Source organism: Erpetoichthys calabaricus, chromosome 2 (genome assembly GCF_900747795.2).
Source record: "Erpetoichthys calabaricus chromosome 2, fErpCal1.3, whole genome shotgun sequence".
Lineage (NCBI taxonomy): Eukaryota > Metazoa > Chordata > Cladistia > Polypteriformes > Polypteridae > Erpetoichthys > Erpetoichthys calabaricus.
Genome location: NC_041395.2, coordinates 29,605,926 through 29,678,014, shown reverse-complemented (window position 1 = coordinate 29,678,014; position 72,089 = coordinate 29,605,926). Strand labels below are relative to the sequence as shown.

At 40.0% G+C, this 72,089-nt stretch overlaps 1 protein-coding gene across 1 annotated transcript; it reads left to right on the top strand.

Moving 5' to 3' along the window:
* Positions 1 to 33,950: 33,950 nt before the first annotated feature.
* On the top strand, positions 33,951 to 61,702 carry LOC114641974 (macrophage mannose receptor 1-like). Its single transcript, XM_028790983.2, has 6 exons — positions 33,951 to 34,167; positions 34,413 to 34,568; positions 43,615 to 43,974; positions 50,385 to 50,708; positions 59,349 to 59,384; positions 61,626 to 61,702. Exons 1-6 carry the CDS (start codon positions 33,951 to 33,953, stop codon positions 61,700 to 61,702), a joined length of 1,170 nt encoding a protein of 389 aa, XP_028646816.2.
* Positions 61,703 to 72,089: the final 10,387 nt, after the last annotated feature.

Below are 72,089 nucleotides of genomic sequence, written 5' to 3'. Positions count from 1 at the left end.
ACGCCATAGGACCGGGGTGGGCAGTGTCAGTCCTGGAGGGCCGCCGTGGCATCAGGTTTTTGTTCCAACCAAGTTTCTTATTTAAAAAACAATCTTTGCCAATCTCTGACCTTATTTTATTTTATGGCTTGTTAGTCTGCAATGTAATGTGCTTATATAGTAGATTTTGTTCCTTTCCAAGGAAATCATTCAAATGACTTGAAGCCTAAAATGGATAATTTTCAGTCTGTGACATTTTTCTCTTAAGTGTTTTATTAAACCAAGTAGTGCATGATGAATCCACGAAGGTGTAAATGGAAAACAAGTTAGATGGAAAATTGCTGGCCCCTTTGTCATTTGCATGTTATTACTAATAAGGAGCCATTAAAACACTGAATGCAGCGATTTAAGACTGAAATAAGCAAAGCAATTAAGGGTGGGGAACCTTAACAAGCGAGACCACTAAAATGCCCACCCCCCCCCACCCCCCATTGTCTATAAGCAAGTAAGCGGGTTTGTCTCTGACTCATTAACTTGGGGCCGTCTTGCCAGCTCTTTGAGCTTCATGCTGCACTTCTCGGCCGGACAGACAGACATACACACTTCCATGTGTAGACATTTATATATAAGACTAGGAGGCTTCGCCCCTGCTCGATTTGCTCGCCATTTTCTATTTACTTACGCTAATGTGATCTTTACTATCATTTTTTTTGAGACTTTCGAATTTTCCTACTTACATTATCTGTAACCTTTTTCTGGCCCCAGGTGTGGTTAAATCTCTTGTGGGACGTGAAAGTCTCTTTCTGAGAAGGTCACGTCTCGTCTTTCTGAACAGGTCTCGTCTCGTCCCTAGTTTTTTTTATATAATAGAGAGATATTTTCTATGTTATCGTCTGATCACACTTTATTTTAGGTATCCATTGTAACACAGCATCAACATTCTCATTTCAAGTCAGGTCAGGTAGCATACACTGGTACAGCATGTTGCTGCACCCACCACATGACAAAACAGCTCAGGATCCCACTGGTAGACACGCAGCCCAGTCCCACACTGTGGAAATGACCATCTATCTGCCGCAGCCAGGTGTTATGTGGGTGTCCTATTGGCCTGGTCCATCCCACTTGGGTCCTCAACAATGAGGGGTCCTGTGACCCAGATCACCCTCGAGGAATTGCGCCACATGGCCAAAGTGCCGTAACTGAAGATCCCTCACAATGCAGGTAATGTGTCTCATTCGGGACTCCATGAGCAACACAAAGTCAAACCATTGGTACCTAAGGATTCTCCAATGAGACACAGTACCGAAGGAGTCCAGTGTTCATCTCAGGTCACTGGATAGCATCCATGTCTCGCAACCATATAGGAAGCACCAGGACTTTTATTCTCATCTCCATTGGAAAAAATCTAATTTGCCTGTGCCGCAGGCTGGTGGCAACACTCTTAAAAATGCTACTTCTTTAGTGTCATTTTATGATTCTTCACAGGATTGTGTTGTTCCCATAGAATCATTGATTGACAAATCACTATTTAATTCTGTGCAGGGTTCTCTGTATATGAAGTTGGTTCTTTGTGCTTTGAAAAACATTCCAATATGTTGGAAAAATACCTCGAAACCTTTAATGTTTGGTAGGCTGCCTAGCAGGACACAAATAGATTAAGAAAACCTGAACTTAGCCTGTGTTACTGTATGCTGGAGAGTCCTTTTAAAATCTGAGCCATTGGTATTTCACAAGTCTGTTACTAATTATTCGTGGTAATGGAGCCAATGTTGGTTCTAAATACATTAAGGTTCTCTTTGAAACCTTTGCGTGGATGGGTCTTTTGGGATCCAAAAATGGTTCCTCTATGGCATCGCTCTGAAGAAACACTCTGGCACCTTTATTTTTAAGAGGGTTAAGTAGCCCCATAAATTGGCCAAACAGCACCTCCTATATAATATGCACCACAGGCTTAGCTTCATTCACTCTCCTCATACCTGAGCCTGATGGAAGTTAAAAAAAAATCCATCCATCCATCCATTCTCTTCCGCTTATCCGAGGTCGGGTCGCGTGGGTAGCAGCTTGAACAGAGATGCCCAGACTTCCCTCTCCCTGGCCACTTCTTCTAGCTCTTCCGGGAGAATCCCGAGGCTCCCAGCCGGGAGACATAGTCCCTCCAGCGTCTCCTGGGTCTTCCTCGGGGCCTCCTCCCGGTTGGACGTGCCTGGAACACCTCACCAGGGAGGCGTCCAGGAGGCATCCTAATCAGATGCCCGAGCCACCTCATCTGACTCCTCTCGATGCGGAGGAGCAGCGGCTCTACTCTGAGCCCCTCCCGGATGACTGAGCTTCTCACCCTATCTTTAAGGGAGAGCCCAGACACCCTGCGGAGGAAACTCATTTCAGCCGCTTGTATTCGCGATCTCGTTCTTTCGGTCACTACCCATAGTTCATGACCGGTAAATTGAGAGCTTTGCCTTATGGCTCAGCTCCTTTTTCACCACGACAGACCGATGCAGAGCCCGCATCACTGCGGACGCTGCACCGATCCGCCTGTCGATCTCACGCTCCATTCTTCCCTCACTCGTGAACATGACCCCAAGATACTTGAACTCCTCCACTTGAGGCAGGATCTCGCTCCCAACCCTGAGAGGGCACTCCACCCTTTTCCGGCTGAGGACCATGGTCTCGGATTTGGAGGTGCTGATTCCCATCCCAGCCGCTTCACACTCAGCTGCGAACCGATCCAGAGAGAGCTGAAGATCACGACCTGATGAAGCAAACAGGACAACATCATCTGCAAAAAGCAGTGACCCAATCCTGAGTCCACCAAACCGGACCCCCTCAACACCCTGGCTGCGCCTAGAAATTCTGTCCATAAAAGTTATGAACAGAATCGGTGACAAAGGGCAGCCCTGGCGGAGTCCAACTCTCACTGGAAACGGGTTCGACTTACTGCCGGCAATGTGGACCAAGCTCTGACACCGGTTGTACAGGGACCGAACCGCCCTTGTCAGGGGGTCCGGTACTCCATACTCCCGGAGCACACCCCACAGGATTCCCCGAGGAACACGGTCGAACGCCTTTTCCAAGTCCACAAAACACATGTAGACTGGTTTGGGCGAACTCCCATGCACCCTCCAGGACTCTGCTAAGGGTGTAGAGCTGGTCCACTGTTCTGCGACCACGACGAAAACCACACTGTTCCTCCTGAATCCGAGGTTCGACTATCCGACGGACCCTCCTCTCCAGAACCCCCGAATAGACTTTTCCAGGGAGGCTGAGGAGTGTGATCCCTCTGTAGTTGGAACGCACCCCAGTCTGCCAATCCAGAGGCACTGTCCCTGATGTCCATGCGATGTTGTAGAGACGTGTCAACCAAGACAGCCCTACAACATCCAGAGCCTTGAGGAACTCCGGGCGTATCTCATCCACCCCTGGTGACCTGCCACCAAGGAGTTTTTTGACCACCTCGGTGACCTCAGTCCCAGAGATGGGGGAGCCCACCTCTGAGTCCCCAGGCTCTGCTTCCTCTTTGGAAGGCATGTTATTGGGATTGAGGAGGTCTTTGAAGTATTCCCCCCACCGACCCACAACGTCCCGAGTCGAGGTCAGCAGCGCACCATCTCCACCATATACAGTGTTGACACTGCACTGCTTCCCCCTCCTGAGACGCCGGACGGTGGACCAGAATCTCCTCGAAGCTGTCCGAAAGTCGTTCTCCATGGCCTCCCCAAACTCCTCCCATGCCCGAGTTTTTGCCTCAGCAACCACCGAAGCTGCATTCCGCTTGGCCTGCCAGTACCTATCAGCTGCCTCCAGAGTCCCACAGGACAAAAGGGACCGGTAGGACTCCATCTTCAGCTTGACGGCATCCCTCACCGCCGGTGTCCACTAACAGGTTCGGGGATTGCCGCCACGACAGGCACCGACCACCTTACGGCCACAGCTCCGGTCAGCCGCCTCAACAATAGAGGCACGGAACATGGCCCATTCGGACTCAATGTCCCCCACCTCCCTTGGGACATGGTCAAAGTTTTGCCGGAGGTGGGAGTTGAAGCTACTTCTGACAGGGGGCTCTGCCAGACGTTCCCAGCAGACCCTCACAACACGTTTGGGCCTACCAGGCCTGACCGGCATCCTCCCCCACCATTAAAGCCAACTCACCACCAGGTGGTGATCAGTTGACAGCTCCGCCCCTCTCTTCACCCGAGTGTCCAAGACATGTGGCCGCAAGTCTGACGACACGACCACAAAGTCGATCATCGAACTGAGGCCTAGGGTGTCCTGGTGCCAAGTGCACATATGAACACCCCTATGCTTGAACATGGTGCTCGTTATGGACAATCCGTGACGAGCACAGAAGTCCAATAACAAAACGCCACTCGGGTTCAGATCGGGGGGGCCATTCCTCCCAATCACTCCCTTCCAGGTCTCACTGTCATTGCCCACATGAGCATTGAAGTCTCCCAGCAGAACGAGGGAGTCCCCAGAAGGTATGCCCTCTAGCACCCCCTCCAGAGACTCCAAAAAGGGTGGGTACTCCGAACTGCTGTTTGGTGCATACGCATAAACAACAGTTAGGACCCGTCCCCCCACCCAAAGGCGTAGGGAGGCTACCCTCTCGTCTACCGGGGTAAACCCCAATGAACAGGCTCCAAGTCGGGGGGGCAATAAGTATACCCACACCCGCTTGGCGTCTCTCGCTGGGGGCAACTCCAGAGAGGTAGAGAGTCCAGCCCCTCTCAAGGAGATTGGTTCCAGAGTCCAAGCCGTGCGTCGAGGTGAGCCCGACTATATCTAGCCGGAACCTCTCAATCTCACACAGAAGCTCAGGCTCCTTCGCCTTCAGAGAGGTGACATTCCACGTCCCAAGAGCCAGCTTCTGTAGCTGAGGATCGGACCGCCAAGGTCCCCGCCTTCGGCCACCACCCAACTCACACTGCACCCGACCTCCTTGGCCCCTCCCATAGGTGGTGAGCCCATGGGAAGGGGGACCCACGTTGCCTCTTCGGGCTGTGCCCGGCTGAGCCCCATGGGTGCAAGCCCAGCCACCAAGCGCTCGCCATCAAGCCCCACCTCTAGGCCTGGCTCCAGAGGGGGGCCCCGGTGACCCGCGTCCAGGCGAGGGAAAACGCTGTCCAAATTTTTTATTCGTCATAGGAGGTTTGTATAACCGCTCTTTGTCTCATCCCTCACCTAGGACCAGTTTGCCTTGGGTGGCCCTACCTGGGGCATAAAGCCCCGGACAACAGAGCTCCTAGGATCACTGGGACACGCAAACCCCTCCACCACGGTAAGGTGGCGGTTCGAGGAGGGGTAAAAAAAAAATAATAATAATAAATAAAAACAATTCATCAGTGTCAGAACATAGAAAGGATCCACCAAATTCCAAAAACATTTTCAAATCCTTCAAATCAAAAAATTGTTCTTGAGAACCAGAGATCCAAAAAGTTTTACACAGGTAATGAGGAAATTAAATACTCAAAGTTTAAGGTGAAAAAACAGTTTGAAAAGTTTGGAAAATGCTAATAAATACAAAAATAAATGATTTGTAAATGCTAAAAGTGAATTTCCACCCAGATGAATACCCTGGACAAAGACTCTGTTTCTTTTCTGAACTCTGTGTTTTACAATTTGTGCCAAAATATACATAAAACAACAAGAATGTAAGTCAAAGAAGAAAACCCAACTGGAATTATACATTAAACAAACAGCACCATCTACTGGCCTGAACTAATATGAGTCAATATATCACACTATTCACCCTGTACTATATTAAAAAAAATCCACAACAACACATTATTATTTCATGTTTTATCCTGAGAAGTCAAGCAGAATGACCCCTTTTATCGGGTAACTAAAAAGATTACAATATGCAAGATGTCGAGGCAACTCAGGCCCCTTCATCAGGCAAGATGTAATACTGGGAACTGGAGTTCCCAGTGTTTATATAGACACCAGGACAGACACAGTGCTGGAAAACCTTTAAGTGAGACATCTTAGATGTGAAAAATGAATAGACCTCTCCAGGCTAAGATTCATTTACCAAGAGAGGAGAACAATGTGTAGTCAAGATCTTTGTTTTATCCTGTGAACTTATCTATTTTTTCTTTTTTCACACTCATATCAAATCTGATAATTGCAACACACTCCAGAAACTGTTGGGGCAGCTGAGTGTTTCCCACTGTGTAATGTCGCCATTTGTTTTAATGACATTTGGGCACTGAAGGTACAAATTGATTACGTTTAGCAAGCATAATTTCCCCCATTCCTCCATTATGCAGGTCTTCAATTGTCCAGGTCCTTCGTTACCATATTTTGTATTTCATAATAAGCCACACAGGTTATGACACCAATCTCATCTTCACAGCCATGCGTTCCAAGTGCTGAATGTGGTTTGCCATGGTCCTGCTTAAAAATGCTGGGACGTCCTTGGCAAAGACATTGTTCTGGATGGCGGCATATATTGTTTCATAATTTATTTATAAATTTCTGCATTTTTGGTTCCCTCACAGAAGTTTATGCTACCATTGCCATTGGCACAGACACACATACCCATACCATGACAGATGCTGGGTTTTGGACCTGGGTCCATTTTCTGTTTGGCCTGGAAAACGTGATGGCTGTTTTTCTAAATCCTATTTGAAATGTTGACTTATTGGACTACAAAATACAATTCCACTGTACTAGTTTCCATCTCTGAAGAGACTTTTGCACAGTGTTGATGTGTGGCTTCTGATTTGTATATTTAAGCCTTAACTTGCATCTGTGAATGGTGTTGAGTGACAAAGTTTACCGAAGTATTGACGAGCCCATGTCATGACATCCATTAAAGAGGCATGATGGATTTGAAGAGAGTGTTGTCTGAGGGATCAGAGATCACACACATTCAGAAGTGCTTCTGATCCCTCTTGTCTTTTTGTACAGAGATTTGTCTGGATTCCTTGAATCTTTCAATTATATTGTACACTGTAAAGGGTAATCTGCCTTTTGGAGAACATTGTTCTTGAAGTGTTGGATTATTCACTGACACATCTGTTGTCAGATTGATGAGGCTTAACCTATCCTTGCTGTTGAAGGATTCAGCCTTTTTTTTGATGGCTCCTTATAATCTGTCGCACAATTGGCTCACTTGTTTCAGGTCACCTTGTTATTTCAACTTGCCACAATGTTATCAATCCTAAACGACGCCTGTCCCAACTCTTTTGGAATGTGTTGCATCAATCTCTGAATAAGCATTTACAGTAAAAAAAACGTGCAGCTGATTAGGTCAAACATGAGATACCTTGTCTTTAGACTGTTTCTGTTTGAATACAAGTCAAACTAAATTTACTAATCACTACTTTTTCTTTGATGATGAAAATTATTGGAATCATACAGAAATCAAATTTATAGCACAGACCAGTGGACATGTTTATTTTATGTTATCATTATTAGTTTTTTTTACTTTTCATGACGCCTCCCCTGACCGCACGTCCTTGCACGTTATACACTTCATGTCAACATTTTGTTAACTATTACTATAACATGGAAAAAGTCTCTGTTTTAGTTATGTGTTCAACATTTCCTGCCTTGCATTTCCTGTCATCCTGCATTTCCACAGATCGTTGTATGCACGGAACACACATGAAATGCATGTGTTCCAAAAGATGAAATATTATCTATACATATAAAGGAGAGTTGGGATCCGTGTGGCTGTGTTTGTGTGTTTGTGGAGGGATGGAGAGTTAAGGTGGGTGTTGGGGTCATGTGATCATCTCCCCTCCCATTCACCTCATTTCATTCACTTCATTTCGCTCCGAGCTGAGCTCCGCAGCTGACACGGTCTTGCCGTCTTTTCTCCTTTACTGATTTACTGTTTAGTAGATGCGGTGCTTACTGAATAGTATTTTTTCCTTTAGTGTTTCTACTTAGTGTTTCTTAGTGTTTAGTAGACACGGTGTGCGAAAGGATAGTTGGGATCCGAGAGACTGTGTTTGTGGAGGGATGGAGAGTTAAGGCAGGTGGGGGAGTCACATGATCATCTCCCCTCCCATTCACCTGATTTCATTCACTTCATTTCGCTCCGAGCTGAGCTCCGCAGTTGACGTGGTTAGTTCTTTCTCCTTTACTGATTTACTGTTTAGTAGACGCGGTACTTACTGATTAGTATTTGTTCCTTTAGTGTTTCTTAGTGTTTAGTAGACTCTCAAGAGTAAACTCAGCGCACAACTTGGTTATATTACAACCGGAGGGGCGATACAAAAGAGATCCTTAACAAATAATTATTGGTACATTTTCCCTCAGTTTATTACTTAAAAGTTTAAAGCAGTACTTCGCCGCTGCGAAGCGTGGGTATTTTGCTAGTTTACCCTATAAAACTCCAGGCACCTCACACCCCGATGAAGAGACTTGAGCTCTGAGAATCTCCTGTGCGACTTCAGCTGCGTCAGTGGTGGTTTTGATAGCAGGCTACTTGCTGCTTATGCTGATCAACACATTTGCAAAACAAAAGACGCTGATGGTAGAGGTGCAAAGGAATTTAAGGTGACCCGGGATTATAACTTTTTTTTGTAGGCTTCAGTGATTCTAGAGTTAATTAGCATTTTCCGTAATGTCTCAACTTTTCCATAATTGGGGTTGTAAAATGTGAAATTAAGCCAGTTTATCTAGCTGAGGGAATGGGATGTGCAAAGTAAAACTTAATAAAACCAAGTAGCAAACACAAAGAATACAGTATTTGTAGTCTGTAGATTGCAGTCATGTGGAATTATATTCTAATTAAAAAACTGATAGGGGTGCCATGTAAATTTCTGCACCAAAGGGCATGTCTGAATCTGACAGGTTGAGGGAACAGAACCAGCCACGTGAGAACATAATGCAGGTCTAGAAAACCGTCAAAGGCATCGATAAAATGGAGCCAACTTTTTTCTCAAATAATAAATCAGAGACCTGAGTGTAGCTGCTACTGACATTAACAAACTTGATTCATATTTTTATAAAATGAATCACACATTCTAGAACGCCTAGTGCACCTTATCAAAATCATCTGTAACGCTAATCTAAAACAATTCTTCCATGAGGACGCCTAGAAAAAAATTTATAAAGACGTCAATGACATTACGTCACCAGAATACTTTAATTTATATTAATGAGTCACACACTCATGGATACCCAATGGAAATTTCCAAAGACATAAATAAGATGTAGTAGAACTGTTAATGCTCAGTAATAAATCACATACTTGAGGATACATAGAGGAAACTTTTTATTTTAAATCAATAAGGCTGACTCACTAAGATACATATAGTAAGCATTGAATCACATACTCCAAGGACTCCTAGAGAAAAATTTTAAAAGCATCAATAACATTGATTGAGCACAATCCTTTTAGTTAAGTAATGAATCACAAATGCAAAGATGCCCAGTGGAGATTTTTAAAGGCATCTTTAAATCTGATCGAACATAACTCTGTTAGTTAAGTCATGAGTCCCATACTTCAAAACACCCAGGGGCGATTTTTAAAGACATCAGTTGAGTGAATTCAACAGACTTCTTTACATGAATCACATACCAAATGGCACCAAACGGAAAAATTTTAAAGGAATTTGAGTCAGCATATTTTATAGCAGTATGAATCACACTGCTCAAGGGCAACTTCACCAATTTAAATAATTTAATGAAGTTGACTAAAGTCAAGTCAATTTATTGTCATACAACACATACACCAGCACATTGCAGCATAGAAAGAGAGGTTCGGAGCGCACACTGATACAGTGCATTGCCGCACCCACCACATGACAAACCAACTTGGCATCCCAAGTGCAGCCAGGCAATGAGGGACACCTCAGCACCACACTAGTTCAGATGGCATGGAACCAATGTGAGGTTTTTTATGGTGGCTGGAGTGCCAATTCTGCCACCAACCCCCAGGTTTTCCCTGCAAGTTGGATGGGCCTACATGCAGGGCTGGATGCAGATTATCGTCATACCCAGGACGGAGCAATGGTTAAGGGCCTTGCTCAAGGGCCCAATGAAGTAGAGACACTTTTGGTGTTTACGGGATTCATACCAGCAGAGCCACCACTTTGCCCTATTGCAGCACAGAGTGGCACAAAATAATGTACCACAGGACTGCAGTGCAACATATGCATAAATAAAGGACAAGTACAAGACAGTATTTGAACTATACTATGCTATAAATGGATAAATAAATAATTAAAAATGAATAATAGGTAAGTGAATAAATAGTAATAATTTGAAATAGTTAGTAATACATAACATACTATTATATTGTAATACAACAGTAGTGACAAGTGTATCAAATGTACTGAATATAAATTCACCACTAAGGGCAGATCTGAGGGCAGGGGGCAGCACAGAGTTCAGAGGGGTAAAGGCTGTTGTAGAACCTTCCAGAACTGGTTTGGATGCTACAGTACCTTTTGCCAGATGGATGGACAAAGAGACCATGGGAGGGGTTGCCCTTAATTATGCTGTAAGCTTTGTGGATACAATTCGCACACACAAGGACACCCTAGTGGAAATTTGAAAAGTCATTGCTAAAGTCTATTTATTGTGTTAATAGGGTCATTATGGCCACTTCTATCTTCCTTTCCTAAAAATTCTCAGAGTATAATTGCCATTAGTAGGCAAACCAAACAAGGACTTTTATGTTAGACAGATATGGATATTGGTAAAAAGCATTATCTACTCTCTATATATAAAATTCTAAGCCTAAAAGTGCAGCGATTTTATGTGATGTTATTTTGTCACTTTTTTTGTCACGCTTTAAATCGGGGTTAGTTTAAAACCTACATATATATGTTTGGTATCATTCTTTTCAGAATTTATCGAACTTTAATGTGATGTTGTTAGATTTTCAGATTCTTACTCCATTTTGAAATTATTAACTAAAAAATATCAAGAACTCACATCCTGTGAGACGATACTTTGTGCCAAGATATTTAACCACGCCCGGGACTGGAAAAAAAAGACAAAGAGTAGGACAGCTGCTGTACAGGCTTTTAATTGTTCGAAGCGCCACGTGAGATGCAGATCATGCAGCATGGCAGCAGCTGATCGAGCAAAGAGGAGGTAAAAAAAACTGTATTTGTTTCCCATTGTATAACTGTTTAAGAGGGGTTTCAGAGGAGCGACCGCGTCTCCTCAGGGTCCGTTCAGCCCCCCTCTTCACAACATGAGCGGCAGAGACGCAAAGTGGCTGTTGCGTAGCGCAGAAAAGGGGGGTTGGCGAGCAAAGCAAGCAGGGAATAAACCCATAGTATTTTATATTGTAAAGCTAATCGGGGTTAGGACCTTCATCAACAGGTGCAGGAACACATTCCAGACAGAAGAGCCAGGTGTAACCTGCCCCGGCCAGGATGCCATGTGGAGACGCAGGCAAAAGCATCCCTTGAATTACTCAAGGGACGTAAATATAGTGGAAGGACAGTGAGAAGTACACAATAAAAGAGTGCACATTCCTCATCCTGTAAATGCTGACAGCTGTTGAGGTCCCTGCAGGCTTGACTGACCCTTTGGTTAGGAATGGGTCGGCAGTCCAGCAGGGATACCTGGGGTCAGCAGAGAGAGCACTGGCAGACAACCCCAGGGGTTTTGTAAGGTTTTTTTTTAATTTATTGATTTATTTGAAAAAAACAACCTCATTCCATACAATCATGTCAAACTTAACTAACCATAATTCAATCCCTGCCCGAGAGAAGGAGAGGAAAGAGACAACAACAATGCACAGAAGCACAACAAAGAAAGGAGAATGACCATGACCCTAATATAAATTCTCATTCTAAGATTTGATTAATTAAATCTTGCCATATTTTAAAAATGTTTTGAACAGATCCTCTAAGTGAGAATTTAAATTCAAATAGTACATAACATCCGTTACCCACCGACTTATAACAAGTGGGCTGGGATTCTTCCGGTTGAGCAAGATAAGTCTACATGCTAGTAGTCTGGTATAAGCTATTACAATCAATCTGTCCTTCTCCACTTTAAGCCCACCTGGGATTACTCCTGACCCAGAGGTATTTCAGAGGAGACCAGAAGTGGTCCAGGTATTGGGTACAAAAGAGGCAGTGGCCACTGCTTTGAGGAACTTGGAATCGAGTGAAGTGTGGATAAATTTTCACTTGGCAGGAGGAATGAGAAGACAAGAGGTGCAAGAAGGGAGAAAGGCAGAAGGTGTGGAAGGGACTTTTCATTTTTACTTTACTACCTCATTTGTTGTGTTTTGCCTTCAACGTCATGTAACATTCTTTATCCCATTATAATAAAATCTTTCCCTTATATTTTTAGTTTCTTTGACATTTTTTTAAGTTGGTGACTTTAAGAGCACTTAAAGCAAACAGGTCACTATATATAATAGATGGATAGTTAACAGAATTGCTTCAGTTAAATGGTGAATATTGGACTTGAGGACACCTAATGGAAAGTTACGGAGAATTAGACTGAAGCCAGCAACTCCATAGAACGTCTGGCACAAAACGTTCAGGTAGTTTAGTAATTAGCTGAAACTTCACTGAACAAAAGAAATTTTTCAAGATAAGAAAAGAAGTACAACAAGGCTGTAAACTTCCACTCTACTTACTTAGCCTTCATGCTGAATATATTATGGGAGATGCTGGTCTAGAGGACTCAAATGTCGGGATCAAAATTGCAGTAAAAAATATCAACAACCTTGGATGTGCAGATAACATTCACAACACCAATGGCTAAAAACGAGGAGGATGTGAAGAGGCTTTTTTTATTATTTAACATTTTATTGATTTTATTAAAATCAAATAACATTCCATACAAGCAAGTCAAGTTTAACAAAACTCGGTTCCAAACAAATCAAAGAAGAGGCTTCTGATGTTCCAACAGTGCTGGATTAAAAGCCAGAAGTCTGCATGACCATCATCATCAAGTCCTTCCGTGAGAACCCTAAATACAAAGAGGCCTATTTCATTTATGTTAGGTAGAATGCCCAGAGGGGACTGGGCGGTCTCGTGGCCTGGAACCCCTGCAGATTTTATTTTTTTCTCCAGCAGTCTGGAGTTTTTTTTTGATTTTTCTGTCCCCCCTGGCCATCGGACCTTACTCTTTTTCTATGTTAACTAATGTTGTCTTATTTTAATTTCTTATTTTGTCTTTTATTTTTCTTTTCTTCATTATGTAAAGCACGTTGAGCTACTTCTTTGTATGAAAATGTGCTATATAAATAAATGTTGTTGTTGTTGTTGTTGAAAGTGAAAAAGTTGGCTTGCTGTTCAACATCAAGAAGACCAAAGTTATGTCAATGATTCCTGATGGTTCTGTGCTAATTGATGAAGTAGACATTAAAGCAGCAACAAAGTTTGCTTTCATTGGCTCCAAGACTTCTGTAGATGGAGACTGTAGCCATGAATTAAAATGACACTTGTTTCTAGAAACAACTGCTATAGCAAATTTAGACAAGACATTAAAGAGCAGAGACTTGCCATTGCCAACAAAAGTCTATATTGTTAAAGCTTTGGTGGTTTCCAATAATGATGGATGGTTGCAATACAGTAATCCCTCGCTATATCGCGCTTCGCCTTTCACGGCTTCACTCTATCGTGGATTTTATATGTAAGCATATTTAAATATATATCGCGGATTTTTTGCTGGTTCGCGGATTTCTGCAGACAATGGGTCTTTTAATTTCTGGTACATGCTTCCTCAGTTGGTTTGCCCAGTTGATTTCATACAAGGGACGCTATTGGCAGATGGCTGAGAAGCTACCCAACTTACTTTTCTCTCTCTCTCTCTTGCGCTGACATTCTGTGATCCTGACGTAGGGGGGTTGAGCAGGGGGGGCTGTTCGCACACCTAGACGATACGGACGCTCGTCTAAAAATGCTGAAAGATTATCTTCATGTTGCTCCCTTCTGTGCAGCTGCTTCCTGAAACGACATGCTGCACGGTGCTTCGCATACTTAAAAACTCGAAGGGCACGTATTGATTTTTGACTGTTTGTTTCTCTCTCTCTCTCTCTCTCTCTCTCTCTCTCTCTCTCTCTCTCTTTCTCTGCTCCTGATGGAGGGGGTGTGAGCTGCCGCCTTCAACAGCTTTGTGCCGCGGTGCTTCGCATACTTAAAAGCCAAACAGCCCTATTGATTTGTTTGCTTTTCTCTATCTCTCTGACATTCTCTGCTCCTGGTGCGCACTTCTTTGAAGAGGAAGATATGTTTGCATTCTTTTAATTGTGAGACGGAACTGTCATCTCTGTCTTGTCATGGAGCACAGTTTAAACTTTTGAAAAAGAGACAAATGTTTGTTTGCAGTGTTTGAATAAAGTTCCTGTCTCTCTACAACCTCCTGTGTTTCTGTGCAAATCTGTGACCCAAGCATGACAATATAAAAATAACCATATAAACATATGGTTTCTACTTCGCGGATTTTCACCTTTCGCGGGGGGTTCTGGAACGCAACCCCCGCGATGGAGGAGGGATTACTCTATTTGGAACTGCTAAAGTTCAATGCAAAAGAATGGAAGTTGGAGAAAACTGCAAACAGTTCCTTGGATGACAAGAACATCCAACAATCAATACTGGAAGAAATACGTCCAGGTGTTTCATTGGAAGGCTTCTTTGTCAAAGAAAATCTCAAATACCTTGACCACATAATGAGAAGATAGAATTCCTTGGAGAAGACTTTCATGTTGGGGACAAATTAAGGCAAAAGGAGAAGTAATTGACTGAAACTAAGATGGATGGACAGCATCACTGTGACAATGACCTTGAAGAAACTCAGAGAAGTGAACAGAAAGTCCAGGCATGCTAATTTCCATAAGGTCTTGAAGAGTTTGACTTGAATAAACAATTAAACAACATAAGCAAAAATATTCCTTTTTCTCAGGGTTCTTTCATTTTTTATTCCCACCTCCCAAAAATGTATATATTAGGAAAACAGGTGACTCACAATGGCCGCTGCGTAGATGTGAACTGTGAAGAACTGCCAGCCTTTTCCATGCCTGGCTTCCAATGCTTCATCCAGTACTAGTCGTTCCCCGCAGCTCCAGCCTTGTAGTAGTGAAACAAGACAAACTTTAAAAATCAATAAACAAAAGGCTATTTCTACCTAAGTGGAGGCAAGGTACACTCCAAAATGCAGAGGTAGACCGACTCCCCACTCCTGACGTCATGCTTCTCCCTCCCCTCAGCCCACAAACCTCTGTCTCAGATTAGCGTGAATATATCACTCCTACAAGTGAACTATAATTATTAGCACATTGAGAGAAGTCGCAATATCAAGCAAATTATAGAAAACACCTGATCTAAATCCGTTAAGTAGTTCTCTCGTTCGGTAGCTAAGCAGATGTAAGATGTGCTCTGAGGTTGGCACGTGAGTGAGGAGGGCCCCACTCCCTCCCCTCGACCCACCGTGTGTCTCTCAGATAAATCGACAACGCAAGCGAACTATGATACTTAGCACGATGAAGGAAATTTCAAAATCAACCGGAATGTTCAAGCAAATAATAGAAATAAACCTGATCTAAATCCGTTAAGTAGTTCTCTCATTCACTAGCTAATCAGATGTAAGATACGCCAGACGCTGGCGCGTGAGTGAGGAGGGCCCCATCGGTCCGCTGCTTCTCTTTCAGACTCGTGCAAATAAATCAGTACCGCAAGTGAACTATGATACTTAGGGCACTGAGAGAAGTCACAAAATCAACCAGAATGTTCAAGCAAATTTTAGAAAAAAAACTAGATCTAAATCCATTAAGTAGGCCTAGCTCTCTCAGCAGACAGACATACAGACAGACGTTGGATTTTATATAGAGAGAGATATAACATCCAATTTGTTAACCCAGACACTTGCACAAGAAGGAAAGTAGATGTATGTTTTTGTAAATAAGTGACAAAATATGCAACCTATTTTTAAAATATTCAATAAGTTCCTTAAGCAAAAAATCTAAAGTATTTGTAAAAGCTTTTGTAATTGTGGAAGGCGCAAACAAAATGGAGAAGTCAAATAAAGCTAGAAGCAATCTCCAAATATGTTCTAACTTGAAGCTGGAAAAGCAACCAGTATCATCAATTGCCGATGCGTTTCAAGGCAAAACAGAGGAGGAGGAGGAGGAGGAGGAGGAGGTTGGGAACAAGTGCTGACTACAGTATGATGCCGCACCCACCACACAGCAAACCACCCAGATTGAGATCCGAGTGCAGCCATGCAATTGGTGACACCTCAGCACCACACTGGAACGGTGTGAAGTTTTTACAGTGGCTGGAGTGCCAATCCTGCCACCAACCCCCAAGTTTTCCCTGTAAATTGGAGCACCTCCTTGCAGGGCTGGATTCAGATTAACGTCATACCCAGGTTGGAGCAATTGCAGGTTAAGGGCCTTGCTAAGGGGCCCAATGGAGTGGAGTCACTTCTGGCTGTATGGGATTCGAACACAGATCCCTAACCTCAGAGCCACCAAAACAAAACAGCAAAACAGAATGGTGTTAAACAAAATTCAAAATAATATTAACCCAAATATTAATATTAACCTGAAAAGGATTAAACAAAAGGTAAAAATGTGTTTATAGCTCGAGACAACACTCCACATAAAAAACATGTACCTTACCAACATCAGTTAATGAATAATAACAGAGACTCACAAATCAAATGCAGAACATTAAAACATCTGCAAATATTAGGAGATTATACACACAAAATTTGTTATAATAAAATATAAATTCATTGTATACTTGATTAATGAACATGATTTATCTCAAATTTTGTGAAAGAAATGAGAGAACACAAGATGCCGCTATTGAGGTGTGCACCAGGAATCTGCATGAGCCGACTAACTGTATAAAAACAAAGGAGGTCATTAGTTTTGTTAAGCCAGCGCACCTCATGCCATCTGGAGCGACTTCAGGACCCTCTGACCACAACCTGGAGTACGTAGGTTTGAAAGTGGATAGATAGACAAAATGATGAGAAAATGAGAATGTAAAAAATGTAACTTAAAATACAGTCAAGCTAATTGCTGCTTTACAAGATGAAAGTTTCTTTTTTAAACAGACATTTTTTTTTTCAATTTTACTTTCAGATCCAAGAGATTCTCTCACCATTATATCAAGTTGGAAAGTTCAGAGTGAAATGGAAGAAACAGAATAACGCTTTTCAGATCATCACCAGTCCTGCAGGAATATAACATGATACTTAAAAAGAGATAATAAGAATATAATAAGAATGCCTTAGATATTCTTCTGGTAATTTGTCCCATTTTGCTATATGTTTGATACAGATGTGCCTAATGGCATAGCAGGTTCTTCATTAATTGTTTAATGGGCATCATTAATGCTTCTTCATTTTAACACCAACAGCTTTGATAGCCACAATTTAAGAATGCAGGGGCAAGTATGTATAAATGTAGAAAGATACATTTGTTGAAGCCCCCCTAATTAAATTCACAGGCCCTTGTTTTTTGAGCATATCCTGTGAGTAAACGTTGTAATGAAGGACCCACCCTTGGCTCTTTAAAATAAAGAAAGTGGCCTTTCAGAGAGATGCCATAGGGGAGCCATTTTTGGTTCTCCATATAACCACCCATTTATTCCAGAAAGAACACTTTATTTAGTTCCATAATAAACTCCATGAATAGTCATGAACAAATGATAAAAAACTTGTTGAATAACGATGGGATCCTGATTTGAAAAGAACTCTCGCTGCATATCATAACACAGGCTCAAGTTCAGGTTGCCTACTCTACATTAAAGATTTCGGTAACAGTTTGGGTCCTGCACCCTTCCCTCATTTACTCGTAACTAATAAGACCTTAACAAAGGCTTCTTTTGATCTGCATAACACCTATAGAACATCAGTAGACCGGTTATTCATCTCCAGTCAGTGTGGCATATTGATATGATAGTAAAATTGCTTGTTAACATGAAGGAGTCATGGCTCTTATACTAAACATGTTGTGTTAAGAAAAACGTCTCGGCTAAGCCACCTGAGACCTCTGCAAAGTGACATTTTGCTATCAGTTGACACTGAAGAGACGAAGAAACACTTTACTGATGCTTTGTAAGTGTTATGAAGACCCAAAGCAGTGTTTGTTAAGGTTACATAAGATTTCTGTTTTTATCCACATATTAGCAAACTTTTCAAAGTCCTAACAGTGTGGAGGGGATGGAGGTATTTTGAAAACAATTTACAAAAATGGGACTAATAAAATCCATAGATTTAAGGTTTTACACAAATGTGCTTTCCATCAATGTGCTGCTTTGTCGAGAACAGTTAAGATTAGACCCATCACAATATTAAGGGTAATAAACAGAGATGGTGCCAATGTGGAACCTTAAGTGGAAATGAACAGGCCATTGAGGGCAGGAGGGCACCACCACAGACGATAGGCCTTCCTTACCTCTGCTTCTTCTTCCTTTGCTCCATATCCCCTCTCGACTGCAAGGATCCTTTTCTGTGAGGTGTTTTATTATTTTTTAACTTTTATTGAATTACCATGTATACTCACGTATAAGTCGGGTCTTGAAACTCGAAAAATCGATCATACAATCAGACCCCCAATGCGACACTTACATTTTTTTTTTTACATCTTCTTGCTTCCTCCAATCTCTCATCAGTTTCTCAGACACATCAAATTTTGCTGTAGCAGCGCAGTTACCAATTTCTTTCGCCACTTCAATGACTTTTAATTTAAAACCAGCTTCATATTTTGTTCTGATCAAACTCTCCATCGTAAATAAGGGATGCTCTTACGATAAAGGTGTATGAGGGTCTGAAATACAAAAAACACGAAACAGTGCAAACATTGCTTCGGAATAGTTTGGATATTACTGTGTGGTCACGTAGGTACAATACACAGAAAAAAATGGCTGTGTGCTCCATGGTTACTCTTTCAGGCGGTGTTAACATTATGATAATCTATTGGACCAATAGCGCGAGTTTACTGCATTTGACTTATGCAACCGACATTATAAAATACCAGAAATTATCAAGCCCTGTCTTATCTGCGGGAGAACTTAAACAAGAGTATATACGGTATTTAAAGCATGTAAAATTCCACACAATCAAGTCAAACTTAACAAAACAAATTTCTTAATTCAATTCAGGCCTCACCCATAAGAAAGAGAGAAAGGCCAAAAGCCAGAGGAAAACTTTTGAGAATAGTATAGAGGGAAAGGAGTCTTTCTCCCCAATACAAGTGCTTATTCTAAAATGTTATTGATTTGATCCTGCCAGGTTTTAAAAAAGTTTTACTCAGATCCTCTAAGTGAGAATTAGATTTTTTCTAATTTTAAATAGTATATAACATCAGTTACCCACTGACTTGAAAGATTTGGGTTAGAAGGTAGAAGACATAAAGGCCATTACAGTTTGTTTGTCATTCTCCACTTTAAGTCCATCTGGGAGTCCACCAAACACAGCTGTTAGTGGGTTAGAAGTGGGGTGTTTTTAAAATCCTTAGCTGGGTCATTTCAAGACATGCCTTAGAGCCCCAGAACAAATTTAAGGTTTAAGAGGGGGTCAACTTTTGTTACCAGGTCTTCAGCCTAGAATTCATGTGACTATCTCCTGCAGGTGGCTCTGAGGTAGGGATCTGCGCTGGCAATCAGAAACGGCAAAAGTAACTGGACTCCGTTGGGCCCTTGAGCAAAGCGCTTAACCTGCAATTGCTCTGTCCTGGGTATGACGTTAATCTGTCATCCAGCCCTGCATGTAGGCCCTCCAAATTGCAGGAAAAAACCTGGAGGTTGGTGGCAGAATTGGCACTCCAGCCACCATAAAAAAACCTCACCCTGTTCCATTCCACCTGAACTAGTGTGGTGCTGAGTGGTCACCCGTTGCATGGTTGCACTTGGGTCCTAATCTGGGATCCTGAGTTGATTTGTCATGTGGTGGGTGCGGCAGTAGTAGTACTTGCAATCTTGAGCCACCAGTTCCTAATGTCACTCCGACATCTCCTTTTACAAGTGACAGGGTCCTCTTGCAGTCTGGAAGGTTCCTAACTGCCAACTCTCCACCTTTATAAGAACAACATAAACCAATTTCATTTATCCTGTCCTTGACTTGCCTCATATCAGTCATGAGCTTTCTCGACACTGATGCCAATCCCCCAAAGTCCCCCTGTCCCTCTTTCTTCTTTGACAAAAAATTAGGAATACCTGCTGGGTCATCTCTATCCCTGATTCCCAGGAAAAAATAGTATTTTTCATCCTGGCCATGTTTCTGACTTTACTGTATTGGTTCCACTTGCTTATTCTCATGCTATAAACAAGCAGAATAACAATGACAAAGCTCAACAAGTAAATCAATAAATAAATATTATTATAGTATGACAAACAACAAACGCCATCTCAAATACACACAAGAATGACTGACAATAAAGAAAACTTCAGACTTGGCATTCCCACCCACAGTGATAACTATAAAGACGTATCGCTGTTGGTATAAAAGAGCCCCCGAGGTGTTTCTTCACACACGTTTGCTGAGTGATTTGTTGGCTCAGTGTTTGTGTGTCATGGATGGGATGTGCGCTCAGTTTTGTCCTCTTCTACTGCCTCCAGAGTGTGTTCCCATAACCAAGACTAATTTTTAATTTCCTTTTTGATTTGGCACATTAGGGTAACTTAGCTATGCAAACCAGTTTGATGGACTGAATGGTCTCCTCTCACAGGTCAAATATCTTACGTTCTTATGTATTTTTGTCTCATCAGGATTCTTTTTAAAGATTTTCAGGGTATTTACGTCAGCAGTGACTGGCCCCTTCCTTTATAAAACTTTTCTCTGTTTTATTAATAATGTGTTTTCTCTAGCGTACAACACCTCTGCAGTTTATTTTCAGTAGTTTTTAGCATTATCTACTCTTTATACTCTCTTGTGTGTAAAATTTAATTGCCTTAAAAATTAACAATAAAGCAATGATTATGATTCAACCTCAAATATTGTCCTTGTACTGTAAAGAGGCAGTGTGTTGAAATGAGTAGCCATGGAAATTAGCTAAAGGCAGGGGGCTAATATAAAATGGACAAATGGCAAATGACAGCATGCATCAGTTCTTCAGAAACTAAAGTCCTAAAAGCTGACTTCCTACAAGAGTGGATCTCAAACTCCGTCCTGGGGGTCCCATTGTGGCTGCAGGGTTTTGTTTCCAACCAGATTCACCATCAGTGATTAGAGCTGATCTTATTTAATTAGCTGGCCTTTTTTCTCTTCCCTTATTCTTCTTTCAGAGAAGCAGGGCAGTATGATTTTGACATTGATAAGACATTTAGAAATATTTCAATTTTCGCCATGGCTTTAAATGCTTATCTTTTTTTTGTTCTCCTTTATTTTGTCCTTTCTCTGTGTAGTTTGCTCCCTTCATTGTATCCTGATAATGACAATTAAAAATGAGCAGAAAAGACACCTTAGCAAACAACATTGAATGATGAAAGGCTGCAACTACCGCAGTTTCAGACCCTCTAATCTTATATATACACGTCTATGCGTGGAAGTGTGTGTATCTGTCCGGCCCAAAAGTGAGAGGTGGAGTCGGGGTAAGGGCTCCACCTCTGAGGAAACAGAAAACTCGTTTAGCCGCAAATAACACAAGCGGGGTCAGCACGTCAGCAAAAACGAAACCTCAGAAGAAAGACAAAGTCACTTAGCCGCTAACAAAACGGTATCCCTTTTACTTTTCCTCCCGCCACTAAAGCACAAGCAATGCAAGCATGTCAGCAAAACGAATCTTCCTAGGAGAGAGACGCCCAGAGTAGTTCCTTTCAATTACCTGACATCTCTACAGTTCAAATTTTTTTCTGACAATTTCAATAGTTTCTACGACCCCAGGCTTTTTACAACATGGGCTTACACAGCTAGTTAGTAAATAATGGATTAAACACCTGAAAAAACAGAATGAAAATCAGAATGATAATATTGTTAAAAATTGAAAACAAATCTGCAATACCTTCATATAATTGCTTAGCACATTTTAATAAAAAATGACCAAACTTAGTTTTTAGCAGTAGGGTGTTGCACCGTGGTAGTCATTGTGGATGCAATGAGACATTGGAGGCCTGAGTTGCTTCGAAAGCTTCCACAGGGTAATCTTTTTAGTTGGCCAATAAAAGGAGTCAATTTGCTTGACTCTCATTGCAAACGTAGTTTTCTAATTTCTACATTGACCACAATGTTCTTTATCAGTATGCTGCTGCTGAAGTATGTGAATTTCCCCTTGAGATTAATAAAGTATCTATCTATCTATCTATCTATCTATCTATCTATCTATCTATCTATCTATCTATCTATCTATCTATCTATCTATCTATCTATCTATCTATCTATCTATCTATTGTGGTGGGTGGCCGGCTAAATATTCCGGCCCTCACCCCCAGGCCGCCAGGTGGAGCTCTCACGACGACATGGACGTTCCCCAAATTCCAGCAGGGCCTCATGGACTTTGTAGTTTATATGCACAGCCCTGCTGGGTACCCTGGAGACCACCAGGAGTCGCTGTAAGGGGGCTATCGGACTCTTACGTTCCCTATAACCCGGAAGTGCGTCATGATCATATGACAAGAAGAAACGACGTGCTTCAAAGTTGAAGAAAGGATCTTTTTATCCGACCCGGAAGTGTTCATAATCACATGGACAGAAGAGAGAAATGCTTCCGGGTCATGGACTATATAAAGGATTCTGGGAAACCAGTACACTGAGTTGAGCTGGGAGGAAGGGTGGCGAAGTGTCTGGGAGTGTGGAGGATTGATTATTGTATTGATTAGTGTCTTGATTAGTTTATGAGTATTGTGGAGTGGAGGGTGCTTTGTGAATGTTATTGTTCAAATAAAAGTAATATTTGGACTTTTACCTGGTGTTTGGCGTATTGTCCGAAGGTTCAAGAGTACGACAGCGACCTCAATCTGTCACACTATCTAACACATAGAAACTGGGAAATAACAACTCACTTAATTAGTGAACTAATAACAGAATTTGGAGCGACAGGGGGTCCACAGGGCCAAGTTTGGAACATCTGTCCTTCAAAATGTAGTCATGTTCACTCCTTAAGCCACTTCTGTCATGCTTTAAAGCATTTCCAGTTGTCTGTGCTAGATTAACACATATAGTGAAGTTTGATTCCGCATTAAAAGTGTACTGCTGGAGAAATTTACAGCAAAGTGGCATATTAGCCCATTTACGAGCACATTGACGAGAGAAAATGCAGCTGAAGATGAAATGTGCATGTGATATTTCAGTTCTAATATTAATTGTAGTTTTAGTTTTACTTTTTATTTTATTTTATAAATTTAATTTTTATTTTTATTTCGTTCTAGTTTTCAGTGGAGTCAACAATTTTAATTTATTTCTGTGTTTAAAATTTTAGTTTTTTTTATTTAGTTCTGGCCTTATTATATAATACTAGGGGGTTCGCCCCCTGCTCACTTTGCTTGCCAACCCTAATGGCCTCCGCGCTACGCACTAGCCAATTCACGTCTCTGCCACTCGCGTTGTGAAGAGAATGCACCCCGAGGAGACCCAGTTGCTCCTCCGAAACCCCCTCTTAAATGGTGATACAATGGGATACAAATACAGGTTTTTTTACCTCCTCTTTGCTCAATCAGCTGCTGACTTGCTGCTGCTGCTGCCGTGCCATGTGATCTGCATCTCACGCAGCGCTTCGAACATTTAAAAGCCTGTACAGCAGCTGTCCTACTCTTTGTCTTTTATTTCAGGCCCCAGGCATGGTTAAATCTTTTGGCACAAAGTCTTGTCTTGCAGGACGTGAGTTCTTGATATTTTATAAGATTCTGAAAATCTAATAACATCACGTTAAAGTTCGAAATATTCTGAAAAGAATGATACCAAACCTATATAAGTAGGTTTTAAAATAAGCCCGATTTAAAGTGTGACAAAAAACGTGACATAAAATCGTTGTACTTTTAGGCTTAGGATTTTATATATAGAGAGCAAATTAGTACAATTTTATTTATTTATTTTTTTTCTGTTGCAAGACCACAAAACTGGCCTACACATATTTCAATGCAAGTTATGTTTCAGTCAGTAAAATATTCTCATAGTTCATAATGCCGTTTAAAGCAGCTTGACTATTAATGAACAAACAGATGAAGTGGCCTAAAGAGTGTAGTCAGCAAGATCAAATGTTTCAATGATGGTGTGTTGTTTTGGTCTTATTAAAGCAAAGATACTGGACTGCTTTGATGGGAAATGCGTTTTCATCTGCATTTGCACTTCACAGAAGCAAAATTTGGATAAAAATTCATCCTTTATTGAACCTACTTAATGCAGAAAAGGGTTCAAGGCAGAAGCAAATTACTGCGGGGATGACATTCCATTGCAGAACACCATCAGGCACAATGAAACAGGGACGGTTTAGACTCAGTGGTGAACGAACTACACACATCTTTAAGATGTGGCTGGAAACCCAGAATAGCCTGAGAAAAACATCTGGGGGGAAAAGCAATCCTCACACTGACAGTAGCAAAGCAAATGTAGGACTAGAGTCCTGGGAGACAACCATGTTCACCATTGCTCCATTCTAACTAAAATGCATTCATTCATTTTTGATACATGTTAGTAAAGAAATTACATTTACATTTTAAGACAGACACACAAGAAAGTGGACTACACTAAACAAAACATCCACTGCATGCGCATCAGAATCAATGTTGTTAAATCTTGCTGTACAGCATTCAAGATACTGAATAATAATTTAAATTTGTAATAAGATGGAAAGAGTCAGGAGTGTGTGAGGTGGTGTCAGCATCATTTACCTGTTTTTTGCATTTCGATTTTGAATATATGCACTGTGACATTTGTTGAGTCATTAGGCCCATTTAAATGTCCCAACACATTCAAATCAAGTGGATAAAATATTTGTCCTCTAGTGCATTAAAAAAACAGAAGGAAACAATAAGCTTTGTTAATCCTATAGTACTTTGGCTTATCTCATAGAAAAAAAAAACCCTGTTCTTGGTTCTTTTCAATGGTGGCCACCACTAAATGGTCACTAGTGAAATGCTCAGTAATGAAGTGTAACCCAACTTTATTTCAATAAACTTAATTCACATGAACAAGAGTGCATTGGTATTAATTTACAAATATACTGGAACAAGTGAGGGTATGATAGATAAATAGATAGTGAAAGGCATAGACGCACTGCCTTGGTTCAAAAATCCATTAGATGCACTGCCTTGGTTCAAAAATCCATTATCTATCTATCTATCTATCTATCTATCTATCTATCTATCTATCTATCTATCTATCTATCTATCTATCTATCTATCTATCTATCTATCTATCTATCTATCTATCTATCTATCATAATAGGCAATATGAGTTGGCTAGCATCCCAGCTGGGATAAATGATTCATTACCTCTTTAATAAAAAGATGTAGGCTCATAATTTAGACCTTTGACATTTCAGCCAATAAAATTCAGTGACTAATCGGAGATAAACTGCTTCTGAGCATTAGGGGAAATTTTGTGATCTTAGATCAAATTGGTGAGTTACTTCAGCTTTCATCTTCAGCACTAATTTCATATTTGTATTGCAAGGTGTTAGTACACTAGCACATAATTACAACTGAGGGAATAAAAGATGTGCAAAAATAATAACTTGCTCTCCTTCCCTTCCCTTACCATCCCCGAACCATCCCCTTTTGTGATTTGAGCCTCTTTTTAATTTTTCTTGAGTTTTACTGAGGGCAGAAGATTCATCTTGGTGTTGGAGTTGATTCCAACACCATTTTGGTTTCACAATTGGCATGCTCTATCTTGTGGCTTTCGTCTTGCCCATTTCTATAGGGGTTTTCCCATGATGCAACAAGGCTGTGGCAGATGTGATGTCATTGGTGCGCCAGTACAAAGACTCCCCAAAAAACAGCCACCTTTACCTACGATCGAACCAAACCTAACTTATTTCCTTGATTTTCTGATTGCTGGTTATAGAAACAAATCTTTGCATTTTGACTCAGATTTTATTCAGCGACATCCCAATTATAGCTGCTAAAGTATAAATGATACCAACTTAAATCGTATTTCAGGAGTTAGCAATGCATGTCAGTTGGAGAACAGAATGAGTTATTCTTTTGAGTATTAAATAGACTTTTCACTAATAGCTCATTTTTGTACTACTACTTTGGTACAGCTTCACGTTTTTTTTTGCTTTGTTATTGCCATCATTGCATTTAAACATTTACTATTTATAAAAACAGTGACAAACTCAGCTGAAAATACGCACATCTTCTTCTTCTTTCGGCTGCTCCTGTTAGGGGTTGTCACAGCGGATCATCTTCTCATCTTCGGGTGGAGTGGTGGCTCTGAGGCTAAGGATCTGCGCTGGTATCCTGAAGGTTGCCGGTTCGAATCCCCGTCACTGCCAAAAAGAGATCCTACGCTGCTGGGCCCTTGAGCAAGACCCTTAACCTGTAATTGCTCCAGGGGCGCTGTACAATGGCTGACCCTGTGCTCTGACCCCAAGGGGTATGTGAAAACTAACAAATTTCTAATACAAGAAATCATATAAGACGAAATAAAGAACAAAACAAACAAACATCTCTTCCTCTCCTTTGCATCTTGTTCTCTTACACCCATCACTTGCATGTCCTCTCTCACCACATCCATAAACCTTCTCTTAGCCTTTCCTCATTTCCTCTTGCCTGGCAGCTCTACTCTTATCATCCTTCCCCCAATATACCCAGCTTCTCTCCTCTGCACATGTCCAAACCAACGCAATCTCGCCTCTCTGACTTTGTCTCCCAACCGTCCAACTTGAGCTGACCCTCTAATGTCCTCATTTCTAATCCTGTCCATCCTCGTCACACCCAATGCAAATCTTAGCATCTTTAACTCTGCCACCTCCAGCTCTGTCTCCTGCTTTCTGGTCAGTGCCACCGTCTCCAACCCATATAACATAGCTGGTCTCACTACCATCCTGTAGACCTTCCCTTTCACTCTTGCTGATATCTGTCTGTCACAAATTACTCCTGACACTCTTCTCCACCTACTCCACACCCCCTGCACTCTCGTTTTCACCTCTCTTCCACAATCTCCCTTACTCTGTACTGTTGATCCCAAGTATTTAAACTCATTCACCTTCGCCAACTCTACTCCTTGCATCCTTAACATTCCACTGACCTCCCTCTCATTTACACACATGTATTATGTCTTGTTCCTACTGACCTTCAATCCTCTCCTCTCTACAGCATATCTCCACCTCTCCAGGGTCTCCTCAACCTGCTACCTACTATTGCTACAGATCACAATGTCATCTGCAAACATCATAGTCCATTCATTCCTTTTAAGTTCTTGCTGTTATTCTCTTTGAGCATGGGAAAGGTGCTGTTTTCATTTTTTATTATTATTATTATTACTATTATTATCTTATATATAAACATCTATGCGTGGAATTGTGTGTGTCTGTCCGGCCTGGAAGTGAGAGGTGGAGTCGAGGTAAGGGCTCCACCTCCGAGGAAACAGAAACTCGCTTAGACACTAATAACACAAGCGAGGCGAGCACATTGGCAAAACGAAACCTCAGAAGAAAGGGTCACTCACTTAGCCACTACATGCAGAAGTGAGGCAAAAACATTGACAAAATGGTATCCTTTTATTTTTCTTCCCGCCGCTAATACACAAGCGAGGTGAGCATGTCGGGAGAACGAATCCTCCTAGGAGAGAGACGCCCAGAGTAGTTCCTTTCAATTAAATGACATCTCTACATTTCATTTTTTTTTCTGACGATTTCAATAGTTTCTGAGACCCCAGGCTTTTTACTGCATGGGCTTACACAGCTAGTTATTATTATAATGTGTGTCAGCAATTTTTCACTTTTTCAAAAGCAACCTACTGTATGTCCTAACTAGTAGGTTACCATGTAAGTGAGCATTAATAATTCAACGAAATTCCTGTGCAACACACAAATTAAATCCCTTGGAAGATATTCTGCTAAAAGTGTTGTTTCAGATGTAGGAGATAATTAGAAGAGATTGCTCCTCTGGGGTAGCTGGGTGTTCATCAGGCTGTCCACACTGTTATTTTAGTTGTCCAGTGGAAGGTAGAAGTTTTAGTTATAGAGCCTGGGGCCTCATGCATAACGCCATGCGTAGAATTCACACTAAAGCATGGTGTATGGACAAAAGCGGAAATGTGCGTACGCACAAAAAAAAATCCAGATACATAAATCTGTGTGTTCGCCAACTTCCACGTTCTTCCGTTACATAAATCCCGGTCAGCGTGAAAAGTAACACACGTGCACGTGTCTTTGAGTCTTTGAATTTGCAAATCAATATAAATAGCCCTTAAGCTCAGTGTTCTGTGAAAAGACAATGGCAAAAGCACGGGTGAAAATAGAAGAATTTCAGTGAATACCAAATGGAGGTAAGGAAAAATGTATTATTTGTTGGTTAAAACAGTGGTATATTAAACAAAAGGAAGTTGATCGAGTGACATAGAGTGTCAGAGAAACTCGAAAGCTCAAATTCACAAAGTCGCACAGTGCCCGAAATAAAAAAGAAGTTATCAGATATCAAAGTCGCTGTGAAAAGGCAAGTCGTAGCCCACTGTATGAGTGTCATATGAAAGCTTATTAGGGTACAGAGAAAAGAAAGAAAATATGGACACAGTAAGAAAAAAGCTCGAAATGTCAACTTTAATCTCGAAATTTCCACTTTAATTTTGAACTTTCCACTTTAATCACGTAGTTTATTTTGTCATTAAAGTAGAACGTCATAAACTACATCTTAAAATCTTTTAATTTACTAGTTTTTCAAATTCCATCGTAACTGAAGTAGCACATTAAATGCTTTGTTTTGTATTTGTTCTTCTATGTGCTCTATGTGTGTGAATCACTATGTGCTTCTTAAATGGGCTTCTCTTCCTTTGACAGGACATAGAATCCATTACATTCATGATATTACAGCTCTTTGAATAAATTAAATACTGAGATGTATACTTGATATCATTTTCATGATGATAGGAGTTAAAGCATGTTATTAAACATGGGAACACAGTGGCGCAGTGATAGTGACGAGCTGGCGCCCTGTCCAGAGATTGTTCATGCCTCTCACAAGATGCTTGCTGCACCATGCGTGACCTTCGATGAAATAATTTATTGCAGCAGTACTGTCTCTTTCAAATGTACTAACCCCAAATTCCTGCCCTTCCTTTTCTTTCTCCAAGTAACCAATCGCCACACAATCAACTCTGTAATAGACATTAAGTCATCTGTAAGTTTAGAACGCCGATTCTTCAAAACTTTTAAGGAACATTGAAATATCTTTATAGTAAATGTTTAATTATTCTATCCATCCATCCTTCCAGTGTCACGCCAGCCCCATCAAGAATACAGTGCGAGGCAGGAACAATCTGTGAACAGAGCGCCAGATCCCTGCTAGCACTGCGACACTGTGTCCTCACATGTTTAATTATTAACAATATAGATTATTTAAATGAGGTTAACATTTTATCTGTATAATGTAATAAACATATTTTGCTGCATTTCATCTTAAACATGATATCGTCATTATATGCAAATGCGCTTTATAAAGTGGCTCAGGTTGTGCTATATTATAACCGTATCACAAGTTTACAGTGAGGTAATTGTACTTACAAGTACAAACAGTTCTACAAGGAGCACTTGATGGACTGATTGAGTGCGTTTATAGTTCTTGGGATGAAACTGTTTCTGAACTGTGATGTCTCTACAGGAAAGGCTCTGAAGCGTTTGCCGTATGGGAGCAGTTCAAATAGGCAGCATGGCTGAGGCAGCATGTGTTTAATGCTGTATATCGATAATTCTCTTTCCGATCAGTTGCTTGAGAGCTGTGTTTCCACACTCAGATACACTGGGATAAATACTTGAGAGTAACAACGCTAAAGCAGCTATGGTATTTGGAATAGTTTGGCCATTCCGTGGACCATTATATTGTTACGGGTTAATTACGATCAGATGCCTTAACCTAATAAACAATATGTAGTTAATTTCAGCGTATATGATAAAGCCGCGTCAGGAATGTGGATCTAAAAAAGAAAGGGAAACCACACTTGAACAAAAGCACTGCTTTGACACTGGGTGTTACCAGTTTGCAATACCGAACGGAGAACTTGCGTACGCCAAGCATTTAGCTGACGTGAAAATGTGCATGGCTTTATGCCAAGTTTAGGTTTTATACATCGTGATTTGAGTGTGGAAATGGGAGTATTCAACATTTTTGTGCATACGCACCATTTATACATGATGCCTCTGGTCTTTAAGACACATGGAATAGGACCACCATGATTTATATATTCTGCTCACAGAAGGGGTGGAGCTTCCAATGCTTGGCGGGGGCGTGGTCATCTCCTGGCAATGGCTCTTCACTATAGAGGAAGTCTGAGGCATAGTTAGCAGCAACGAACCCTCGCTGAAGTAAGACTGGGATAACATGCAAGAGTGACACCTTTTTTCTTTCTTTAGACAGGGCTGCTGAGAAAGACCTCCACAGAATATGCGTACTGGCACATCACCGGAAACCACTGAGCACAACACCAGAGACACCCTGGAGGAGCAGACTTGGGGAGGCAGAGACATTAGCGGCAGCTTGGCATAACTTGTATAGACCACCATGGAACAAAAGAGCTGGCAATTTGTAATGGCGTGTGGTGCATGGCATCACTGCTGTTAATTTCTACGCCTCTCTGGTTGATCCTTCAGTCACAGACAAATGACCTCTCTGTGGAGAGAGAGACTTCAACATCTTTTTAACATTCCTACCTCTGTTTTTAGTGTTCTTAACTTGCTTTTTAATGATTGTGTATTTATTTATGGTGTTAGCAAAAATAAGAACAATCAGGAGAAATGTCAGCCTGGATACTTCCTCATCGAACAGGCCAAGCTGGCCATTTAAAAATCAAGACAAGAGAAAGTCGAGTCAAATAGGCAATATGACATGATAAGGGCATTTCAGGGACTTTACTTAGGGAGTTTATTTAGAATATAAATTACACAAAATAAGTGCAAATGTGAATTCTTTTGTGAAAAGATGGTATGTTCGTGAGGCATACATTTCAGGATATAATTAGTCTTATGGGAAATATGAATTAGGCATTGTTTTCTTTTTGGGGTGAGTTGGGTTATTCCTTGTTTTCTTTACTTATGATAATATAAATGCATTGTACATTACTGATTAATAAATTCTTGCATGGAATTCAAAACTTTCTTTCTTTCTTTCTTGCTACAAAAGGCATAAGCTCAAAGCAGCAAGGAAAGATGCACCATAGAATTAAATATGTGTAATTGCCACTGATCAGTTTGCAAATTATAGCTTCAACCAGACATCCAGCTATTTGGCACCCTGCGACTTATTAAACTCCAGATAAGCACAACGCCCGTCGACTGGCTTACTAGCTGACATCAGCACTTGGCTGCATGTCAAAGCACTTCTTTTATTTCTAATGGGACAGAGAAGGCTCTGGTGAGGGATTCAAATGCTTCTTGTGTTCTCCTTGAACATTGGATACTGCAAAACCTTCCCAAGTTTTTTGGACAAGCTTCAGAATTGGGTGAGCGCATAAAACTGCAGTTTAATGTAGACAAGTGCAAATGCACTACATGTGTGCAAAAGGAATGTAAATTACAAGTATTGATGGTAGAGCCTGTCCTAAAGGAAGCAACCTGAGAAAAGGATTTAGTGGCACAATATTTTTATTATTGGAGGAATGCACAGTAGTGATTAAAATGGCAAATTATATGTAAGGTTACGTCATAAAAACTGTTGTTTATATACAAATCGAGGGACAGTATGCTCAGACTACATAATGCACTAATGAGACCCCGTCTTGGTGTATTGTGTGCAGTTCTGGTCACCACTGCACAAGAAAGACATAGCAGCACTTGAAGCTGTGCAGAGGAAGAGCAACCGAGTGCATGAGAGGATTTAAGGAAATGTCCTACTGTGACACACTCTGAGAATTAAACTGTTTAGTCTCAAGTAGAGGAAACTGTGTGGGGACCTCATCCAGGTCTTTAAAATCCTCAAAGGAACTGATTAGAACTTTAGAACACTCTAGACGAAAACAGGCCATTCAGCCCAACAAAGTTCGCCAGTCCTGTCCACGTATTTCTTCACAAAAAGCATCAAGTTGAGTTTTGAAAGTCCCTAAAGTCTTACTGTCTACCACACTACTTGGTAGCTTATTCCAAGTGTTTGTTGTTCTTTGTGTAAAGAAAAACGTCCTAATGTTTGTGCAAAATTTACCCTTAACAAGTTTCCAACTGTGTCCCCATGTTCTTGATGAACTCATTTTAAAATAACAGTCTCGATCCACTGGATTAATTCCCTTCATAATTTTAAACACTTCAATCATGTCACCTCTTAATCTTCTTTTGCTTAAACTGTATAGGCTCAGCTCTTTAAATCGTTCCTCATAACTCATCCCCTGTAGCCCTGGAATCAGCCTAGTCGCTCTTCTCTGGATCTTTTCTAGCGCTGCAATGTCCTTTTTGTAGCCTGGAGACCAAAACTGCCCACAGTACTCAAGATGAGTCCTCACCAGTGTGTTAGAAAGACTTCAGCAGAACCTCCTGTGACTTGTACTCCATACATCAGGACGCTATATAACCTGACATTCTGTTAGCCTTCTTAATGACTTCTGAACACTGTCTGGCAGTCGATAGCTTATAGTCCACTATGACTCCTAAATCCTTCTCATAAGGTGTACTCTCGATTTTCAGACCGCCCAGTGTGTATTCAAACCTCACGTTTTTATTTCTTCTTTTACTGACATTAAATTTCATCTGCCACAAATCTGCTCAAGTCTGTATGCTATCCAAGTCCTTCTGTAATGATATAACGGATTCCAAATTATCTGCTAATCCATCTATCTTGGTATCATCTACAAAGTTAACCAGCTTGTTACTTATATTCCTATCTAAATAATTTATTTATATTAAAAATATCAGTGGCCCTAGCACTGACCCCTGCTGGTCACCACTCTTAACATCAAACAATTCTGATGAGGTTCCTCACACCATCACCCTCTGCTTCCAGTGTCTGAGCCAATTCTTCACCCATCTAAAAACATCACCCTGAACTGTCACTTCTTTTAGTTTGATGCCCAACCTCTCATGTGGCACCTTATCAAATGCTTTCTGAAAGTCCAGATTAATAATATCATATGCTCCACTTTGATCGTATCCCTTTGTTGCCTCCTCATAGAATTCCACCATGTTAGTAAAACACGACCTCCCTCTTCTGAGCCCATGCTGACTGTTCACAATAACTCCTGTCCTTGCCAGGTGTTACTCAATCTTATCCTTAATAAATCCTTCCATTAATTTTCCTGTGATGCATGTTAAGCTTACTTGATGCATACTACTTGAGAAAGGAGATCCAGCAAAATTCTTTTAACTAAATGACAAATCACCCACACAAGGACATCAGTGGAAATTAAGTGGGGAGTGCATTTAGGACTGAAGCCAGGAAGCACTTCTTTACACAAAGAGTTGTGGGAATCAGAAAGAAACTACAGACACATGGAGATGAAGCAGAATCCTTGAGGATCTTTAAAAAGAACCTGGATGAGACATCGGGACAGCATAGCTAAACAAGCAAACAAACTGAATGACTGGCCCAGGACTCTTTGTGAATTGGAACCATTCTTCCAAATGAATATTATCACTATAGCTTGTAAATGTCTGAGCTGTTAGATGATAAACATATTTATAAAGTGTGAAAGTGGGTGTCAGATAAGACAAAGGATTCACTTTGAATAACCAATGCTGTCAAAACATGCACACTCACATTACTTCAGCCTTGCAACAGAATGAAAGATGAACCAAATTTATTTAAATAGAACACATTTGCCAATTGGCACAGTGCCCCATTGTCAGCTTACAACACCTGACAGAGAAACCTTTTGTAGTCTTTTCCTGTCATTGATAAACGTTCTGCACATTCATGTCATAAATATGAATCTCAAAAGATCCTGATAAGCTGGACTTTGCGTTTTTTTCTTGTAATGTTGAACCAACTGTGAAATTTTGTTTTGAACTCACAATGAACCCGCGGAAGTCTCACAGATGCCATAGTAACATTAAGGTCGCTGATAGGGGTCAGAGAGGTATTCATGCTGAGGTCAAGCTTCTCCTTAGAGCTGAATGTGCCTTTCAGAACTTTGAAATCTGCATGCGTAAAATCCTGGTGTCTGCTTTTAATGTTCTGGTTTACACATATTCCCAAGAACAGATGTTTGCTATGTTGGACTACTGTCAAGGTCAGTCCTCTAACTCATCTGCACTCACGATTAAGCCCTGAGACACACATTGACAATCTGGGGGCAATCTGGGCTCCTAGCAGAAAAAGTGTTAACATTCTTCTAAGTTAGACAAATTGTTAATGAATACTACCAGAGACACGCAATTGGCGAGCATCTTCAAGGCTCTGAAATGAAATGTAATTGACCTCCCGACCATGGGGTGGTGCTGTGATCACTAACTCCTTCTCCACTTATACCCTCAGAATGGATGATGACGACTGGCCAGAAGAATTGTAGCATCACTTCTTCAGACATTGTGAAGCTTCTGTTCCGCCCCAATCTGCAAATGAAAACATCAACACCAAGGAGCCAGCGTTCATTTAGGAACCCGCAAATGGATGATAAGGACTACATCTCTGGTAGCCACCTTTTAAGGAGAAAATAGACTTACGAAATCCATATTTTAATTTTCATCGCATATTGTTATTGTAATATTTAATAAGTGTGCCTATTAAATGGGGTTCATCCAGCTGGTGCCCCGACCCTTTATCTTCTTCAGTCTGACTGTATTACAATATGTATAATTAACATCTATCCACCTTCTTAACCCACTTATCCAGGACAAGCTGGAGCCAATCCCAGTAATCACTGGGCATGAAGCAGGAACAACACCAAGACTGGGCGCAGTCTGCATGGCCTCTCAAACTCATGCCAGATTGCATGGAGACCATCTGTGGACAGTGCTATTCCCAGGTCTCTCCAGAGATGTTCATCTCAAGGAACATTCACAGAGTTGACCCTAAGCCATTCTTGTGTTGTCTTTGCCTTGTGCTTTTGGTGTCATTGTAAAGCCTGAGCTCTCTGGAGCAAGTTCTCATTAAGGATCTCCTTTCAGCTCTCAGTTGGAGGTGGCAGCCTCCATATACAGTAGTTGTAGCCCCCTGTGAAACATCCTCACCATGAACTGGACAGCAAATGGAAAACTGAGCCACACAACGCATTGGTTGCATGGACTTTATTGTACCGCTCAGATAATATGGTCACTGTCCACCCTTCTTCTCCATTTTAGAAATTGTCATTAATCACACCATTATAGCCCAACATCTCTGTCTGGCTATCCATTTATTGTTCTTAAACACTAATCCAGGTCAGGGTCATGGGAGGCAGTGTCTACTGTATCTGAAAGAACTGGGTGTAAGGTGGGAAAAACAGGCTTGGGGGCCAGTCCTTCATCAGCTGCTCTCCTATACTCACTCATTTATCCCTACATCCATCCATCCATCTATTATCTACCATCTTTCTTCACATCAGGATCATGAGGGCTAAAACCCAAATCCCTCAAAGCAGGATTTGAAGTGGGTCAGATCAGAGGTTGCACTGGTTTTGTGCCCAATACACGGTCATCAGGTAGAGTCCTGTCTTCACTGCATGCCTGGCATACTCCCCTGGGTCACCCTTTAGTGCTCAACTCAGGGTGGACTTTGATTTTTTTTAGGCCAGGCAATCCAAAAAGACCTGAGGTGAAGGAAAAAATGGGCAACAACTACACAATCTCACAAAAATCACGGAGCAGAGCTCACTTACATTACATTCAAGAAAAGCAATTCCAAGCATTTCAGTCAATGCCCTGGTGGAGCAACAAAACTCGGCTCAGTTCTTGATGTGCTAAGCTGGAGTGCATGTTAAATGAGCCGGCAAAATAACCAAAAATCACACGTTTAGGAAAATGTGCTTTTCTTCAACACCCACATTCAAAAAGAAAAAGCTACTCGATGTGCAACAGTCCTAGGAAATTAGTTCAGAATGAGGAAAAGTGCCACTATAGTCCTTGTGTTGGCCTGTAAGTATTGATTATTTATTTTATTATTTAATTATTGCAAACTTGTTTAAAATGTAAATTAAACTAAACTATCTGTTTTATTCTGGTTTCAATATTGGTATTCACCAATCACAATAAATTACACAATAAATGGAGTCAATGCCAAACACATATCTGACAACATATCTTAAAGAAGTCATAATAATAATAATTATTATTATTTACTTGTATATATAATATTAATTCTTTACTTATATATAGTATTAATAAAAATATTGTATGATAAACTCATTTTTAAACTATTTTTACACATGTATTTAAATAATCTACTTTTATTACTTTATTTTAAAGTTATTTTAAGATTTGATAAAAATGTTGTCCATGGTTTAATTCAGGTTGTCTTTAATATGATATTAGTGTTTAAAAAATGACACATATATAAAATAAATGACTTGCTTTTGACCAATATGTTTAAAATAACTGTTTGGAAAATGTAGTAGTATTTTCATTAGATTTATTGTGTAAATATTACATACATATACCCTATATGAATATTAGATGACATCAGATTAGATAAACTTTATTGATTCAATGGTAAATGCTGATGCATACTGCAACACAAAAATAAAAAATAAAGAAACAGACTCACATAACCATACAGCCAATCAAGCAGTTAAGCGATAAGTAAATATATAAATTTAAAAAATATAAAAAATACATATAAATAAATATTATGCAGAAATTTCAACATGAACTTTGAGAGGTAGCATTGAATTGCCTGATAGTAGAGGACAAAAAAGACCCCCAGAGGCGCTTATTAGCACATAATTATGAATATGTAAGATTATACAGTACATGCATGCATTATAAAACATACAGTTAGGTCCATAAATATTTGGACAGTGACAACTCTTTTCTCATTTTGGGTCTGTACATTACCACAATGAATTTTAAATGAAACAACTCAGATGCAGTTGAAGTGCAGACTTTCAGCTTTAATTCAGTGGGGTGAACAAAACGATTGCATAAAAATGTGAGGCAACTAAAGCATTTTATTAACATAATCCCTTCATTTCAGGGGCTCAAAAGTAATTGGACAAATTAAATAACTGGAAATAAAATGTTCATTTCTAATACTTGGTTGAAAACCCTTTGCTGGCAATGACAGCCTGAAGTTTTGAACTCCTGGACATCACCAGATGCTGGCTTTCCTCCTTTTTAATGCTCTGTCAGGCCTTTACTGCAGCGGCTTTCAGTTGCTGTTTGTTTGTGGGCCTTTCTGTTTGAAGTTTAGTCTTCAACAAGTGAAATGCCTGCTCAATTGGGTTAAGATCAGGTGACTGACTTGGCCATTCAAGAATTTTTCACTTCTTTGCTTTAATAAACTCCTGGGTTGCTTTGGCTGTATGTTTTGGGTCATTGTCCATCTGTATCATGAAACAGCACCCAATCAGTTTGACTGCATTTAGCTGGATTTGAGCAGACAGTATGTCTCTGAACACCTCAGAATTCATTCAGCTGCTTCTGTCCTGTGTCACATCATCAATAAACACTAGTGTCCCAGTGCCACTGGCAGCCATGCACACCCAAGCCATCACACTGCCTCCACCGTGTTTTACAGATGATGTGGTATGCTTTGGATAATGAGCTGTTCCACGCCTTCTCCATACTTTTTTCTTGCCATCATTCTGGTAGAGGTTGACCATGGTTTCATGTGTCCAAAGAATGTTTTTCCAGAACTGTGCTTGCTTTTTTAGATGTTCTTTAGCAAACTCCAATCTCGCCTTTCTATTCTTGAGGCTTATGAGTGGCTTGCACCTTGCAATGCACCCTCTGTATTTACTTTCATGCAGTCTTCTCTTTATGGTAGACTTGGATATCGATACGCCTACCCCCTGGAGAGTGTTGTTCACTTGGTTGGGTGTTGTGAAGGGTTTCTCTTCACCATGGAAATGATTCTGCGATCATCCACCACTGTTGTCTTCCGTGGACGTCCAGGTCTTTTTGCGTTGCCAAGTTCACCAGTGCTTGCTTTCTTTCTCAGGATGTACCAAACTGTAGATTTTGCCACTCATAATATTGTAGCAATTTCTCAGATGGGTTTTTCTGTTTTCGCAGCTTAAGGATGGCTTCATCCACCTGCATGGAGAGCTCCTTTGACTGCATGTTGTCTGTTCACAGCAAAATCTTCCACATGCAAGCACCACACCTCAAATCAACTCCAGGCCTTTTATCTGCTTAATTGATAATGACATAACGACGGACTTGCCCACACCTGCCCATGAAATAGCCTTTGAGTCAATTGTCCAATTACTTTTGAGCCCCTGAAATGAAGGGATTGTGTTAAAAAAATGCTTTAGTTGCCTCACATTTTTATGCAATCGTTTTGTTCACCCCACTGAATTAAAGCTGAAAGTCTGCATTTCAACTGCATCTGAGTTGTTTCATTTAAAATTCATTGTGGTAATGTACAGGACCAAAATTAGAAAAAAGTTGTCTCTGTCCAAATATTTATGGACCTAACTGTATATCAATGATGTGTCATTTTAGCTAAGGCAGGCAGTGAGATGGTGAGGTTAAAGGTTTGGACTTCAAACCCCGAGGTTGTGTTTTTATATCCCATTGCTGACACTTTGTGACCCTGAGCAAGTCAATTCACCTGCCTGTGCTAAAACTGGCAAAAAACAAAAAGAAATGTAATCAGTAGCATCTGAAATGACAAAGGCCATACATAGTGTGTCTCCTAGAAGTACTTCTGGGTCATGTAGAAATCAGAAAGGTCCACACGGCGCCCTCTGATGGCACTCAGGGACCCCAACAGGATGGCACTTCCAGACTCCAACTTTCATTTGCCCCTGCGGGTGTTCAATCCATTGTGATCCAAAGTTGTACAATAATAAAATGTGAGAACTTCCAAGAGAGTGAATATTTTTTACCAGTAAAGGCGCACTGCATGATAACGTGCAGTGAATCCACTTGACTTGAGCATTCCTAGTTTTCATCCTCTCTCTTTCTCTGTACGTTTACCATTCGTTTGCTCAGTGGTTGATGCACTTGCTGCTTCCTGAGCAGCTCTTCTTTTCTCCACCCTAGCGGCCCGCTTCTTCTCTTCTTTTGTCGCCATCTCTTCGCATTAAAACTGATTAAGTCAGTGTTTGTATCACAATACTTAGTACATTTTCCTTCATTTTTCACTTAAGCTGGCACTTAAGTGTTCAATCTGCCTCAACAATGATTTAAGATATGAAGAAGTAGGAGAAGTGACGGCAAAAGTGGTAGGGATGAGAACGGCGCCCATACGCATGCACCGCACGGCAGCTATGCTGGCCGCTTCCAGGAGTTGATTCTATAATAAAAAAATAAATAAAAAGAGGAATAACCTTTGAGGTCAATCCTGAAAGCGGAAAGTAGACATCATGTAGTATATGTGTACCAAATTTCAGGTCAGTAGTTCAAACGGTTTTGCGAGCTACAGGTGATTTAAAATCCTGGACAGACAAACAAACAGCCATGATAGCATATTATATATAAAGATGGGCGCTTTATGTTAACTCCACAGTCAGAGACAGTAACAGTTTTGTTGCCTAAGAACGACCAATCAGTCTTGAAAACAGCCAGGCTTTTGAAGCAGTAGAGACATCTTTGAGGTGTTGGGCTCACACGGTGTATTCCAGAGTCAAGTGAAGAGCTGCAGGTAATAAGGAGACTCTGTGACTTTTTAAATATCCGCTGTCACAGCACTTCCTTACCACTCTATGATAGCTGGGATTTCACCCACATCTGCTTCTCTTAGGATCTGTGCCGTCTCACTCACATGCTGTGATATCTTGGCTTTCAAGAAAACCTTTGACAGACACTTTGTCATGCGCTCAGATATCCTGGTAGCCACATATTTGCTGGATGTTTGAACTTTCAGGTCACTTGTCACTTTTGTGTTTGTGATTGTCAGCTTGGTTTGTTAGTTAAGATTAGTTCACAAACAACTTCTTAGATCTGAGGTGTCGCACCCATCTACTATAAGCTAAAACATTTAAACACGTATTGCAGCAAGCAAAGGCCAAGGGGTCTACTTTCATGTCAATTGAAGTGGAAAATAAATTGCAATGTGTCCGATTTTTCTTTTTGTTATCTTAATGGGTCTAAAGTTGCCATTTTAATAGTCCTTTCAGCATTGCTCATCGTCTGTTAGGAACTCATTATATTTTTGTGTACTTTGTGCTGTCTTGTTTCTGGACATTAAGAACTTTTGTTTTCTTTGTGAAACATTTTATCATTTCCTTTATTTTTCAGTGGGTACCACCATTAATGTGGCCACAGCCATTGCATGTTGGGGGACACTTTTTGTGGCATGCAACGTGTGTGTGGAAAACATTCAGCATGATGCATTGATGTCAATCAATAGAATTGATTTTACGAGTACGCAGACAATTACAGGCAAATATGGAAATGTGATTGAGTCTTTAGAGAATGATATTCATTGTTTTCTACCCCCAAATACTTAATTTTGAGTCATGTTACAAAATCACAGAAAAAAATTGTTAGTTTTGCGAAACAAAACTTACTTGTTCTGCTCATCACTAACTGGAACACATTTTGCTATCTTGTAATAAGGAGGTGTATCGTAAAAAAGGGATTTAAGTTACTGCTATTAACTTGTGCAATGTTATCTTCTATTTTAGTCATGGGCAAAGGCTGATATTTAGACTTGCTTCATGGTGGGTGGCACCGACTAAACATAAAAATTACTATGCTTTATTTGAGACTTATTTTAATACCATTGTGCGTCCTTTGATGGTGTCTTTCCTCCTGGTTATTTTTAAAATTCAACATGCTCATTTTCAGCATTATAGTTTCAATAGATTTCAAGATTTAATATTTTCTTTTTAAAAAGCAACAAGTAAAACTGAAGCAAAAAGATATCTAAAGTAAAATATGCCCAAAAACGAACCAAATAACAACCAACAGTCAGCAATCCAAAAATGAACCAAAAGTCCATACATAAAGGTTAATAGGAAAACAAAAATGAAATCCAAAAAGCAAATCCAAAGAAGAGTCAACCAGACTTGACCAGAAGCCAATGCTTCAGCCCTGACCCAGAGGCCATCTCAATTTTAACAGCCCTTAATAGCTGTCACATAGGGTGGCCCTGCCCCCCTAGATTCAATACATAAAATCCAAGGACCATAAGACTAAAGAAATACATGTTAAACAAAAAACAATAATATAAGAGAAGTAATAAACATCAATAATAAAATAATACTTAACAGACAACAATTACCATTTATACTCGCATATAAGTCGAAAAATTTATGCCTTAAAATTCATTCAAAAAAACAGGGTTGACTTATCTGCGGGGCAACACAATTGTCCATAGAATTTGGGTAATGACATTGTACACTCAACGCTTCACGGCGTTAAGTCACCGGTCATCTGCCGTTTCCCATGGTCTTTGAAATAATTATAAGCCAGCAATACTATTGCTAATTAGCTAGTTTTTTTTCTAATTTCATTAAATAATTCTTTAAACTGTGAAATACTTGAATTTGAGCATTAGCTTTTGCAGGTTTTGGATAACAAACATATCATTAGCTGCCATGTGCAACCAGATTTGGAATCAAAAGAACCAAGGCAACTCACGCTATCAATGTGATGCAAGCGCAGCCCGCGATTCAAAAAATTTCTCTGCCTACCTGTTTGTCTTGTCTGACAGTAGCTGAAAAGTAGCATCAGGAGAGAGCAGCCTGAAGTAGTCCAGCAGCGGGTGATCTGTCGTGTCCAACAGCAAGCCATGCTGTCTTGTGAAGTCTGGTAGCCAGTTCGGCTCCCACGGATCAATGTCAGGGTATTCCTCCCACACGAACCTTGCCGTAGGTGCATCGGCTGCGCGAATGCGTTCAGCTGGCGTGGCATCAGCTGTTGTCCGATCAGCTGATGCCGGCTTCTCACTCTCTTGCTCGATTCCTGATCACTGTCAATAAAATCCGATTCTGAAAAATCAGAGTCCGACTCCGCGATAATGTGCAAAACATTGTCTGCCGAGTGTTTTCTTTTCTGCACTTGCTTCGCTCCCTTGTGACATATCGATGCCATCTTGCCTTTGTTTATATTTGTTTACATTTCGCAACTCACGCACACGCAAGGATTAGTTGCCGAGTCAACAAGTCTAGCATTTCTCCAAGCACAGAGGGAATGCCTGTGATGTGACAGTGAGTTTTGTCGCCATTAACAGCTGATTGTCACCCTCTAGCTGTCAAATTTTACCCTCGACTTATACGTGGGTCATAACAAATTTCATAATTTTCGGCTTAAAAATACACTCGACTTATCTGCGAGATCGACTAATACGCGAGTATCTACGGTAGATACAATTCAAAGAGAAACCCCTTGAGCCACAAATGAGGCCCTGACTGTAACAAAACGAAAACTTAACAGGAAATGCAAAAGCCACAAGAGAAACCTGTATTTAAAAATCAGTGGGGATTTAGTTTGCTTTTTTAAGAGTTTTAGCCCAAAAAGTGCACATCTGGACTACCGGAATAGGCAGGATCTTGCAGGGGCAGCGGCAGGCATGATGACAGCACCATTAGTATCACCAGAATCATACCAGTGCAGAAGAAAACAAAAATAGAAAATGGTAAAGAGATGATGATATAAATATTACATTAAAGTGTATTAACCATATTTAAAATTCAATAAAAGTATATAAAATCAAGCATCAGGTTCTAAAATGAAAACTCATGGCAAACAGCTGCAGAATCTGATCATTGCCTGATCATGTAGACCTAGAATTTTCCTTCTCTGTCCAAATGATGTCCATGTTAGCTGTTCAAAACTGGCCCTATACGAGTGAATGTGCATGTGACCTACGGTTAACTGCAGCCTCGTCCTGGGGTCTATAATCAGTCCATTGTGAACACTAGGTGCCACTGTTGCCTCTTTTAACCCAACAGACAGACATACAGGACAAAGGTTAAAAGCACCAAGAAGTATTTTAATATTTTGTCTTTTTGAAAAGAGTGCCCAAAGCACCACAGCCACAATAAACAGGCAAATACACCAATAATCAACACAATTCTCTCTCTCTCTCTATATATATATATATATCTCCTCCACTCCTCCCAGCAAGCTTTGTCTACTACCTCCCAACTCCGGTTCGCTTGCTGGGTTCACAGTAGTCCTTTATATAGTACTTGACCTGGAAGTGCTTCTGTTCTTCCATCCACATGACTTGCCAGCACTTCTGGGTCAGATGGAGAACTTGCTTTTTACTTCAGCCCGGAAGTACTTCGAAGATTCTGTCCTCATGATTTGGGAGTACTTCTGGGCGATGGATGAGGTATGACTCCACCAGTCCTTCTTGCAGCATCCCTGGCGGCACCCATGGTACTCAGTAGGGTTGCGTTGTCGGAATCCATGTCTCATAGTACCCTACGGGAATCCAGGGGACCCCTGCAGTCCAGGGAAACTGCCATCTAGCACTTTGGGAGAGGTAGTGTCCACACATAGCGGACTTCCCCCATCCTTTTATTCTTTGGGCATTCCGACCGGGTTGAGCTGCCTGCCATCCATCACACCATATAAAGCTGAATGACTTTCAACTGGTACTGCAAACTGTACATTTAAATAACAATCTGATTGTTTTACAGGCTTCTGTGAAGTTATATTTTGTCAAGGCAAAAACTACCATTATGTTCCATTACTAAAGACGTGGAAAAATGCCCAGACGTACTGCAGAAACCACTACGTGGATCTGGCAACCATTGACAGCAAAGCTGAAAACCTTCTTCTGTATGACTGGCTCATGAATTCTACATCAGTAGCCCACATCTGGATTGGGCTCTACCGGGGCATCAATAACTTTAAGTGGTCCAACGGGGATGCCGTTCTCTACACCAGCTGGTGTGAAGGTTGTATAAATGAATTTGAATGCACGAGGTTGGACCCAACTGGCTGGTGGCTCACGGAGAACTGCAGTTTACAACTGGAATTCATTTGCTACATGACAGGTACCAACTGCTATGGCTGTTTGATTGTAGCATGGAGTGAGAAAGGAATGTCTAATGAAGATACTATCTAAGATAGAGGGGTTCTGGGGTTGCGTTCAATTCCATGAAAAACACCAACACAATGTGTGTTCATTATAAAAATACACCAGTTAGGTAGAGATACATACTGGGAACAATCCAGGGTCCTTCCTATGAAAGTGCTGATCTACATTTAGTTTCATTTCCTTAGCAGGTGCTTTTATAAAGTGACTTATAAAAGAAGTCAACACAATTGAGTAGCATCAGTCTGTGGTGTTACAGGACAAGGGTGCAAACTTGATTTCCACAAGTGAAAAGCTCAATCTCTATATATATATAAAATCCAACGTCTGTCTGTCTGTCTGACCGCTTTTCACGAGAGAACTACTTAATGGATTTAGATCGGGTTGTTTCTATAATTTGCTTCAACATTCCGGTTGATTTTGCGACTTCTCTCATCAAGCCAAGTATCATAGTTTGCTTGCGGTACTGATTGATTTGTGCGAATCCGAGAGAGACGCAGCGGGCTGAGGGGAAGGGGGCGGGGCCCTCCTCACTCACGCACCAGCCTCGGGGCGTATCTTACCTCTGCTAAGATAGCGAACGAGAGAACTACGATAGAATGACAGAAACTTGGAATAAGCTACCAAGGGCGGAGTGGTGGCTCTGAGGCTAAGGATCTGCGCTGGTATCCTGAAGGTTGCCGGTTCGAATCCCCGTCACTGCCAAAAGAGATCCTACTCTGCTGGGCCCTTGAGCAAGACCCTTAACCTGTAATTGCTCCAGGGGCGCTGTACAATGGCTGACCCTGCGCTCTTACCCCAAGGGGTATGCGAAAACTAACAAATTTCTAATACGAGAAATCGTATAAGACGAAATAAAGAACAAAAAAAAAAAATAGTGTCGTAGACAGTAAGACGTTAGGGTCTTTCAAAACTCGATTTGATGTTTTCTTGGAAGAAATAAGTGGATAGTACTGGCGAGCTTTGTTGGGCTGAATGGCCTGTTCTCGTCTAGAGTGTTCTAATATTCTAATTTAGATCCGGTTTTTGAACATTCCAGTTGATTTTGCAACTTCTCTCATCGTGCTAAGAATCATAGTTCACTTGCAGAAGCAATATATTCACGCTAATCTGAGGCAGAGGGTAGGGGGAAGTGTGATGTCAGGAGTGGGGAGCTGGGCAGGGCCCTCCTCACTGTTCTGTTTCACTAAAACCACGGGAAATGGCTAGTAGAAAATATAAGCGAGTTATAATTCCCAAATTTATAAAACCTAACAGCTATCAGTTAGACAGTGTCATCATGCAAGGGAAGGAAGGAGTGCACAAAAAAAGCAAATGTTGGGGTACCAACCCTTTCCTCCCCTTTTAATTATTTAAGTTCAAGTTTAAAGTTTATTGTCATGTGCACAGTAAGGAAACACGTTTCCCTGTACAATGAAATTCTTTCTTTGCTGTCCACATTAAATGACTAAACCAACGTACTGTATAAAGATAAACATAAATAATAAGTAGCAGATAGATAATAAGTAACAGAGGCAGCATAAAGTATAAAAACAGAATAGAATTTTAAAGTGTAATGTGCAGGTAGGTGTGTGATGGACAAGTCAAATACAGTTGTGTGAGTTAGATAGAATGAGGTGGTCCACGGTTATAAACTCCAGTCAGTTATTTAGGAGTCTAATGGCATTGGGAAAGAAAGAGTTCTTTAGCCTGGAAGTCCTGCATTTCATACTTCTATACCTCCTGCCTGAGGGTAGAAGTGTGAACAGTTTGTGTTGGGGGTGGGTGGGGTCTCCGAGGATCGAGGCAGTTCTCCTACGGACTCTGCAGTTGTAGATGCTCTGCAAAGAGAGCAGTGGGATCCTGGTGATCTTCTCAGCAGTCTTTACCACTCTCTGCAGGCATTTGCGGTCCATAGCAGTAGTGTTGTCGTACCACACAGTGATGCAGCTGGTCAAGATGTTCTCAACAATGCAGCTGTAAAAGTTGTAAAAATAGTTCAAAAACAAAAACAGGCGCTTGATGGCTTGTGGAAAGCAAAACAAATAGCAAGAATCAGAATGCGGCATTTGTGGCCTTCAAAGTGCATGGAGCTCCATCCTGCATGTCGCTGTGGTTATCATCGACCGACACTCCTCTTGATGTCTTCGAGTTTTATGGAGCTTCAGCCAGAAGGGATAGAGTCAGTTACCCTCAATGGGCATCTTCTTTTTCAAATATCTTTTTAACTGTGTAATTCTTCATCACTAAGTAAATCATTACTTTTCTAATGAATGCCCCAAATTAGGATAACGCTGGGTAATTCCCTTAAGGTTATAGACAGCCAAATTCATCAGGGCATACTATACACATTAACAACCTCAGGGTATTCAGAAATTCCAGATATTCAGCAGCCAGGCCATATTAGCGAGGCCGCTGCAGGTTTACACTATCTCAGACTTGCTTGTCTTTAAAGTGCTCCATGGTACCTTATCACTGTATATCTTGGATCTCCTTCACTTCGACTCCACCTCTAATCTCCATCCATCCATTTTCCAACCCGCTGAATCCGAACACAGGGTCACGGGGGTCTGCTGGAGCCAATCCCAGCCAACACAGGGCACAAGGCAGGGAACCAATCCCAGGCAGGGTGCCAACCCACCGCAGCACCTCTAATCTGATTGAAAAAATGGTTCTGTCCCGCAGTCTCGGCTGAAGGTTTAGGGGGCTCATGTGCTGTCTGTGGCTGCCCCTGTTCTATGGAGTAGTCTACCCTTCTACATTATGTCTTCCAACATTTTTAAAACTCCATTAAAATCTTTTCCTTTCTTATTGACCTAAGGACGGTCTTAAAGGTAGTAGTATCATATTTTTATTGTATTCTTGTTAATGGCACGTTATCATTTATGTTTATGTATTTTACTTTAATTTTTGTAGCTTATTATACATTTATTTATTATATTTATTGATTTTATTTTAAACTTGTTTTTTATTCTTAGTTTGTGTGGAGCAATTTGGTTTCCATTTGTTGTGTTTCAATGTTGATTGATTTGATCGATGGTGTGCTACTGTTTGCACAAAGTTATAAGACCTGCATTTATGAGTTTTCCCTTTTTGCTTATGAGCTTCAACATCAAACACACATTAAAAGGATTCTTCTCATTCCCATTCAAAGTCATGGTGGCGCAGTGTCTCCCAGCACCAGTGCTCCAGGGTTGGCTCCCAGTGTGAACACGTCTTGTGTGGATTTTGCACTTTCTTGCCCAGTGCTGTGGATTTATGATCTCCATCCCAAAATAATGTTGGTTGGGCTTATTAGTAACTCACCATGGCATTGGAGAATGGCAACAGGTCGCATGTTAATTAACACAAGAATTTTACTTTATACTTGTGACCAGAATGACCCTATTGTCCTAACTTATAGGTTAAAAACATCTTTTTCTATGAACATGGTGACTACTATTGCTAGTAAAATGGTGTTATAAAAATGTTATATCTACAGACTTAAAGAGTGATGAGTGCCATCGCTGCAAGTGAGAATTTCACTGGTCACTGTGCATGTGACAATAATGACACTATAAACTGTCAACTCTGTCCTCAGGAGTCAGAACAGGTGTGTGCCTGAGTGGTCTCAGTAATGAGCTGGTGCCCAGTTCAGGGCTGGTTCCTTACTTGTGTCCGATGCTGCCAGGATAGGCATTGACTGAACTGATTAGGAATTAAAGAACAGATATTCAAAATGAATACAAAAGTTCTAAAAGCAAGTCTTAGAACCAAATGCTCTGACAAGAATTGTCCATGAAACTAATTTATGAACTCTGCTCCCATCTAGTGGTTCAATGTTGTATTATCAAACATGTCTGGTATTTTTCAAGTCAGACTTACAGTATTTCCGTGGTATATAGCAGGGATTTCAAACTCCAGTCCTGGAGGGCCGCAGTGGCTGTAGATTTTCATTCTAACCTTTTTCTTAATCAGTGACCTGAAAACGTCACATAAAATCATTGCACTTTTAGGCTTAGGATTTTATACATAGAGAGTAGATATATAATAATAATAATAATAATAATAATAATAATAATAATCCATCCATCCATTTTTCAACCCACTGAATCTGAACACAGGGTCACGTGCATCTGCTGGAGCCAATCCCAGCCAACACAGGGCACAAGGCAGGGAACCAATCCCGGGCAGGGTGCCAACCCACCGCAGGACACACACAAACACACCCACACACCAAGCACACACTAGGGCCAATTTAGAATCGCCAATCCACCTAACCTGCATGTCTTTGGACTGTGGGAGGTAACCGGAGCGCCCGGAGGAAACCCACGCAGACACGGGGAGAACATGCAAACTCCACGCAGGGAGGACCCGGGAAGCGAACCCAGGTCTCCTAACTGTGAGGCAGCAGCGCTACCACTGCGCCACTGTGCCGCCCAATAATAATAATAATCCATCCATCCATTTTCCAACCCGCTGAATCCAAACACAGGGTCACGGGGGTCTGCTGGAGCCAATCCCAGCCAACACAGGGCACAAGGCAGGGAACCAATCCTGGGCAGGGTGCCAACCCACCACAGGACACACACAAACACACCCACACACCAAGCACACACTAGGGCCAATTTAGAATCGCCAATCCACCTAACCTGCATGTCTTTGGACTGTGGGAGGAAACCGGAGCGCCCGGAGGAAACCCACGCAGACACGGGGAGAACATGCAAACTCCACGCAGGGAGGACCCGGGAAGCGAACCCAGGTCTCCTAACTGTGAGGCAGCAGCGCTACCACTGCGCCACTGTGCCGCCCAATAATAATAATAATAATAATAATAATAATAATAATAATAATTAATAATTCATTACATTTATATAGCGCTTTTCTCAGTACTCAAAGCGCTATCCATACAGGGAGGAACCAGGAAGTGAACCCACAATATTCCACAGTCTCCTTATATAGCAGATTATGAAGAAATAAGTTTAAACTTCTCCTTTAACACTTTGAATACAAGGTACAAGTTAAATTGTATCTCATTGAGCCTATTCAAATGCAAGATAATAAAGAAGGACTATCTTAGCATGCATAGGGTTGCCAGACGTCCCTTATATGCAAGACATGTCCCCTTATTTTATCATTTTGTCCCCTGTCCCGTACTGACCTTTCAGGGACACCCAAATGTCCCGTATTTAGTTTATTTTCAAATTTCGTAATAAAAATATATTTTTACTACCTTCTTATGGTACTTAGTTGTAACTTTATAAGTAATTATACTTTCTTTTCTCAGATTCTCTTGATGAAAATAACTCAAATGTAATGAGGAAACTCGTGTTTGCAACTTATTCTGGTTGGCTGAGGACAGCGACACTCTTAACGTTTTGCTCTCCAGCCGCACTGCTGTGAAGTTCTGGATCAGCACTACAACATACAGTGTCCAGAAAGTGTGCTGTTTCTACTCGTCACGGCCCACTTTTATTCTAAATGCCTGTATTAAATAATAATAATATTTCTCTGTTGTCTGTATTAAATAAATATTTTCAAATGATTTCACTTTTACAGTATTTTTTTACCTTGCATTAAATAATTTTCAAATGATTTTACTTTTGTTTTCCTCATAACCCATTAAAATCCTTGCTTTATGTTTTTAACTTATGTCTCTACTTTTATATAATACCTGAATATTGGTCTGGTTGTGTAGGGGGCATGTATAAATTTATATATATAGTAATATTGAGAGAGATTTTAAGAGTGTCCCGTATTTCTAATTTTCTAATCTGGCAACCCTAAGTACACAGCCATTAGAGATGCAGCCATCTTTCTGGTTAGCTATTCTGTTGAGTCTGTTACTAATTAGAGTGCTGCCATCTAGTGGATAGCCATATAATTGTCTTTTTTTTTATTTTGGTGGAAATAGCTTGTGGAATATAGTGCTCATAAATAGGCAGTTTGTAGTTAGACATCATGAAGAAGGTATAAAGCTGCTGATATTTTAAAACAACTAGATTTATATCAAGATGAATATTTTGATGATGATTAAGATAGTGATAGGAGTCCGACTTATCCCAACTGTCAGGACAGCAGTACACAGACATTCTGACACTCACTGAGCACCAATAGTTACAAACTAACAAATGCGTTGTGCGCAACAAGTGTGAACAAGGCAAAGAAACTCTTCTTTATAACGCATCCTGAAAACACTTGTATGGATGAGAGTGAGTGTGGGTATTAACAGTATGTGTGACCGCACCCCACCATGAACTGCTTTCTCTTCTAGGGCTTGTCTCTCTCTACCTTGTACTGTGCGACTCAATACTGGTTAAAAAAAAAAAACCTGACTAAGAATATAAATGACAGATGAATATGACAGTGTCCATTAAAATGTTCCTAAAGGATTGTGTTTATTTTCACTAGACACCAGTGGCAACTCATATCAATATATACTGATCCAGCTACAAAAGACATGGAGTGAAGCACAAGCCTATTGTCGTTCAAACTACTCTGACCTCGTCACCATCAACAGTGACATCACAAATAATGACATCTACAATTTAGCGAATGGCAGGACAGTCTGGATAGGCCTCTACAACTATGCCTGGAAGTGGTCAGATGGGACAGCGACAACGTTTCTAAATCCACATATAGATGCCCTCGACTGCATGGCCTTGTGTTATGTGTCCCCATACATATGGCATAGTAGGTACTGCAGTGATGTAAATACTTTCTTCTGCTATGAAGGTAAGAGAAGTTATAATGTTTTATTTATTATAACCTTAAGATCTTTTAATTGCTGAGCTGATGTGAATCATACATGGATAGCAAAATGGGGGTCTAAAAGTTAAGGGGGACCTCAAGAAAATTAAACTGACTGAGTCTCTGAAGCTGAACCCAAGGGCGATGATAAGAATATTCAACTTAGTTCTCTAATTCTTTTCTCAAGTTGTGTTTTCTACTGTACTGTATGCTTCTACCTGGGGCTGGAATTAGATTATTAAATACAGATTGTGTTGATGGTTATAACATTATGACTTGTAGTTAAACAGAATAATTTAAGAACACGTCATTGCTATCTGCAACACCGCATGATTTGAGCACAGTTTGTGAGTATCATCAACACCCAGTGGCACACACTTTAGTGAGGACAATCTCAGCTCAAGCAAACTAGCAACTCTCATTTTTGTGATCATTTCTGAGGAAGGAAGACCACGTTAATTTCTCAGTTTGTGTTATTGTGGGGTTTTACTGTATTTGCACTTTAGTATTAAATACAAATAGTTTGGAGGCTGCTGTGTTTTTCCCTAATTGTGAGCTCTTCATGTAAAGCACACCAATCAGAACAGACATGACCATTATGCAAAGGAGGTACCATGTGCTACAGTATGTGTTCAGGTAATATAATAAAGTTCTTAAACTGTGCTTAACGTGCTATATACAGTGCATCCAGAAAGTATTCACAGCGCATCACTTTTTCCACCTTTTGTTATGTTACAGCTTTATTCCAAAATGGATTAAATTCATTTTTATCCTCAGAATTCTACACACAACACCCCATAATGACAACATGAAAAAAGTTTACTTGAGGTTTTTGCAAATTTATTAAAAATAAAAAAACTGAGAAATCCCATATACATAAGTATTCACAGCCTTTGCTCAATACTTTGTCGATGCATCTTTGGCAGCAATTCCAGCCTCAAGTCTTTTTGAATATGATGCCACAAGCTTGGCACACCTATCCTTGGCCAGTTTCGCCCATTCCTCTTTGCAGCACCTCTCAAGCTCCATCAAGTTGGATGGGAAGCGTCGGTGCACGGCCATTTTAAGATCTCTCCAGAGATGTTCAATCGGATTCATGTCTGAGCTCTGGCTGGGCCACTCAAGGACATTCACAGAGTTGTCCTGAAGCCACTCCTTTGATATCTTGGCTGTGTGCTTAGGGTCTTTGTCCTGCTGAAAGATGAACCGTCACCCCAGTCTGAGGTCAAGAGCGCTCTGGAACAGGTTTTCATCCAGGATGTCTCTGTACATTACTGCAGTCATCTTTCCCTTTATCCTGACTAGTCTCCCAGTCCCTGCTGCTGAAAAACATTCCCACAGCATGATGCTGCCACCACCATGCTTCACTGTAGGAATGGTATTGGCCTGGTGATGAGTGGTGCCTGGTTTCCTCCAAACGTGACGCCTGGCATTCACACAAAGAGTTCAATCTTTGTCTCATTAGACCAGAGAATTTTCTTTCTCATGGTCTGAGAGTCCTTCAGGTGCCTTTTGGCAAACTCCAGGCGGGCTGCCATGTGCCTTTTACTAAGGAGTGGCTTCCGTCTGGCCACTCTACCATACAGGCCTGATTGGTGGATTGCTGCAGAGATGGTTGTCCTTCTTGAAGCCAAGCAAACAACAGCGTAGAAAATCATAGTGGCCATCACCAAGTTATAGAAGATGTGAAGGATGTCACTTCCTGCATTAAAGGAGTGCAGTCCCCTAAGGAAGAAGAGCCTGCCTTTCTATCCTTTCTTACAGAGTTCCTCTGTGCTCAGACAAACATTCCAACCTGTCATGGAAGTGGACCACCAAGTACTTGTAAGAGTGCATTACCCCTACATCCAATCCCTGAATGCTGACTGGACATAGAGGTTCTTTGGTGAGGCTAAAGTCAATAACCAATAGACAAACTGCAGTGGGTCCAGGTGGTCTACCACAAGAGCACTCATAGTCCAGGACCAGCTTCTCAAAGGTCTTCATATGCAAGACATGATTGGCCATTCTTGAAGTGGTAGGAGGTGATGATGATGGAGTAGAGATGGTTTGAGGGGACATGGCCATTGGCAGAAGTTGGCAGTGGGATGGATAACCTCCTCGGAAACACACACACACACACACATATATATATATATGTATATATATATATATGGTGATGGACGACCGGCTATGGACTCCGGTCGCCACCCCCAGGCCACTAGGAGGAGCCCTCCGGACAGCATGATGGTGCCCCGAATGCCAGCAGGGCCTTATGGACTTTGTAGTTTATATACACAGCCCTGCTGGATACCTTGGGGGCCACCGGGAGTCGCTGTAGGGGGGCTAGTGGGCTCTTGTGTGCCCTATAACCCGGGAGTGCGTCAGCATCACGTGTCCAGAAGGAACGACGTGCTCCCGGGTTGAAGAAGAGGACTGTTTGCCCTGACCCGGAAGGAAAACGGACTTGTGGGTTTGGCCAGGAACCATTTCCGGGTCAGGGGCTATAAAAGGACTATGGGAAGCCCAGTACACTGAGCTGAGCTGGGAGGTAGGGTGGCAAAGTATCTGGGCGAGGAGGATTGGATTGGTTTATTGAGAGGATTGATTATATGAGTGTGGAGTGGAGGGTGCTTGGTGCACAGTATAATTATAAAATAAATAATAGTTATACTTTTACCTCGTGTCTCGAGTGGTACCTGAGGGTTCAAGAGGTGGACAAAAGCCTTAACTGCTACAATATATATATATATATATATATATATATATATATATATATATATATATATATATATATATGATCTGAACACACACCAGAATGACTAAAAAGAAAGAAAATTTAAAAAAAAAAGAAAGCTTCTGACTTGGCAGTCCCAGTCCCAGTGAGGTGTTCATTATTTAGGCATATTGCCTAAATTGAAATTAAGGAGCCCCGTAGCACTTCTTGACAAACTTCTGCTGAATAATTCATTGTCTGAAAGTCCTCATTGTTGTTGTGTCAGAGAGAGGATGTGCAGCATTGTTCATAATGGAACTCAGTTTTGCTCTCATTCTCTCCTCCACTACAACCTCCAGGGGGTCCAGAGTGTGTCTTATAACTGAGCTTGCCCTTTTAATTAGCTTGTTGATTCAGTGGGCCTCTATTGAAGTGTTATTACTAGCCCAGGGTTTCATGGAATAATCACCTCTACTAAGCATTTCGGAGAACTGTGAAATTTTTAGTGGTTCATATTTGCCACAGTATTCTTATTTATTTGAATAATTTTGTTTGATCTTTTGTTTTTACAAATGTGATTTTTGGTGCACATTAGGAGCTAGTTAACATAGGCTGATACTTTGGATCAGATTAGCTAAGGAAGTTCTTGTGATCTCCAAAACCAGGTTTTATCAGGCTAGTTTTATGGTCTGTGTTGTGGGACAAGTGGTAAGGCAAAGCGAGTCCCAAAATACAAGGGACATTCAAAAATTTTCTGCAATTTAATATTTTTGTTGGAAATGGTGAAGTCAGGAGGTGTAGTAGTTGGTCGTGTGGGAGAGTGTCCTTACTGTTTAGTATGAGAGTTGTCACCCTGTGGTGAAGATGGCTGCGAAAATTGCACCAAAGAGGGACAGCTTCTGTAATACGCTTCTCCGCATGTGTGCTCAGTATAGGGATAAAGTTCTCTTTCATGGAATCGTCTATGAGTGGATTGAAATGTTTGAAAATGGCCGTACTAGTGTGATGGATGTGAAAGCAGCGGTGCATCAGTGGCTATGCGCTCAACCAAAAACATTTTTTGGTGATGGCATTAAAAAGTTGGTACGATGCTAGGAAAATTGCAAAGGAAGCTGGCTATGTAGAAAAGTGATGTAATTTGTTTTTGAAAATCTTAATAAATAGAGTTTAAAAAAAGTGCAGAAACATTTTGAACGTCCTTTGTAGTTGAGGTGCCAACTGAGAAAAAATAACTCAATACGCAAATAATAGTGCTACAATAAACAATCATTTAATAGCCTCTTATTGCCCTCTAGTGGCATTCCTTGGAAGGAACGGTCTGGGGTCATCCTTGACACTCATGCTCTCAGGTCCAAATGACATGGCACCTTCTGGCGAAGTCTCCCATTTATATCGGTCAGACTAATGCAGTTTTTCAGTACTGTGAAGGAGAAAGGAGACAAGACCATTAGTGACAGCCTATCTCTCATCTCGAGGTAGAGCCACATACGATATATGAGCCTGGAAGGCAACACTCTGGCGCACCAGTATGACAGTCTGTTACACATTTTTTAGAACCCTGTGCAGTTTCTCTTTCTTGTTAAGGCCAGGTAACTCAGTGGAACACATAAGGCCTTTAACATATTACCAGATGTTCATTTTAGAGCATTGTGATTTTTCACTTCTACCATTATCAAGCATTAGTATTACTATATGTGACATATTATTTGTCACTTTTCACTAGTTACTCACCTCTCATTACAGATCAATACTCACTTGTCACTCAGTGCATTAGTTGTACTCTTTGATACTTTCAGTACTTTACATTTATCACTCATCACTTCTCATTTGTTGTTCAACACATTTAATTCATCATGATTTTAACTCATTGTGACTTTTTCATTTCATTTTCAGTTTTGTTGTTTTCTTTTTCTTTTTACAAAACCAATCCCAGTTGATACAGTGCTTATTTGCAAAGTACATTAACTTTTAAGCATTTGTTTTCTTACAACCAGTTATTTATTTTCTTATTCCAGTTTAGTTTCACAGAATCTTAACCAGTAGGAACACCACGTATTGCAAGAGACTGCTTAACGTGAAAAAGCACATACAATTACAGCCACATGGAAATTAACTTTAGGGCACCTACTTTCAGATGAGCTGACTGAATCATTTTTTTTTTCTCAATCTTTATTTATAAATTTTATAATTTAGATCATATTATAAATTATTTATATATTTTGCATGTTAGCAAAACACAAAAAAAACAACAGAGTGAAAGAGGAAATGAGGATGTTGTTACTACATAAATTCAAAAGTGGCATCTGAGAAAACATTAGTATTTGTACAAATCATAATGGCACACATTTTTGCCTCGAAAAAGTGGAAAGGCTGGGCTGTAGGTAGAACTGTGCTTAGAGCAGTAAATCATTCAATCGTGAATAACACTGAACATTTTTTTTCAAACATTTTGCTTCCTAATTATCATAATTTGGTGTTTATGATAGGTGGCATTAAGCTGAATGCAAACATCATTTCCAATTCCCTGTATCACATTGGAATTTAAAGAAACATGAACTTAACTTTTATTAAATTGAGAGTGTTTAATCCCTTAATGATGACGCATTGTATTAGCTCAAGTGAGCTACACATGATTTGCTGCTGATTTTCACATGTACTCATCATCTGATGCTTCTCATTTCAGTGTCCAACAATAGCTGGCCAGCACTGATGGACTCAATTTGCCCTAATTCTGTTTGTCATTTGTTGCTGTGTCCTGGTGAAACCTTTTTATGGAGTGAGATTACTGTGAAAAATAACTCGTAATAATTTACGAAAAATGTATATTTCACACATGTGAATTACATTTGTGTTTCTCAAAATTATACTTGCTTCTGAAAATTATGAGTACGATTCTCAAGCATGAACAAACTCTTGAGTCCTCACCGTGGGTTTTGGGATGGGGTGGAGATGGAGCTCAGGGGGCGGGGTTCAAAACTCAGAGGGGCGTGCACATACATGGACAAGGTTAGATATTTCAGACTGCTTTATCTGCAACCTCCCACTAATTAAAATCACCCCCACTCCATCTTACCTGTGGTTATCACAGAAATTCTTTTTCCTATTATCTTGTGATAAAATGTATAATAACCTAGTATTTTGAAACTTACACAGCATTTTATGAACCAATCATTTTGGGAAGAAAACGGAGTGCTTTGGCAGATCGAATAAATCTCCCAGCAGTAGCAAACAGGATGGGATGGGGAAACAAACTCTGAGCTGTTCACATCTACCTCACCATGTTCTACAGAGGCACCATTGAGAGTGTTCTGACCAGCTGTATCACTGTCTGGTATGGCAACTGCAACATATCCGACCGCAAGCACCTGCAAAGCATAGTGAAGACAGCAGAGAACATTATTGAGGTGTCTCTCCCTTCACTACAGGACATATTTTACAAACGCAGTGGCCGCAAGGCCTGCAGCATTGTGCAGGACCCCTTACACCACTCACATGGACTTTCACACTTCTGCCATCTAAGAGAAGATACTGCAGCATCAGAGCCAGATCTGCCAGGCTGCAGGAGAGTTTTTACCCCCAAGCTGTTAGACTCCTTAACACCAGGCTGCCCCCTGGGACCTTCCACATGGCCTCAACCACCTCTAAAAACAGAACTTTTATACATGCGAGCCACTGTCCTGTAAAGACGAGTGTGCAGGTAGGAAATAACTGAAAATCTCCTACCGACCTTAAAGGATTTTGACACTCTTGATTTCCTTCTGCTGTGAAACATTCTGACCTGTCATTGTTTACACGTCTTAAACAACTATTATCATACAATGATAATTTCTGTATTATCTATATCTATTATTTATTATTTATTTATTATATTGCATATCTTACACATCAATATTGCTGCTACTTCTTTGTCTTGTCTTTGCACAATGTCTTGTCTTGTTTGTGTTTTAATTTTAATTTAAATTTTAAATTTAATTTAAATTTTTAATTCTATTTTTAATTTATTATTTGCACGTCATGTTGTTACACTGTGGACCCTGAGCTTCGCAATTTCGTCTATCTGTATACTTGTATATGGTTGAGATGACAATAAAGTTCACTTTGACTTTGACTTTGACTATGCAAACGCAGATAACGTTATGTGAGCGGGTCTAATATCCTAACCCTCTTTGAGCTCTGCACTCCCGTGACAGTTTGTTCATGCTTCAGAATTGTACTCGTAATTTTCAGAAGTGTAAGCATAATTTTGAGAAACCCAAGTATATTCACACATGTGAAATGCAAATTTGTCGTAAATCATTACAAGTTATTTTTGGCAGTGTTCTTGCTCCATACATTTCAACATGTTCAGCACCGACTGCATCAAGATTAGCAAGGAGAAAGTCCAAGTGTGAATTCAGAAAATGAAACTTTAGTGATGCATTTAATGGTTTTGCAGGTATGAAGCATCTCGTCAACCCGCTGGGTGTGCAGTAGTTTGGTGCTCTGCGAAGAAAATTCTCACCATCATCCTTGAACGCCTTCATTGTGATTTCCTCCGGCCCGACTAGCAGATGCTCAGATTGCTTGTCATTGATGACGTGTCTGATTTGTGAACCAACAAAACTGCCTTCTTCAATCTTAGCGTCAGTTATTTGAGGAAAAATCTGTCTCAGATATTAAAATTCTTCAGTTTTATTATTCATTACTCTCATTAATGTTTAGTCAGGCCAAGTTTTATAAGAAAAAAGAGCAAAAATATCTTTGTTGAGTCAACAAGTGCCACATTTTCTTGCCTTTAACCAAATGCTTACAGAGCGGGCAGTTCTTTTTAATGTAATGAGTCTCTTTAGATAGATAGATAGATAGATAGATAGATAGATAGATAGATAGATAGATAGATAGATAGATAGATAGATAGATAGATAGATAGATAGATAGATAGATAGATAGATAGATAGATAGATAGATAGATAGATACTTTAGTAATAGCACGGCTCTCCCATCCACAAATGAAACAAAAGTACTGAGTGTACCCAATCTGTGTTCCTAGTAGTAGAGCCCTACTGTTAGATCAGTTGTAGTTGCTGTACTGTGTGAGTATACTTTACATTTAAGAGGATGTCACAAAAACAATAGCGGGGAATACAATTAAATAGTATACGACAGGAACATTTAAAGGAGATTTTTGTGATTATGTCCATAAGTTAAACCCGAAAGTGTTCAGGAAGCAAAGTCTTCATTGTCCAATGTGCTTCCTGAGAGTTTAATCACCAAATGCTCCTTTGTGCATCGCTGTGGCCGTTGGGAATGTGCTGTCTTTGGTGGTTGTGCTCCATCGATCCATTCCTGACCTAATGGGAGTCGGCTTCTTTAAGGATAAGAGCCCGCTTTGCCCCTTGTCTTCAGACAAATTAAGGAAAGACTCTTCATATCTTCCAAAGAAACCATTATAATAAACCTTTCTGCTTTGTGAATCTCAGTTTTGATTTGTTCTTCTCACCGCCATTTTGACTCCTGCTTCTTTGTCATTTCGGATTCCTGTTTTTGGGATTCCAAACCTCCTCCCTTGGTTCTCTTCAGTTCATAATGATTAATGATAAAGATTAACACATTTGTTAGTTGCAGGTGAATAAGAAGTAGATAAATGACTCAATATGAAAAAGACTTAATATGTAAAACAAAAATTTAGGGAAAGCTTTTTCTTATTGAGAAACTGACTCCATAAAAAATAAATAAATAAAAATAACAAATCAAGTATTCTTATGCTTGGACTGATGATGTAAAATTATTAAAACAATTTAATTATGTTTCTGTATATTCATAAAAATACCAGGAGTATTGATACTAATTGATACTAATTTCATTCTATAAGTAACTATTCATTTTCATTATTTTCTGGAGATTTCTCATTGGTTTGATAATTTTTAACATATTTCATCTTCTGCTTACAGTGAAACAACAAACATCAATCACTGACACATCTGGAGGTATGTCCTATTTTGTGACTTTTCTATTGCTTGGTTTAATAGATAGATAGATAGATAGATAGATAGATAGATAGATAGATAGATAGATAGATAGATAGATAGATAGATAGATAGATAGATAGATAGATAGATAGATAGATACTTTATTAATCCCAAGGGGAAATTCACAAATGCTAGCCAGTCTCGTGTTATAAATGATACAGATGATCATAACAAAATTTTGTATGTAAGGAACATGCACTTTAAGATATCTGTTAATGGAAAAATGGCAAAAAATGAATAATGCTACCATAAAGTGAATTTATTATTTATTTATTATTAGTGAATTTCCCCTTGGGATTAATAAAGTATCTATCTATCTATCTATCTATCTATCTATCTATCTATCTATCTATCTATCTATCTATCTATCTATCTATCTATCTATCTATAAAGGTTTGAAATGTATTAATAAAATGACTGTGAAGTAATAAAAGTGTACTTTTAATCACAAAGCAGAAATCATGTTAATTATTTTGAGTTCAAACTGTGTGTGTGTGTGTGTGTGCGTGTATGTGTGCGTGTGCATGTGTGTGTGTGTGTGTGCAGAGTATGCCAGCCCTTTAGCTTCACCCCAGAATGTCTTCCAGTGCCCACTCAATGCTTTGTCTCCTGGATCTTCTCTGACCCGATTCTCACACCCCATTTTTAGTGCATTGGACTTCAAATGTTTCACCACAAACCTGTTTTGCATTCATTGACTATCGTAACCGGTAATACCAATAGCTATCATTTTTAGAACAGGTGACATGTAGGATGTTTCTATTAGTTGTAAACAAACAAACAAACCAACCCACATGAAGACTACAAGCCACTAAAGTCAATGTTGGGTCACATTTGACCCGATGGGCATGGCAGTGTTCAAAATGTGTAGCAGGTGTATACGGAAATGTGACATTTGGAAACATTTTTGCTTTTTATAAAGTATGGGATACTATACTCTGACCTTTAACAATTCTGAGCTGAACAGATGACATTTAGAATGTTTTTATGGGCTTTGAACGGCCAAATTACCCTGAATGCAGTGGAATATGGTAAGGTGAAAATAAATTAAAAGTTGTACAAATTAAGGGGTGTTTGTTTTTGTTTTTACTTTTTGATACTATTTGAGGGAATAAAAGCACAAGGTTTCATACTGAGCAGATGAAATTTGAGGTGTTTTTACTGATTTTAAACACAGAAGCAGTTAAATTTGACCCAAAAGACACTGCAAGGGTTCAACATCCATCAGTTTGTAATAATAACACAGTACCTCACACACTCTTTATATGACCCTAATCAAGATTTAGAAAAATTATTGGGGTTTATGCATTTGTTTGTATCTGTTGATTACTGTAAGTCAGGAAGGAGGAAGTGTGACGTTAGGAATAGAGAGCCAGGTGGGGGTCCTCCTCACTGTCCTGTTTCACTAATACACGGGTGGAGTTGCAGGGGATGGCTAGTAGATAATTAAAGAAACAATGATCAGTGCAAAAATACATACAGTGATTTTTACTTACAGCACAGGTGTCAAACTCCAGTCCTGGAGGGTCGCAGTGGCTGCAGGTTTTCATTCTAACCATCTTCTTAATTAGTGTCCAGTTTTTTTCTGCTAATTACTTCTGTTAATTAACTTGACTCTGGCCCCTTAGTTGTTTCTTTTTCCTTAATTAGCGGCCAAACAATGAGACACGAAAAAGGGGCCACATGACAAGCTCACCTGTGCCCATCACACAATATCTGAAAACAGAGAAAGGTGGAGGTCTCAGTAAGGCTGATATCTCATCAAAACATCTTGAAGGTGTTCTTAAAAAAAAACATAAAATCATCAGTTTTGGAAATGTCTGCTGTGGCAGAAAGAATAATTAAATAACGGGTTTAATTAACAGCAAGCATTGGCTTCTCATTAAGAAACTGGTTGGAGTTTGAAGCCCCAGTTTAGCTGGTCATGTGTTAGCTTGTTTCACATCTCATTTCTGTTTGGCTGTCATTTAATGAGGAAACAAATCAATTCAGAGGACTGAATCCTTAAAAACAGGGCTATTAAAATGAAGGGAAAAAAGTGAATTAGCAGTGAAAACGAGTCACCAATTAGGAAAAGGGCGAGAATGAAAACCTGTAGCCACTGCGGCCCTCCAGGCCTGGAGTTTGACACCTGTGCTGTAAGTAAAAATCACTGTATGTATTTTTGCACTGATCATTGTTTCTTTAATTATCTACTAGCCGTCCCCTGCAACTCCACCCGTGTATTAGTGAAACAGGACAGTGAGAAGGACCCCCACCTGGCTGTCTACTCCTAACGTCACACTTCATCTCCCCTTGGCCTACAGCCTTTGTCTCGGATTAGCGTGAATGTATCGCTCCTGCAAGCAAACTATGATTGTTAGTGCAATGAGAGAAGTCGCAAAATCAACCAAAATGTTCAAGCAAATTATAGAAAAAAACACGCTCTAAATCCATTAAGTAGTATTCTCATTTGCTAGCTAAGCGGATGTAAGATATGCCCCAAGGCTGGTGCGTGAGTGAGGAGGGCCCGCTCCCCTCTCCTCGGCCCATGTCTCTCGAATTCGCACAAATAAATCGGTGCTGCAAGTGAACTACGATTTTCGACACATTTTTCAATTTTCTCGGCATCACGCTTTATATCGCTCATTGTTTTACTTCCTACTCCATAAATTGAAATAATACTTGAAGCACTTTCGCTGTTTCATAAACGTTTTAATAATTTCAGTTTTTTGTGACAATTCCAACACCACATGCATATGGTTATCAGCCATAACACGTGACACTGGGGAACAACACTACACACTAGCACGAGGGAGAGTTGATCCAATGTGCAGCGCTCGCTGCGGACCACAAAGCAGTAGGGATAGGTTGGCGCTGGTGGTTTTTATTGTACTCGCATGAAAAGAGCAATGTTATATTTAAGTTATTACATTTGGAAAAACTGCAACAATATATTTAAAAGTATGATTGATGGATTGATCAGCTGAAAAGTGACTTTTTGAAATAAATAATAAGCTATTCAGATATGTGTCATTCAAAAAAGCAAATTCTAGAAAAAAACCTGATCAAAATCTGAAAAGTAGTTGGACAGGCGTTGGATTTTATATATAGTGAGATGTCTATATAATTTCCAGGATAAAAGATTTAATTAATGTTTGGAGCTTATTCCTTAGTATATTTAGACATCTAAACGTATAACATGTTTGGGCTCATCTTCTGAATTATCCATTACTCCTGCGGTGGGATGGCACCCTGCCCGGGATTGGTTCCTGCCTTGTGCCCTGAGTTGGCTGGGATTGGCTCCAGCAGACCCCCATGACCCAGTGTTTGGAGTCAGCGGGTTGGAAAATGGATGGATGGATGCTGCTTCATGTATCACAAAAATGACTGGAGTGGGCATTAAAATAGGATATTCAGCTTGTGTTTTCTACCAGAATAAATTGGTGTATGTAAGAATGTTTTTTTTTCATCTCCCTCATATAATGTATTGCTGTTGATCTCTTTTGTTTTTTTTTTACAGTTCAAACCCTTGCTCCTACAACCTCTATTGGTATGTTGCTTTTACTATTTTCTTTTTTATTAGTGTGTCCAGTTGCCATGGGCAGAAATTAATGGGTGGCTGGTGGGCCAACAGATTAGGTATGTTAAATAAAATAAATCTCCAATGAATGGTACTTTGTTGCTCAAATGTTTCTTTCAGGTCATATCTCATGAAAATATTTAAAAAATCAACAATGATGATAAATAAATCCATGCTATCCTAAGCGACTTTCTCTTACATGAAGCTCATCCTTAAAGCAAACGGAGAAACATTCTGTGCGACAATTAAGGACAACTTTACTGTTTTCAAATTTAGCTTGAGAGACGTCACTTCAACTTATATTTTGTACTGAGCATTTTCCTCAACGGAAAACACCTGAATAAGCTAAGCTCAGCTCAGCTAAGATAAGATAAAACTTTACTTGTCCCCAAGTGAAAATTTGGATTTTTATGGAAACTCTTTAGATAGATAGATAGATAGATAGATAGATAGATAGATAGATAGATAGATAGATAGATAGATAGATAGATAGATAGATAGATAGATAGATAAACTTTTTTTTTGTCTGAATACTCACCAGAATGTCTGAAAAGGAAGAAAATTTAAAAAGAAAGAAAAATTCTGTCTTGGCAGTAGCAGTCACAGTGAGGCACTATACCAATCAGCACAATTCATCGCCTGAGCCCCACCAATGATAGCTGCTGGTTGAATGAGAAGTACATTCTGTGGAGTAGGAGATGGAAAAAATTCCAGGAACTACAAAATGTCCCTCTTTCCTGGAAAAAGTTCCTGCTGCTCCTGCTTCAATTGTCAGAAGAGTAATCAATGCCATTTGTGCCAAAAAAAAACCAAAAACAAATAAAAAGATACTTATGAAATAAAATTATCACATGAAAAATAAACACAGTAAAACCTTGATTATTTGTCAGGGGTCGGAATCAAGGCCGTGACAGATAACAGAAAAGACGGATAACAGGACAGCTACTTTAAAATTGATTTACAATAGATTAGTTTAGCGAATAGTCATGTTTATTTACAAAACAAAATTATATTAACAAAATATAATATGGTATTAACAAAATTAATTAATTCATATAATATTGTAACAACCAATGTAGTAAGCAAACACAACTCAGAGGTACTAGAGTTTTTTACGTTTTACTTAGAGTCTTCGTTCTGTCTTATCTGGGTTACAGAGCACACCTCCAAAACAATAAAGGAAAGCTCTCCCTACCAGTTAATTTATCTTCTGCCAGTTACATTATGTTGTTCTGTATACCACAAACACTCCTGCTTATGTCTCCTGACACCCTACTCAAAACATCCTTCCACCGCACCTTCCTTTTCCTCCTAACTTCTCCTGTCACTCAGCTCCTAAGAGATGCGTCCTCCCCTTATAGAGCAGAAAGCCCTTCATCCAGTCCAATCACTTACAGCATTCATTCCACCCTTTCTGCTCCATCACATGCTGTCTGAAACAAAATATAATTTAAGAGAACTTAAAAAGAAAATGACAATGCAGAAGGACATTAACATCAATTGAAAATAACATTACCATCAGTGGTTTCCATTTTTGACACATTTTTCAATTTTCTCGGCATCACGCTTTATATCGCTCACTGTTCTTCTTCGTACTCCATAAATTGAAATAATACTTGAAGCATTTTTACTGTTTCATAAACATTTTAATAATTTCAGTTTTTTTTTGTGACAATTCCAACACCTTATGCATATGGTTTTCAGCCATAACGATGTATAATAGATTAATTATAACAAAAGAGAAAAGCTACAAAATGCTATTAAAACTGAAGGTACATAATTGACAATATGATTTTCGAAATGCAGCATGACACGTGACGCTGGGGAACAACACTACACACTAGTACAAGGGAGATGTTGATCCAATGTGCAGCGCTCGCAGCGGACCATAAAGCAGTAGGGATAGGTTGGCGCTGGTGGTTTTTATTGTACTCACATGAAAAGATCAATGTTCAAGAAGTAGAATGAGAAACAAAGTTCTGCACTGAATAAATAATAAACATCAATATTTCACCAGGTCTACCTTGTATCTCTGCTTATTTTATTGCTTTCATATGAAACCCTTAGGCCAGGGAAATACATCACATACACTGAAAATGAACAAAAAAGGTCAGCTAATTGTAATATTATCCAGTTTTATGGAAGAATGACCGGCCCCCCATCTGGGAGGCTCCCTATGTCCCTGCATCTTCACCACCCTTGGCATGCTTTCCAGTCTTGAGCCAAGCAGATGCCATACGAGGATTTACTGAGGCCTGTGAGGGTGGGCACCACTGTGCACCTGTAGACGTTTGAGAGGACAGATGGAGATGGTGTGCTGTGCATCCTGAAATCTTGGCATGTGCTCCATTATTTCAATTTTTCCAAGCTGCATGGACTCAGTTAAAGTTGGTAATAATGATGATGATGATAAAGATGATGATGATTATTCATTCCATTATATTCTTTTTTTTTAGTTCAGAATGGACTTCAAGGATCAAATATTGGTTTGTTGCCTTTATATAATTTTCTGAAACTTTACTATTACTTTATTTAGAAAGGATGTAATACTAGAAAGAAAGAAAGAAAGAAAGAAAGAAAGAAAGAAAGAAAGAAAGAAAGAAAGAAAGAAAGAAAGAAAGAAAGAAAAAGTGTATGAGCCAAGTTCTGTATTAACATTTCTATGTTCAGTTAATTTGAAAATATGTTAAATATATTTTGTAGTTCAAGATCAGCTTATATATTAAGAATAGGGCTAGATAATTATTTGGTTCTAATGGGGTATTGTTACTCTAAGAAGGGGTGCTGGGTAGTGGGAGTTATGGGAACTAGGAAGTTATTGTAAGTTTGTACATGGATTAATAGGGCTTTGGAAACACACGGTTTTCTTACCGTGTCTGTCTTGAGTTTTCATTGTGACTGTGGAAATATATAACGTGGAAAATAAACATTGTTTTTATAAAACAATGGAGTGGATTAAATATGAAGGACTGGACACACATAAGTTTCTGCTGTAGCCACACTTTTTGTTTTGCACCTTCAGAAAGAACGTCCTTCACTAAGCACTTTGAGCTACTTTTTGTATGAAAATGTGCTATATAAATAAATGTTGTTGTTGTTGTAAACAGAGGCTGGACAGAATGCCTGTTCTCCGGTATCTTAGCTCAATGACAACACTTTATTCAGTGCCTATAAAAACTATTCACCTCATTGGAAGTTCTCACATTTTCTTTTTTGTTGTACAACATTGAATCACAGTGTATTTCATTTGGCTTTTTTCAGATAGATCAACAATAAAAGACCCTTTAACTCTTTTAGGGCTAATTTTATTTTTGTTTCTTTTCTCTCCGGGCTGAATATTTTTCTAAAAACTAACTTTTTTAAAAAAAAAAGAACACAAAGTAATGGTTTAACATATTAAATCAAAAATTTTTTTTATTTTTGACAAATGTTACTGTCTTGCATACAGGCTTCAACTGTGAAGCCATGTGTCTCCTGTTCACCCTCACTGTGCCACAAGCTCCAATTCCCCTGCTCTGTAGCTCCATGAACAATTCTGGGCATGTATAAAAATTGTCCAAATGTACACAACATGACCCAAATGTTCATAGCCCTGAAGCAGCTCCAGCACAACCTGACTTGTCAAGGGACAGTTCTCTCTTTGAAAGAAATACTTTCCCGTATATGTAATTACTTTCAGGCAGAAACCAGTGTTTGCTTCTGCCAGTAGAAAATCCTTTATGCCATACTTTATGATCTTGTCTGGCATATATTGGCAGATAAAAAGGTGTCCCTTGTATTTTATCATAGATTCATGCACAGACATATCACAGCCAGGCTGATAAAATTGTTTATATGTTGATTCCACAATGTCAATGTCAAGCAGGGGCTCAACTTTATACAGGTGGTGCAGTGGTAGTGCTGCTGCTTTGCAGTAAGGAGACTGTGGAAGAGTGTGGGTTCGCTTCCCAGTTCCTCCCTGTGTGAATAGCGCTTTGAGTACTGTGAAAAGTGCTATATAAATGTAATGAATTATTATTATTATTATTTATTATTACATGGGGTTATAGCCTGGCTCACCCCTTAGGATTTGCTTCTGGTTATCACAGAAGTGAATAAAACTTTACAGGAGCACGAACCTATCATCACGCGGCATAACAGTGAGTTTTGTCGCCATTAAAAGCTGATTGTCGCCATCTACCCCTGGACATCCGCCCTAAAAGAGTTAATGTCAAAGTGAAAACATATCCCTGCCAAGTGGACTAAATTAAATATGCATATAAAACATAAAATAATTGATTGCAGAATATTCACCTTCTTCAAGTCAGTATTTAGCGATGCACCTTTGCCCACAATGACAGATTTGAGGCTTGTGTGCGCAGGACTGTTTCTCTTCATCAGCTTTACACATCTGGACACTGCTCTTTTTCTCCATTCCAATCTGCTGAAGCTCTGTCAAGTGTCATGGTGGTCACGAGTGAACAGCCTTTTTCAGGTCCAGCCACACATTCACAATTGAATTGTGGTCATGACTCTGTCTTGGCCACTCCAGGACACTCACATTTTTATTTTTAAGCCATTCCTTTGGCTTTGTGCTTGGAAAACAAATCTTCTTCCAAGGTGCAGGTTTCTTGCAGACTGCAACAGGTTTTCCTCCAGGACTTTCCAGTATTTTGAAGCATTCATTTAACAGCCACACGCATTCCTGGGCCTGCTGCAGTGAAGCAAATCTACAGTTCTGTGGTGGTTAGCAACGTTCCCTCTAAGCTGCGCTAGCGTGCGCTGGCGCACCAACTGTTTAACCTTGGCGCACAACTTTTAATCCTAGCGCACGTGGCGGCCGATTTGTTAATTTTCGTAAAATCACGTGCCGGCGGACTGCGGCCTGGCGGGAATCCTGTTGCCTGCGTGACTCGGGAGTCTCGGGCTACATGATTCAATCGGCATAATAACGAAGTAAACTTTGGCCTTGGGCGAAGTTGGGCCTTGGCTGGTGTAATATGGCATGTGACCGGTGACCGCGTGATTGGTGCACTTTCCCACCATTCAGCTGGTCTATATTTCAATTAAAGTCCATGATGTTGTCTACTGGAAGGTCGGAAGTTCCGGTCCGGTCCAGTTCGCATTCATAACGTTCGTTAAATTACTGTTTTCGCAAATTCGCAGTAAAAAATAAAAATTTGAACTTTACAATTTCTTTTCATTATTTATGAAAATGTCGAAGCGCAAAGCTCAAGATGAACTGCTATGTAATGCGACAAAGAGAAGCCGCAATAACTTCAAGAAGGAATGGTTAACAGATTATTCGGTTGAAACCATCCTGCCAAATGGGTCCGGACATAAGAATGTGAAACTCGGAGAAATTTTTAAATATCGTGAAACGGAAGACGTTGTTTGTACGTTTTGTCTTAAAGCAGGAGTTGACGGAGAATGGAGTTCAGGAAAGAAATGGGGTGAATGGAAAATTGATTACTTGAAGCGTCACGTAAGTCACAAAATTCATCTGGATGCTGTCACGAAACTTCGAAATCAGAATCGTGGATTCATACAAAATTTTTTAAAAGAAACGCCTGAAGATAGGATTGTTAGACAAGAATTGAATGAACGTGACAGATCGAATCCCGAAGCGGTAAAGGTGTTGATTGACAATGTTTTACTTGCAGTTAAGTTGAATGCATCCATGCTGTCTGTGCAAGAAATTCATGACCATGTGGCAAAATACACAGAAATTCCTGAATGTTGGAGAAGCAAAAATTATGCTTTTGAATTCATTGAATGCATTAACAATGTTGTAAAAACAGAAGTTTTAAATGAAATTAGAGAATCTGATTTCCACACACTTATGGTGGATGAAAGTACAGATATTTCTGTTTCAAAAATGCTGATTATGTACATCAAATTTAGAAAAACTACTGATAAAATTCATAAAACTGTTTTTGCTGGAATTACCAAATTGACTGCTTGTAACAGTACAGCAATAGTTGAGGCAATAAGGAGATTTTATAATGAGAATAACTTGGACATAAATCGCATGGTCATGTTTACATCTGATGGTGCATCTGTGATGCTTGGAAAGCATAATGGTGTTGCTGCTATATTAAGACAATCAATTCCTCACTTGCTAGAGCAGCACTGTGTAGCTCACCGAGAAGACCTAGGAATTGATGATGCTTGGAAACAGTTACCATTAATGAGGGAAATTGAAACTCTCATAAGAACAGTATATACACTGTTCAGTAGATCAAGTGTAAAAAAAAATAAATTTCAGGAAATGGCCAGTGCTGCAGACTGTGATGCTGTTTCATTTAGACCTATAAATGAAGTTAGATGGCTCTCAAGACACTTTGCTGTACTTGCCTTGAATAGGAGTTATGACATTTTGTTAGAATATTGCAAAGAACAAGTAGAAGAGGACAATGATCCAGTTCACAAATATTGTATTGATAAATTAAGCAAACCTGAATATCGTGTGGCATTACATATCCTATGTGATGTACTTGGTGAACTGGCAGAACTGTGCAAAATTTTCCAGAGAAGTGCTTTAACCACTGTAGAGGCATATCAATTTGCCAAAGCTAAAATCAGGAAACTGAGGTCTCAGTATCTGGGGGAACACGTGCATTTCAGTGACACTGTAAAAGATTTAGTTGCTTCTTCCCCATCTCCAGTAAAAACAGATAACATTCTTAAATTTATTAAGCAAATTTGTGATCATTTGGACAGAAGATTTCCTGCTGATGAATTAAAAGACTGGTGCATATTTGATAAAGACCATTTCTGTAATCAAAGAAATCTGGATGATTTTGCTTTTGGTCATGAAAATCTTGCACAGCTGGCTAAGCGTTACTCTGTCTTGTTCAAGAAAGATGAGAAGATTTTTGCCAAGGATGTTTGTAAAGAATTTTCGGATTTCAAATGCATCGTTTCAGAGAAAATGAAAGCTGGATTAATGAATACATTTCAGGACATACTAGCATTCACCCAGCAGGAGCAGGAGCAATTCAAAGGACTAAATCTTTTGCTTGATGTTTGTGGAACTTTTCAAGCTTCCAGTGCTGATTGTGAAAGGGGGTTCAGCTTGATGAACGCCATTAAAGTTAAGACCAGGAATCGCTTGGACAGTGATCACCTGGAAAATCTTATGCGAATTAAACTGTACACAGCAGCTGGATATGATGTAAATATCAACAGTGTTTATAAGTTTTGGAAAAAAGAAAAGGGAAGAAGAGAAAGACTGTAAGACATGTACAGAAATAGACATTCATGATACATGTACAAGACTTCAAGTTTGATTTTAAGTTACCACACTGTTTCACTTGAAACTTACTGATTTGGGATTATGACTATCTATTGGTAATTTAATAAATTGGTATTAATATTTATAATGCTTAACTTTTGAATTTTCAAGTAATTTTACTTTGTAATTCTAAATAACATACTTTGTAAATGACATACTTCATCGCCACTAAAACGAAGGCCTACAGAAGCGTTGATAAAAAGCGCAATCAACCGATGTTGGTAAAATAACAAATCGAAGCCGGTAAGGAGAAAGTGGCTCACAAGTTTTGAAATTGATAAAATTTTGGCTCACAAAAAAAAAATTTGGCTCACAACACCCAAGTCCTTAGAGGGAACGTTGGTGGTTAGTCCGACTGGCCAAAAACTTCAATCTTGGTCTCATCAGACCTTGGAATCTTCTTAAGTTCGAATTCAGTGTCTCCCATATGCTTTCTGGACAACTCTAGATAAGATATCCTATGCATTTTTTTCCTTCCATAAAGCTGCGACTGGTGAAGCATCCGGGTAACAGTTATTGCCTTCAACCTCATCCACTTTAGCTTATAACTCCTTCAGAGGTCTAATAGGCCTTCCTTACTCGTCTTCTTCTTACATAATCGCCCAGTTTTGGTGGACAGCTGCTTTCCATTTCTTAATGATTGATTTAACTGGATATTCAGTGATTTGGATATTTTCTTGTCTCAATTCACTGACTTGTGATTTTCAATCACTTTTTCACAGAGTTGGTTAGATGTTGGTTTGGTTTGATTTAGTTTTCATTCTGTGGACCTTCTGCATTCAGATGCATTTAGACTGCAATCGATTGAAACCTCAGACAGGTGTTCTGCACCACTGGTGATTTAGGTGTGTCACATTAAAGAAGGTGAATATTTATGTGATTAATTTTTTTGTGTCTTAAATATGTAGTTAATTTAGACCACTTTGCAGAGATTTGTTTTCTCGTTAACATCAGAGATTGTTTTCCTGCCAATCAATGTCAACAAAGCCCAAATAATTCCACTGATATTCAATGCTGCATAACAATAAATTGTGAATACTTTTTGCTGTATTTGATTAAATATATTCTATATTAGATTTTGATAGTTTAATACAATAATACTGTAATGTTACAATCCATTTAACCAGCCGCTGTGGCACAATGTCAGAGGCTTCTCCTCACACGCTGACATGTGATCCCTGTATAGGAAAGCAAAGATGTGTACACCTGATGAGCCCCAATTAGGGCGAAACACGTGTCGTGTACTCTTTGTATTATTTGGAAGATACTGTATCACATACAGTCATATGAAAAAGTTTGGGAACCCCTCTAAATTCTTTGGATTTTTGTTCATCATTGGCTAAGCTTCAAAGTAACAATTTCCTTTTAATATATGACATGCCTTATGGAAACAGTAGTATTTCAGCAGTGACATTAAGTTTATTGGATTAACAGAAAATATGCAATATGCAGCATAACAAAATTAGACAGGTGCATAAATTTGGGCACCCTAACAGAGATATTACATCAATACTTAGTTGAGCCTCCTTTTGCTAATCTAACAGCCTCTAGACGCCTCTTATAGCCTTTGATGAGTGTCTGGATTCTGGTTGAAGGTATTGTTGACCATTCTTCTATACAAAATCTCTCCAGTTCAGTTAAATTTGATGGCTGCCGAGCATAGACAGTCTGCTTCAAATCATCTCATAGATTTTCAGTGATATTCAAGTCAGGGGACTGTGACGGCCATTCCAGAACATTGTACTTCTCCCTCTGCATGAATGCCTTTGTAGATTTCGAACTGTGTTTTGGGTCATTGTCTTGTTGGAATATCCAACCCCTGCGT

Bases quoted from the DNA above. Each gene is read 5' to 3' on its own strand.
- LOC114641974 (XM_028790983.2), top strand. From the start codon at position 33,951: ATGAACCCGCGGAAGTCTCACAGATGCCATAGTAACATTAAGGTCGCT. The intron at 34,569-43,614 runs GTAGCCACCTTT...ATTGTTTTACAG, and splicing joins TGATAAGGACTACATCTCTG to GCTTCTGTGAAGTTATATTT. The intron at 59,385-61,625 runs GTATGTCCTATT...ATTATCTACTAG, and splicing joins AATCACTGACACATCTGGAG to CCGTCCCCTGCAACTCCACC.